The 60,948-nt window shown below is 42.9% G+C and overlaps 2 protein-coding genes across 2 annotated transcripts in view; one reads left to right on the top strand and one right to left on the bottom strand.

Moving 5' to 3' along the window:
• Positions 1–13,271: 13,271 nt before the first annotated feature.
• LOC147884963 (pentatricopeptide repeat-containing protein At5g27110-like) lies at positions 13,272–17,022 on the bottom strand. The gene is made up of 7 exons (XM_087397807.1): positions 16,952–17,022; positions 16,632–16,695; positions 16,471–16,530; positions 16,289–16,368; positions 16,109–16,182; positions 15,923–16,000; positions 13,272–15,835 (listed from the first exon to the last, which is right to left on the bottom strand). Exons 5-7 carry the CDS (start codon positions 16,109–16,111, stop codon positions 13,676–13,678), a joined length of 2,241 nt encoding a protein of 746 aa, XP_087253933.1. The 5' UTR covers positions 16,112–16,182; positions 16,289–16,368; positions 16,471–16,530; positions 16,632–16,695; positions 16,952–17,022; the 3' UTR covers positions 13,272–13,675.
• A 41,112-nt stretch (positions 17,023–58,134) lies between these two features.
• The window catches only part of LOC147884962 (pentatricopeptide repeat-containing protein DOT4, chloroplastic-like), a 3,517-nt gene continuing 703 nt past the window's right edge, over positions 58,135–60,948 (top strand). Inside the window, exons 1-4 of the mRNA XM_087397243.1 lie at positions 58,135–59,212; positions 59,336–59,451; positions 59,602–60,148; positions 60,245–60,431. Coding sequence (XP_087253369.1) covers positions 58,135–59,212; positions 59,336–59,451; positions 59,602–60,148; positions 60,245–60,431 — 1,928 coding nt within the window. The remainder of the gene's footprint in view (positions 59,213–59,335; positions 59,452–59,601; positions 60,149–60,244; positions 60,432–60,948) is intronic.

Below are 60,948 nucleotides of genomic sequence, written 5' to 3'. Positions count from 1 at the left end.
CATGCCCGGGGTTCTTGCTTCAATCCCTAAGGCCGGCAAACCTAATTTTCAGAACCTTTATTCTCAAAGCCAAGAGGTTGAGTGATATAGACCTCTTCCTGTAAATCACCATGAAGGAAGGCGGTCTTAATGTCCAACTGATGCACCTCCCAATGTCTATGGGATGCAAGAGCAATGATGCACCGTATGTCAATGCCAAGGGAAGTCCACACACACCAAGTACAACACCAACCTTTGTTTTTGTCATTTCGCATGGGTTTGTTTTCTTTATACGAAATTTCCAATGCGAAAGGTTTTACAAATCCCGTTGTTTTCTTTATTGCAACATCAATGCCATGTTTATGTGCATAACCCTTTGCAACAAGACGAGCTTTGAAGCGATCAACACTACCAACAACTTTTTGTTTGACCTTGTAAACCCATTTTGTGCCTTTAGCACGTGTGCCTGTAGGCAAGTCACACAAGTCCCAAGTGCCATTTGCCTAAATGGACTCAAGTTCAGCATTCATAACATCCATCCATTCTCTGCTATCAAAAGCATCCTTATGACATAGTGGCTCTTTATTACAGGCAGTGGAAATCAAAGCTACTGTCAAAAAATTTCCTTGCATCTGTTTGTGCACACCTCTAGTGAGGGCAAGCAAAGGCTCAGCCTGCTTGCTGTCCCTAAGGGTATCCAAAAGCCAACAAGGGACTTATTTTTTCTGTCTCATGACAACCCTCTCCTCTTGAACTGCTTGCTCGACAGCATGGCCATTTGATAGTGGAAAATTAGGTTGAGCAGGAGCAACAAAAGGAGGATTGGAGCTGGTAGAAGATCATATCATCAAGCATATGGCTCAACTGAGAGGTTACATGCATATACACAAGAGACCCAAACACCCGCATGTGAGAAATGACAAGCTTACGACCTGTCCATGCTTCATAGGGAGTCATGGTCTTCAATCTCAGTTAAGCACTTAGTTGGCGCACAGAATTTATTGGGCAAAGACTTTCCCTTAAGCATGCACTTGCCCATTTCTGTTTATGTTCTATTCTTGCGCTTGGCAAGCCCATTTTGTTGCCGAGTGTAAGCCATTGTGCACTGATGAATGATACCCAAGGCTGCTAAAAAATCATAAAATTCCTAAGACAAGTACTCACCCTTGTGTCAGTGCAAAAGATCAAGAGTTTCTCCCCACTCTCATTCTCTTCCAAGGCAATCCAATACTTGAAGCAAAAGAAGACATCTGAGTTCAGCTTCACGAGATATATCCAAGTGAACCTGGTGGTCATCTATAAAAGTAACAAAGTAATAGTACCCCCCAAGTGATGTTGCCCGCATTGGCCCGCAATGTACGAGATGCAACTTCCTGGATGCACCAAGGGTTCCGTCCTTGGGAAATGGGGAAATGGAAACCTATACATTTCGCCCAACAAGCAGCCCTTGCATACATGTTTTCTAAGTGCATGCATGGGTGGAAGATCTATGACCATGTCATGTGAATGCATCTTCACCAAATTGCTGAAGTTGAGATGTCCCAATCTCTCATGCCATAGATGTGTATCAAAAATTACAAATTCAGCCCCGGCATTAGCTTCTATAGCAACATGTTGTGCATCTATGTCAAGATGATAATAGCACTCTATCAAGTGTTCTAGTAAGTACAATATACTTGTCGTAGCGATTATCATAAACGGCACAGCGATAACCATCAAAAAGAACTTTGAAGCTATGTGTGGAGATGGCTGAGATAGAAATCAAATTCTTTTTTATGCCTGGAACATATTAAACTTCCACAAGGGGAATGGTATCACCTGACAGTATAGTGGCTAGCACTTGACCAACCCCTTTCACGAGATATGCTGCATTATTTGCACAAGTGATAGTGCCTCCCTTTGGAACACCACTCAATGTGTGAAAGAGATTTTTGCAGGAAGTGATGTGCTTGGAAGCACCACTATCAAAGTACCAATCTGACGCAGAATCTGAGGTTGCAAAAGCTGAATCATGCAAAGTAGGATAATAATGACACTCCACAATAAATGTCCACTCATCATGAGCAAGATTGGTTGCCTCTATATTTGTGACATTAGCAGCTGGAGTATTTGTGACAACAAGACCTTGCTGTCTTGGCTGTCCCTGCTGCTTCTTCTCGAAAACAATACACTTCCGGCACTCAAAGATGTCATGACCTAGTTTCCTGCAATAATTGCAACATTTATTCTTCTTCCCATTAGCAGGAGAAGAAGAGGAGAGTTACCATATGTAGATTTGGGCTTGCTGTAAAGTTTTCCCCCTTTTCCTTTGCCCCTATGATCAATAGCAAAGGCTTGATCTACATGAGTAGAAGCAACCCTATTTCAATGACTGCTCCTCTTGCATAAGGAAGGAAACAAGCTAATCAAAGGAATAGTGGTTGGGGTTACCCATGGCCACTAGTCTAAGTGTTGTAGCAAATCCTTGATGTGAGTCGAGGAGTCCATCAAGTGTGGTGGACACAACTTGTGAGTCTGGTACAATCTCATCAACATTGATGAGCTACTCTCTGAAGTACTTGACCTGTGTTAAATAGGCATCCATGCTGCCCCCTTCATTCATGTTAACATTATCAAGCTGCCTGCACAAAATAAGCACCTCTGGCCTCATTGCGTATCTGATATAGACAAGCCAATGTGCCATGCAACCTTGCCTGTTTTGCAAGACCGAATGTGAGGTATAATAACTCCCTTGCAATTTATCGCAACCACTGCATGTACCTATGCATCTCACTGATCCCAACAAATCTGTTCTTGTGTTGGGGAGCGTCGACGGCGGCAGGCACGGAAGGAGTAGTGGTAGATGAACCAGAAGTGGTTGCGGTGGCAGCAGGTGCCCGTGATGAAGAGATTGGCCTAGTCTCCGATCCAAATACAATTCCCCAAGAGTTTCTGGACACCAACAGGTGGCGCACCAAGTACGGCCACATGGGATGATTGGTGCCATCAAGCTTGTCCTCAACAACACAACAAGCATCCCAAAAGATTCATGGTTCCCATTGCAAATGAGAATCCCCAAAAAAATAAAAAATAAAGTGCCCTGCAAATGTCACAGCCTCAAGGCTACAATGCAAAGAGTTGGTTGCCCAAGTATCTGACAGTTGGCTGCAAATGTCAGACCAAAAAATAACAGCAAGTGTCAACGCCAAGATGGATGTTCAAACATTGAGCAAAATGCACAAGCTGTCCCCAAAAATGACCTGCAAGAAATTGCCTATCCAATCAAAGGACCGCCCTGCAAATAGTTGTCCTGCAAATGACCAGCCCAAATCAAAGGGCAAATGTCTGCAAATCTGTCCAATGTCTAAACTGAATCCGTCCCAAATGTTAGCTGAATGCCACAAACTGCAAAGGACAAATAGCCCAAATCAACGAGCAAATGCAAATAGAACCCAAATTTGGCTGTGTCAAGCAAAGATGCTGCAAATATCAGCAAGTCTAGCAAAAGCCCCAAATTTGGAGAGGGCAATTATGCCAAAAAGAAGGCAAATTGGTAAAAGCCCCAAAATAAGCTGTAATTTTGCAAATGTGACCAAATCTGGAGCGATTTCTTGCCAATGCCACTGAAAAATCCCCAATTTCATATCAAAGCAGCCAAATCTCACTGCTATTTAGGCAAATGTGACAAAATAACCTGCAAATCTGAAAATGTCCCGCAATCTGCCAGCAATAGATCCAAAATCCCCAACGTCAAAGTTGAAATGGAGTCCAAATCCTCCGGGATGTTTCGCTTACTCCATTCAGAGCTCCCCACGCTTCTGAAGACAATTCTGGCTAGTATTACAGCATGGCATATTTGGAGAGCCAGATGTACAGAGGCTTTGGAGGACTCATAGGTTCACCCTTCTTGGACTATGGCCAATATCTGGGCAGATACTATACATACTTTGATGGCCATTTGGGCCAACATACAAGGAACCTCTAAGACTGCTACTACTAGGAGGGTTGCTTTTCTCAGAGTCTGGAAGGATTGTCCTTTCTTCTCTGACTCTCCTTCAGGGATGAGGCGGCATTTTCAACCGCCACCTGGGATTTTTGTTTGCTCATTCTGAGCTGTTTTTTCTCATGCTTGACATGATGTACTTCCGCACTTGAGCTTGCTTTGCGGTTTTTATTCATACTTAATGAAATACTTTTCTTGAAAAAAAAAGAAATGGAGTCAAAGTAGGACAAATATTACAAAAGCCCCAAAATGTGATCAAAAGGAGCAAAGATCACTGCAAAATTTGTAAATGTGACACAAAAGCCCCAATTTTTAAAGCAAAATACCTCAATGTCACTGCAATGTGTGCAAATGTGACATTAAAGAGAGTGAAAAGCTTCAAATCCAACTGTACCAAGCAGATTTGATACCACTGTTGGGTGCGGGGAGCAATGGAATGGGAGTGGAGTGCAAGGGAGCAAATCCCAACAAAATGGTGCTAGAGCAAGTTGAACCAGCTGGAAGAAGGCCTAAATAACTTAAAAGAGTCCAGATCTGAGCTGAAAACCTCACAAAACAGCTCAAAAATACTTTTGATAGGTCATACGAATTCCTAGCAGCGTCGCGCACGTGTCCGTACAGGTCAACCGTACGTCCGTTCGTACAACTGTGGACAATTTTTTTTTGGACCCATATGGTGCAAGACAGGACCGTTTGTATGAGGGCAGCTCAAAATTTTTGAAAAACATCGAAATCGGATCTCAAAAAGTCAAAAAACAGCCACCGCTGAACTATTTTTCTGCTCCAAAACAGGTTTCTAGCGACAAAATGAGGTACAAGACTAAACTCGAGCAAAATGGCAAGTAGAAGCAATGGGAGGCTGAGTAATGAGCATGGGGGGAGGTAGGTAGGAACAAGAGAACCCGCTCTAATACCACTGTTGGGTGCAAGGATCAATGGAATCGGGGTGGAGTGCAAGGGAGCAAACAAAACGAAGTACTTGCAAAGTGGATTATGAAAAAGTATATGGCCACGAAGTCAACCATCTGGTTGACCAATGAAGTCAAACTAAGGGTTGATTGAGTCCTAATACTAGCCTACAAGGCCATACCACGGCTAAGTGCTAACATAGGTGGCACTGAAAATACCCAAAAATCTTCTACAACGAGGACACCTTGTCTTTTGTTAGCTATATATATATGTGGACTAGAAAATCAAATTACGTGCTTCCATTAGCAAAGAGATGAAGGCTCGCTTTCCATCGCTTATTTCTTTTCAAATGTGGGGAAGTTTCATGTTCATTATGATTCTACATTTATGTCTAAAGACCATGAATCTGCGAGACAATTGTAAGAAAATTCATCTTCTACCTTGACATTGACAATCCCAAATGAGCTTGAAATCAACACATGTATGTTCTAACCTGTGCGGATTGTGGCCATATCTATGCCATGATATCTCAGTGGCCTACAAAGCTTTTGGAATCTACATGGACGTGAAAGATAAGAAAAAATCTTGCATCTACATTGACATGCCAAATATTCAAATTCTTCATTAAAGGAGTTCTTCAACAAACCCATCAAGCATTCAGCCACAATGAGGTCTCTCAATTATCTTTTCTTTCATCAATTGTATGGGGCATTGTGAGTTCCATCCATGATTTTTCACTATGCATTAGGCCTTGTATTAATCCACATAAGTGGTTATGTTATAAAAATCACTCTCTAGCACATGGTTTCAGAATTATATCCTCATACACATGACATCTCTCTTGTAAAGGATTAGACACTACCATGTCACAATGAAAGACATTGATAAGACCTTCCTAATTCATGAAGTCATGTACCTATCTTTTTATGTGATGAGGTAAGGACATTCATGTTTAGGATGCATTAAAAACATGGAGCATTGGAGAGTAAATGTGGCTTACACGTTTTCATATGCTAGTCATATGGTTCTCAATACCACTAGAGAAGCATACACATCGTAGGCCATCAAAGCATGCGTGTAAGGCATGTCATGACAAGGTAGTGGCAAACCAATCAAGGTCTACCAAAGTGACTTTTTTAAACTTTACATCCATGCATCTAGTTGTCATAGACCAATTTATACCTATCCCTATACTTAGTTCATCTATCCAATGCTCTCCATTCTCCATGTAGGCATTGAGGGGGGGTGTTGAGAAAGTGACATCACTACATGTAAAAGTAGTGATAGTTGTGAAACTCAGTTTGTATTTTGGAAAGCTATTTCAAGCATGTGGAGAAGAGTAGGCCAACAAGCCTAGAACTCACTATAAGACCATTTGAGAGACACATCGAAAGTGGCTGAAGATCAATATAGACCAAGACTCTCTCTCTCTCTCTCTCTCTCTCTCTCTCAAACACACACACACACGTCCATATATCTCACATGCGTGTCCATGACTACTCACTCACACACAAGCCCTCTCTCTCACACACACACCACTTCCACAAGCTTCCACTGTGCACTCCCTCTTTTCCAACATGCAAAGGCCTTCGTTTCAATGTTTCAAAAGCTGGAAGAGTTTCCTGTGGGTAAGAGACTGGGCATGCATATTTCCTTACTTTTGCCCATGTGTGGTACATAAGTGCAAGAAAATATGCATTGGTTCACCCTAAACTACATGTTGAAGTAACAGATGGGTGGATAATTGTAGAGGTCTTAATTTGAATGAAGTTCACGATTTACAAATTTTCATGTGGGTCCAACATCGTTTGTAAGGTATATTTCCTTATTTTTGCCTATGAAGTGCAAGAAAAAACACATTGGTTGACCCTATACCATACATCAAGTCAGAATATGCTATACTGAAATTTAGCAAGTCAAATATCAATGGTGATTTAATGAAACTGTGTCTTACCCTAACACATACAAATGACAACCTCACTGTTTGATTCTTTCAAGGTACCATGGAAAAACTCCCATTGCTTTAAATGACTCTAATAAACCTGAAGGTAACCGTCAACCTCAATATTCGTAGGCTGTCGCATTCTAATCATACAAATTTGTTCCGAATTCAGCCAATAAACTTTGTCATTCAAACTTCCCATGATGCTTTACTAGAAAAGCTAACACCATGATAGGACATAAACAGTTATTGTAAAATGCTATTTCTTGCCCAAATTTTCACGTGAATAATCAGGTCAAGGTTAGTACCCCTCGACAATAAAAAAGTGCCTTCCACAAGTACCACTATCCAGGCTATTGTCACACAAGGAACTGTCATTGGGACAACCTTTGTAAGCTAGGGTTGAGATTCTTGGATACGATTAGTGCTGCTGTAACAGAAAAATTGCTCTGCATAAGTGGAGGATAGAATTGCTTGAAGTCACTTCTTGAGAATATATTCATCATTGCTAAGATACTTGAACTCATAATCTAAGTACTAGTTGGTCTCCAGCTTGATCCCAAAAGAAGGATAAGCAATAACCCTCAGCTTAACGCAAGCTTAACGCAAAGAAAAGAAACTTACGCAGCGTACGACAACGAAAAAGAAACTACTCAATGTACAACAAGAAATTACTCAGTGTATGACAAGGAGCTTCTGGGCCTGATCTCATCTTTGAAGGGACGTCCAATGGCTTATTATAGCCGCAAGCTTAACGTAAAGAAAAGAAACTACACAGTGTACGACAAGAAACTACCCAGTGTATGACAAGGGGCTTCTGGGCGTGATCTCATCGTTGAAGCACTGGAAACTCTTTCTATATGGTAGAAAATTCACATTGAAGACTTATTATCAGACATTCAAGTGGTTACACATGATGCCAAGTGCCCAATAGAGTGACCGGCAAGCCCAGTGGAGTTAGATTTTCTAGCAGTTCGGTGGGATGATTGAGCATCTCCCAAGGAAGCATAATCCGGCCACACACGCTTTTAAGTCATAAAGCTACCATCCAGACTATTCAGGGGACCACAATGCCAGAAATTCAAGGTAAGGATCTCGACAGCATGAAAGCACAGTATGGGGATTCCGAGAGTTTGGCACCTCATTCCAGTTGGCCAATAGTCTTAAACCGGGGCATTACTCAATCCAGGATGATTGGCTATTTTCAAGAATTGGTTGTTTGTAATCAAGAATAAGCCACAAGCCCTTCTCCATGATGCTCATGACTCCCTCACAGTGCATCAACAACACGTTGGAGAAGTTGGAGCGATTGTTCTACTAGACGAAGATGCAGATGGACGTCTACCATTACGCTCAAACATGCAAGATATGCCAAAAAGTGCAGATGTCTCAAAAGAAAGCCAGGATTGCTCCTGCCACTACCCATTCCAGAAGGACATTTCCATGGATTTTGTGGATCACTTCCTACATCAGCAAGTAGAAGAAATACACAGTGCATGACGATTGTTGATTGTTTCAGTAACTTTTGCATGCTTGTACGTTGTAAGTAGACGGCTATGCCAAGGATATAGCTCGCCTATTTGTTTGTTCTTGGAACCCAATAGGTAGTTTGCCCCGAACCATCAGATTAGACAGGGATCCAAAATTTACATCGCAATTCTGGTGGGCCCTACTTCAAAATTTTGGAACTAAGTTGCAATTATCCAATATGCCCATCCTCAGACTGATGGACAGATAGATATTTGCAAGTGGTTGGCATTTGATGTTTTGAAGGCTTATTGTCACCGCATGCAGTCGAAGTGGGAGTAGTACCTGCTACTTGTGCAAGCCATGCTCAACGATACATGTCCATCCAATATCAGTTAGACACCATATGAGGTGGCATTTGATAAAAGGTTTTCATCTTTATTAACACGCATGATTTCACCGTCTCTTGAAGATAACAAACCAATTGAGTCTATGGCTGAGATTATAGAGACGGTTAAGGATCGTCTTGCTAAAGCACAAGAAGTCTACACTCGCCAGGCCAACAGGTCCTGTTGAGACGTCAATTATAAAGTGGGAGATTGAGTTTACTTGTGCATCATCAAGCAGAGGCTAAAGCAAGTTGACAAGCATTGCCCAAAGATGTCTTTCAATAATTTCCAAACCTTCCCCATGTTGAGAGTTGTGGTGCCATGAGCACATAATTAGAGGCTAAGGTATGTGCTAAGGAATGTATTAAAGTAACCACCCTAGGATGTGGACTACATGATGTGAAGACGTGGTTTGAAGATATCCACAAGGAGAGATGTGGATCAGAGGATCCCACAGATGTTGACTATTCAAAGGGCACTCTCTATATAAGAGGCCTATCATGTATGGTTGGCACACATTGGAATAGATTGAGTATTGCCTACCGTATGTCTCTCATGGAGTTTCTTCTACGGTTTGATCCCCCTTGATCTTTTGCTAATTCCATGTTGCACTAGGAGAGCACGATCCAGACTTTCTTATGGTATCAGAGCTTAGGTCTAGCTCTCCTTGATTAGTTGTAGGCACATCCTGTTTTCTCATGTTTTTTCTTGAGTATTCTATCCGCGAGAGAATTCCGTTCTTGAGAGATTGAGAGATGTATGGTGAGAGAGAGTGTTCTTCTTCCTTTGTACTTCGAGTGAGAAAGGAAAGATACGGAGAGTTTTGTGATATTTCTGAGAGGAAATCTTTTCTTGAGAGATTCCTAAGAGACAGAGCAAGCAACAAAGACCTCACGACCCTCAATGACCCTTCACCGACCACGCACCAGGCTCCAGCCACGAGCTCCACCGTCACTAACCCGTCTACAACGCTCAAACAGCTCTCGACGCCTCCTACGATAGCGCTCTCCAAAAGCGACGCTCAACAACAACAACAAAAAACGGCCTGCAAAAGATCTCAACGTCTCCAGCGCTCCAGTCTCCCACAAGCAGACCTCCCACAACCGCTGACAACGATGAAGAACAACGAGGACTCGGATTGGGATTCGCCATCGCTGTGTCGATGCCGCCTCAGGATGCATTTCTGCCACCCGTCCCTTCCTAGGTTAGATTTTTAAACCAAGGTAGACTAAAATCTAACCACGGTAGATTAAAATCTACCTTGATTAAATTTGTTTAGCCTTCAGTTAGCTAAGTTTGGTTAGGTAAAAATGCCATGTCATCATAAGTGCCAACTAAGCACCCAGCTTCCTTCTAAGCACAGTTTGGAATGCTGCATGTGAATCCCTGTGCCACATCATCAATTGGACCTCTCTTCTTCACAAAATCTTCGACAAGCCATAACTTTCAATCCAAGAAGAATTTGCACGCACTCCAAAAAGGAAAAGTGATCGTCTTTTTTAGCTCTACATGCCTGTCAAATCAGAATCATTGTTAGCAATTAGACACTGCCAATATTGAAAGAAATCAATTGGTAAGACCTTTGCAACAAATGGAAAAGCAACGCATGAATGCACAAAGCATGCCAAAAGCACAAGTGCATGAGATGACCATAGCACAAATCATGGCATCCACACATAAAGCATTAAGGCACATGGTAGAACAAAGCATCATGCATCAAGCTACACCAAGCAAAGAAGACAACGACATCAACATCAAATATTGAGAAGCAACATCCTTGCCACCTTCAGCCCATATGTTTCTAAATCAAACCTAACCACCTGAGAGTAGCCATGTAAGCACCCAGGGGAGGATTTGATCTTGTAACTCACCTCTGACCACCTTGCAATAGCCAAAGGATCACAGCACCAAGAGGAGGTGTTGAGAGTTGTGGTGCCATGAGCGCATAATTAGAGGCTAAGGAATGTATTAAAGTAGCCACCCTATGATGTGGACTACATAATGTAAAGGTGTGGTTTGAGAATATCCACAAGGAGAGATGTGGATTAGAGGATTTCACAGATGTTGACTATTCAAAGGGCACTCTCTATATAAGAGGCCTATCATGTATGGTTGACACACATTGGAATAGATTGAGTATTGCCTACCGTATGTCTCTCATGGAGTTTCTTCTATGGTTTGATCCTCCTTGATCTTTTGCTAATTCCACGTTGCACTAGGAGAGCACGATCCGCACTTTCTTACCCCATCATTCAAAAGATCAACGACATTAGCATGAAGTTAAAGTGTCCAAATAACTGGACAATGCATAATGTCTTTCACGTATCCTAGTTGCAGCCCTACATTGGACCAGCGATGAACGAGATTTCAGAAAAAGAGCAACTAGATGTTATCAATGAGTCAAAAGTCATGGAGCTAGAACAGAGTGGAGCAGATTATACTCCATAAGTGGAAGCATGGGTCAGTTCAATGCATTTGGAAGTTCTACACCGAATTTCGAGATTGCCAAGCCCGTGAGACAGTTTGGTTGGACGAGGAGTCCTTCTAGGACCCCTCAGAGCTTGACAGATTACTTGGAGGCCATACACCTATTGCCAAGTTATGATGTCATGTTTAGGTGGCATTGTGGAGTATGGCATTTGATCCTTCTCATTGTCCTCATCATTGGCCAATTGTACTTGTTCCGAGGGTGCATTGTGATCCACTGGCTCATCACAAGTGCATACAATGTACAACAGTAGTGCCTAGTTAGGACATTTTTATTGTATGCCGTTGCCCCATTGCAAGCCCTAGTCCAAGGATGAGTTAGACACGAGCTACATAGGTCATTCTCTGAACCTTAGGGTCAGTCAGTCAGTCACATCCCCTTATACCCATTGGAGAAATGTGCTGTGCATTAGCCTAGGGTAGGACAATATGCAATTTTGACAGATATACACAGAAGCGAAAGGGAGTTCCTAAAGCACATTTATGAAGCAAAAGTTCGGAATTAACTCCATACCATGAAGGGAGTTCAAGGAGGGGAAACATACAGCAAGGACAAGAAATTAACTCCCTTCTAGAGGGCAGGGGCAGCTAAGCGAAAGGCCACAGGCGACCAAAACCGGGCACGGGGCATAGGGCAGTCAGCCATAGTTAGCCGACCAACTACCTGCAACCCTATAGGTCGGCCCAATTGAGATAGGTCAGATCCCTACACAAGACTGGCCAACCAGACGGAACCAACCCCCTACAACTCCACCCCTTGCCTATTTAAACAGGCACCTCCCACCATCCTCCTCATTCAGTTCCTCTGCAGCCTCAGTCGCTCCAGCTTTCCTGCCCCCCTACTTCCTTCCAATTGCGCTTCCATTCAGCCCCTCATCACCTACTCTAGTACTCCACCTAGGGGGCTCTTCTAGTTGCAACAGACATTCAACCATCAGATCAGCTTCATTTCGACCATGTTTGAGGGCCAAATCTCACGCAGCAGCAGCATATGCATGGCGGCAACCAGTGGAGCATTATCCGAGACTACTTCAACATTCTTTCTCCCCCCCACACGCACTCACTCACGCACACACCTGCGGTTTCTGGACAGCAACATGCAGCATTTTGTTTTCTCCACAGAGATATTTACATCTTGGTGTCGACAGCATTGGAGTTTTGGATCAGTGCCTGCAGCTTGTTCTCTCAGTTTGGGTTGTCCTGCATATACAAATGCAGTCTTTTGTTCGTGTTCATGTCACGTTCATTGAGAGTCTTCCCACACAGTGTATTCAGTTCTCCAAAGTAAAACAAATACTCCTACACATTGTAGGAGGGGGCCTTCATGGGTACAGGGAACCAATCTAGCGTAGTCGCTATTATCTCTAAACCCTACTCTCTCTTATATCCCCTTCTCCATGGATTGCATTCACTTCTCACATACAGTTTAAAGAAGGTCTTGCTGCGTTTTCACACGATTCATTACCATTGCATGTTATAAAAAAGCCTACTGTGAATCAGACTCCAGGGCCACTTGACTGCATTCAACCAGTACATAACTTCTGCCTTCACTTGACTCATTTGGCCCATCCATGACTCAGACATGTTCAAATGTCAATCAAAGTATGCTTCACCAAAAAATATCACCATGGCCCAGTGAGCACCTCACCCCCTCTCAGTAGCACCATTTCTACAGAAACTGAAGATGACACTGTTGCAGACCCAATCTTGTCAGCAATAGTCCCCCAAAAAAGCTTATGTGCATGTATTCATGAAAACAAGGATCCCTGCAAAGCTGTGCTCTGAGACAATCATCTAGGGTTTTTACATAATGTATGTATTAATTATTGCAAACAGCCAGCTTCTCACTTTTCCTACAGAATACAACTTCCTTTCATCATCCGAATCGGTACAGTCTCCAAGTTACATATCATTCCTTCAACTTGACTGAACGAACTTTCAAATTTGCATGCGTATCTTCACATTGGGAATGTGACATCAATTCCCCCGCTCTGTACTGGCTTCTGCATCAAAATTATTTCCAAAGTATCTAGAGCTCATCACGATCCTCCCGACAAGGATGCCCATGTATAGTCAACATCAAGATCTACACTATATAGCACATGCCTTCCAACCTTACATTCTTTCCCTTTCGACAAACACTCAAGAGAGCAGGCCATGACACACAAAAAAAAAGTAAGAGGGCATCTTTGGCATTGCCACTGCCTCCTTCCACTTGGCCTTGTAACAATCATTACAAAGCCATAATCCTTGACAGGTATGCATGGGTGTGCCACTCAAATATGTTTTATTAAGACCCAAGTCACATCGAAATTCTCAATTACCCACACAATCCATAATACAAGTCCAAATTGGGCCTCCTTTCTTTTGACAGAAAGACCTTTCCCATGTGCATGTGTGTTTGCTTTGGGGATATATCTTATCCATCGCCACCTATATATGCACTATTCCACCAATCTCAATCCCCCAGCTCCATGCAAACCATCTATACTCCAGACACCTTTCTCATTTTCCTAGACTTTATAAGGATCCTCCAACATGAGCGTGTGCATGTATATTAGACATCAACACATACACTGGAGCATTTTTCTCTTCCAAATCAACTGCCTGTTCAAACATGCGTCTTCCAGCCTCTACATTCATCCACTTTTGACAAGCACTCAAGACAGCATGCCATAGCACAACATTAGGTTGAAAAGGCATCTCCTTCACCATTGCCACTGCCTCCTCCATTTTGCCTACCCGGGCAAGGAGATCAACCATGCACGTATAGTGCGCAATAGTCGGTACAATGCCATGTCGCTTGCTCATAACATGGAAGTACTTCTGGCCCTTTTCCAGTAGACCTGCATGACTGCATACAGTGAGAACACTAAGAAAGGTTACCTCGTTTGGTTGTATACCTTCCTGCCTCATTCTGTCAAATAACTGAAAAACAAGTCCACTCTCTCCCTGACGGGCATAACCTGTAATCAATGCATTCCATGTTATGAAATCCCTTGTGGGCAGTGCATCAAATAACTGCTGGGCATCAGCCATGGTCCCACATTTACCGTACATGTCAATAAGGGCGGTTGCAACAATTGCAGTGGTCTCAAGTCCAGCCTTGCAAATTTCAATGTGGAGTTCTCTTCCACTTTCCAAGGCTGCTGTGTTGCCACATGCCTTTAGTATGCTGACAAAGGTAAAGCTATTTGCTTGGAGACCTTCCTCTTGCATTTGTGCATAATATTTAAAAGCCTCCCCATTTTCTCCTTGTTCAGCATATCCCCATATAATCTCAGTCCATGAAACCACATTATAAAGAGGCAACTTGTCGAAGACATGCTGTGCATCATGCATGCTCCCACATTTTGCATACATACCTAACAAGGTCGTTCCCATAACTACATCGAACTCAAAGCCACTCTTCACCGCTAGTGAATGGATGGCTCTGCCTTTCTCTAGGCACACTGTCTTTAAAAATTTCCCCTGCACTTGTTTCCGGTCTTCCAATGCTGCCAGGCCACTGCAAGCCTTTAATGTGGCAGAAAGAGTCAGACTATTAGGTATGACTCCTTCCTGGTACATACGGGCACATAAATCCAAGGCCAGCAGACCCTCTTCTTCCTGGGCATACCCGGAGATCATGGACGTCCAGGAAACCACGTCACGCTGAGGTAAGTTGTCAAAGACATGCCGTGCATCCTTCACAAATCCACATTTTACATGCATATCCACCAAAGTGGTACCCACAAGTATATCCAAGTCAAAACCGCTTTTTACCGCCTGGGAGTGAATGGCTCTGCCTTTCTCCAAGCACCCTATTGTCACAAATCTCCAAAGGACATCTTTACCCTTTTCAAGTGCTGCCAGGCTAGTGCAAGCCTTCAATGTGCTGTCAAAAGTTAGGTGATCTGGTTTTACACCTTGACTTTGCATCTGTACATACAGTTCCAAAGCCAGCACACTCTCTTCCTTCTGAGCATACCCAGAAATCATGGTATTCCATGAAACCACATCACGACCAGGCAACACATCAAAGACATGCCGAGCATCCTCCATGCTCCCACATTTAACATACATATCCACCAAAATGGTTCCCACGAACACATCTGACTCAAAGCCACTCTTCACTGCCTGTAAGTGAATGGCCCTGCCTTTCTCCAGCAACCCTGGTTTCACAATTTTCCCGTCAATTTGCTTCCTCTCCTCCAGCATTGCCAGGCTACCACAAGCCTTTAATGCAGCAACAAAAGTTCGATCAGTGGGTTGAACACCCTCCTGGTGCATCTGTGAATACAACTCCAAAGCCAGACCACCCTTCCCCTGTTTTGCATACCCCAGGATCATCATGTTCCATGAGACAGCATTAGGCTTCGGCATGCTGTCAAATAAAAGGCGAGCATCCACCATGCTGCCACATTTCACATATGTATCCAACAATTGAAACTCATTCTCCCTATCCATACTATGTGCATGAATTCTTTTTACTTCACTCAGCTGAAGCAGCTTTTTGTGGACTGCATTTCTAGCTCTGCCTGCACCATAAGGACTGCCTCTTTGGAGGCTGCCCCCACCCACAGTCCTGAGAGTTTTCCTCTCTGGAGTGACTTTCACCCATTTTGGAATCTTTGAGTTGTCTATCAAAAAGAGTTCCTTGTTGGCCTTATCCCTACATTTTGGAGAGTCTGTACTGTCCTGGAAATTCAATAATTCAAATTGTAAAGCAACATCCACTAGGCAAATATAAAAATGGTTTCAAAATCCCTACAGCTTGACACTTACTTTGCTGCTTCTGTTAGCCTGCCATGAAATAGACCCTTTGGAATGTTCCTTCCACACTGTGCTCAGTTGATGGCACATCTAGAAGCATACCTCAAAGGCTTAGACCAATGAGATGGAAGACAAAGCAACCCAGTTGAAGCAAAACCAACATGACGAAGAAGAAAAGATAAAATCAAATTTTCATACCATACACAGCAGGAAGAGATGCACAGTTGGCTCCACTTTTAGCTGCCCACCCAGCAACAAGTGGCGTTGGCGTCCTGCAAATTTACCATCATCATTCCTATGCTAAGTAACGCAATCCAAGGCAGCAGCGAAGTAACAAGTACTCAAAAAAAAGAGTTCATGCAAACAATGTAAACTCACCTCATTAATTCTACTTTCCCATCACATGAAAGGCCCTTCCACAGAATTTAGCATATAATCATCTACCATCAATGTACGGTCTGCATATCAGAACAGCAAAAAGATGAAAGCTGTGAGACAGAGTCATAAACCAGTTGCAAGACAGATAAAGGTGAGAATAGTCAAGCCAAAGGGTTCCTAACCTGGTGGTTAAGGTGAGAACGTGTATGTGAGGGTGCGTGAGTTCCAACCCCGGCTAGGTCCTGGCGGCACGAATACAATACAAAAAACAGTCAAGGCATTGAAAAACTAGAAGGCCTAGAATCGCCCTCGAGACATTTAAAGGAGGCCTCTTTAGCAATACCTTCTGAAATACGTTGCATGTAGGTGGACAAAGTAGTCCACCACACCCATATGCTATGCTCTGCCTTCAAGTCACATAAAGCTTTCTCCAATTGGTCCACCTTCAAATCAGTGACTCTTTAATTACACATTAAGCAAGCTTCACGCCCCCTTTACCCACATCCAATGAGATCCCAAGGACTCTTGTGATGTGCAACATCGAAACACTCAGAGTTACGTGACTAAGAGGGCACACAAGTAACAAGTTGTGCCAAGTGTCACACCAAACACCCTCAGGCAAGTCCTCGTCTATCACTAGTCCAATGTTCAAAGGGGTGGTACCTTAATAGGTGTACCATGAGAAGCTACCATGTAAGAAGGAGGTGCCTTGTCACGTGCATCCTTGAGTTTGGTGCATTGTAACCTAAATCGTTCGTCCTTCTCATCAGTTACGGCCTTTAATAGGGGGTTCCATGTAACATGCAAAAGTTTATAGATCGTGTCATATGCAGTAAGACCTTTAAATCTTAGCAAGCATTCAATGAAATTCATGGAGAGGGGGAGAGAAAGAGAGTAAGGCAAGAGAATGTGAGAGGAACACCAGATTGAGTTCCTGATAACTGAGGGCCCCCCCTACAATATGTAGGAGTATTTGCTTTTATCTTTGGAGAACTAAAGGCAATGCTGAACACTCAAAAGAGTGCTGAAAACAAGTCATAGAAACTTTCGTATACGAGAGACAAGCCCAAAAAACACAGACAATGATCTTGACCACGATGCTTTTAAGAGCTGATGGAGAGCACTATTCGAGGCTGAGACTGAGGCATATGTTGTCCACAAACTGCTGGCTGTCTGCTGCGAATGAAAGACTGCAGAGAGAAAAGAAAGAAAGAAAGATGTATTAACATCCGCAAAAGACCTCACGGGCCTATGGGAGAAGGTACAAAGTACACCAAAAGGATGATCTCATACGAGCCCCAGTGGGCTGGAGTATTCCCTCATTCTCTGTTGTGGAATTGAATTGGGAGCTTAAGCCCATTGCCTTCACTATTCATTTTGGATGTCATGTTTTCTTGTTGTTCTTCCACTTCCCTCTATGCCATGCTACGTCTACGTACCCTTTCCCCTTCACCACGCTCACGCTCCTCCCTCTCTCCTCATTGTTCTTTTTTTGTAGAGACCTAGTGTGTGAGAATCTGGGAGCACACTTGACCCATTTGACAACTCTCATGATCGAATGCCTTCCAAGAGGGTTGGGTAGTGGTGAGCACTCTATTGGTGTAAACCTCAAGCTCCCAAACAACACGTTGAGGAAATCCCCTAACATTTTTGGCGCCATTGCCATGGAGCAAGGTTCTCCATTTGTATCGCATTGTCTCTCTCGCTGCCCACCACTTTGGTTAGCGAAGTGTTGAACTAACATAGGAATTCATGTGTTGTTAGTTAAGATCATTGCTCAGCTTGTGAAATCTTTAAAATAGCAGAAAACACTCAGGTTATCACATCATAGGGGTCAATGCGAGGTGATTTGACTGGAAAATCATTACACCATAAAAAGATGTTTTTCATGCTTTTGTGTGATAGGTAGATTAGCTTCTTCTTCATCTCTGTTTTGCATTACAGTCAGGAAAATTTGCATGAAAATATCAGAATGATCAGATTCCTACCAGAACTGTTGACTGCAGGAGCACAAAAACACAGTCCTCACGTGGCTAAGGTGACCTACGATTCTGACAAACAGCTGCGAAACTTGAATTCTTCTGACACCTGACAGCTGGTACCCCAAGATGGTGTAGTCAATGCCTTCACGTGGACATTAAGGTGGGCCAGAAACTTCATTTGCACCATCTCCCAAACCTTTGCAGCACACCTGGACCACTTCTCATTGAGGTGGGCCAGAAACTTCATTTGCACCATCTCACCAACCTTTATAGTCCATACCTTTGCATGGACATCATGGAGGGGCCTACTAAACCTGAAATTGATCTAAGGTCACCTTAATCATCCGAAAACAACTTCAGCTACCAGCACCGCCAAAACAATACCCATGCATGGACATCCCAGCAGCTCCAAACTAATACATGCCATCAGCTGTACCCTGGCATTGAACAAAACATCTCATCCTTAACCCAGAACTTACACATGATTTGGACCCAAGTTAATGCCCATGCAAGGCCATCCAGTTTCCCTTAGCTGATACTTCAAAGCCTCTAAAAGCACATGTATGCACTAAGGAGTAGCTGGGCATCTCAATCCGTGAATTCTGGACTCTTTATCAATACCCACGCGTGGCTATCAATCTAGTGCCAAGGTGCTACGAAGACCATTACAAGCACTGCATGGGCGGATGAGACACCTATTGTGACCTTGCAATCCATCAAGAGTCTTGGGAATACACCTTTTTATGTCCTCATAGGGACAGGAAGAGTGACCCTACAAGTGCCTGATGCCCTCAAAAGTGGTGAACAAGCATTGTGCAAACCTTGAAACTTCCAAATTATGTCATTTTGCAAGCATTGTTCACTCGGGGAGATTGACAGGATGATATTATTTTGCATATTGCATTTCAGCCTGTCAAGGTCGTAGGTCATGTGGAACAATGTTTTTTGGAGTCAAGATGGTACTTAAACCCTAGCCCAGGTCACATTCCCCTGGGATCATGTAGACTTTGGCTTCATGGAGGTGTGCCCATACGGTATCTATTGGGACCCCGGGGAGTGAAAATCAATTGATCTAGGGCACCGAGAGAAGAGCCTCCCCTTCTTTTGATACACAGTTAGTATTGCCAGAGGTTCCAGCTCAAGAGCTCCTCACTAGAAAAAAATTCAGATTTCTGCCTATCTACAGAAATCCATTTGGAAGAGTCTCTTGAAATCCCCAAGAAATAGGAAAATCACTCAATTCTTTTGGCACTCTATTCATGGAGGGATTGCAGTGAACCAATGGAGATCGAGGTTTGGAACAAATTCTGCTTGTCCTCAATGCCGTTCTGCTAATGAGTATATTCAGCATTGCCTATGGGACTGTAGACAAGCGAGGATCATTTGGAAGACTTTTGAGCACCTTTATGCGTTCTCCTTTCTTCATGACCTGGGGTTCAGTAGCGTGGTTCTCTCTTTCGGAACCTCAGGTATTTTATGAGAGACATAACTCTTCTCGAACTCTTTCGATTCGACAACATATGGTTGAGTCATGCTAGATGGTTGAGTCATGTTCTAGCATATTTGGAGATCCTGATGTACAAACACTTTGGATGGTTCTCAACTCATTCATTGGCTAGTATCTAAACAGACACGGTACACACCTTGATAGCCATCTGGAAGACTATGCAACGACAGTCACAGGCAGCCTCTACAAGGAGAAGTGTTTTCTTGTGGGAGTGGAGCGGCTCCCCTTTCTTCTTGGAAGGCCCCACAAGGTTGAGGTAGCACTATCAACCTTAACCTTGGTGCTCTTTTACGGAACACTTACCAAGATTTGAAACTTGTCCTTAAAATTTTAAAGTTTCACTAATATTTAAGAAAATACTTAAAGTCATGCTCTGTGTATTTTCTTAAGATCTCCAAGTGGCTTCTCAATTGTTTTCTTATGCACACAATCTTCATTTCAAACGTTTTAAGGCATACAGATATTCTCTTTTCGCTCTATTTCTTTATTCGTAATCTCTTCAACCACAACACATTAGAAGAAGGATAAGATTTTATACTAGAATTATCAAGATGAACATTTACATTATAATAAATTGTTTGAGGCCTACTTCTCTTCTTTATTTAGAATCTCTTCAACCCACAATGGACATTCACATTCTAATAAATTGTTTGAGGACTAGCATAATACATATTCTTTATGAGTTGTGCGCAATGAAGCTAAGAAGTAAAGCAGTTGATGAAGAAGGGCTATTGACTTTCTTGCCTTTTTGTGTTATTTGAGCTTGCCTTTGAGGTTATGGAGTTACTTTGATGATTGCTTGCTCTTGGTTTGGCATTAGCAACATGATAAAACTCCTTTTGGTATCCTTTATATGGCATGTATTTGTACAACAAGTGACCTTTGGGGAAGAATGGTCATCTAAGAAGAGGTGTGTTATGGCATTGGAACCAAGGGGCAATCCAAGTCGGTGGGACATGCCAAGTTGTGGGCTAGGAAGCTAGTCCAAGACAGCGATGACCCACACTTGGGGCACTAGAGGTTCTTTCAATCAGCATTGTTGTGAGCTTTTTTAGGACATTTATGTGCACAAGCAAGGAGATTAATTTCCTCATCACTATGTGATGAGAATTTTTTATCATGTGTATCCTTAACCTCATTTCAAGAATTATCATATGGAACAAGGGTATACAATGCTAGATCATAGGGTTGAAATTTGTTAAAGGTGCAATATTAAGAATTGGGGCTTTGATTGATTTGAATTTAATTATATATCTAATGCATGCCTTTTGCTCTGAAGTAGTATTCGCAATGGTAATGGCTAAAGTCCAAAGGTTCTCTCTTTTTACAAACACTTGTAGTAGCCTCTTTAACCCCCCCTAATAATTAGTTTTATATGTATGGCTAGCTCCATGGTTATCTTTCAATGCTTTGATGGGCTCCCAACTCATTGATTCTATGTGGGTAATCATATATAGTCCCAATAGCTCCTTGCTCTAAGGCATGATGACTTTAACTAGTGAACCCAAATACATAGCATTGCATTCTATAATACAAAGCATATCCAAATCCACAACCAAAAAAACTATAACCCTTGTAGCTATTAGAACAAGAGTAGAGAACAAAGAGTTTATCTTGGCAAAAACCCCTAACAGATATGAGAGCAAGGCTTTGTTGGATGGCAATCTAAGGACATCAAAGTCGAAAATATTGTTTACTCAATAGCAACAACAACTAAGAGAATCTCGAACAAATGGCCTTGCAAACTCTCATCCTCCCAAACTGCCCCTAAATTATATGTGGATGGAAATTTCTTCATTGAAATAAGGACGTCACAATAGAAATGTTTGTTTATTTAGCAACAACTACTAATATCCTCTCCAATAAATGGTCTTATAAGACTCATGTATGTAGGAATGCCTACACTAAAATATGCCTCTACAAAAGCATCCCACATGAATTATGAGAAAACCAAATGACTTAGTAACCTATCTACCCACAAATGACTATAGCACCCTAAAGAGACACACATATCAATGCTCAAATTGAGGAAAAGCCACTCATTGAAGATGGTGACCATCTCTCTCTATAAATTCTTCTATTTTGAATGTGAACACCTTTGTTTTTTTTTTTGGCATGCAACAAAGTTAAGAAAAAATTTCCATGTAAGCTTACACTCTAAAATTTTGCATGAAGGCTCTCTTTTTATCCATCATATGCTCTCTTCTTTCCTTTTCTATTCAAAATCATAGTCCATCCAACAATACAAAGTTTAGAAGTTTGCCTTGAATTAAATGTAACATTCGAGCCGCCCCCCCACCCAGCGGCCCAGCTGGTATGCACAGGGTATTTCCAGGTTCTTTTTGCAGGCATTCTGGAAGGCCTTGTGGGAGAGCTGGCGGCCACGGAAGATCTCATACTTCCTGTGGCTTCTTGCCCACAAAGGTCTTCCAGTGGGGAGCTGGTTGCGGCAGATAGGCCAGGACGGATGCTGCTAGATTTGCCATGAGGATGACATCTATGTCTACATAATATTTTACATAATCATCAAATGAGTCACCAATCCACATGATTACATCAAAATTTGAGAAAATTTAATGCACCTGCATCATCCACTCCAAACGGCTAGCAGAAAGTAGGGTCAACACAACATGGTATGCATGTGTGTCCACATGGTTTGCCGATCAAGACATTCAAATGGACGGACTTCCTCCCTTTCAGTACAGCATGAATACACCACCCAAGTTAATCCCATGAGATGAGATTTACTATATTGTATGGTTAAATCTCCTCTAGCTCTATACGTGTCAAACTTGGGAAGGGGACCAAGAGTTCCCTACCAAGATCTAGTTCTATCGCAACCACTTCTTGAGAGTATCGGAGGATGGTCTCATCATCTGGCCTCGATACCTATAGGACAGAGGAGTCTCACATGCACTGAGGATAGCCATTGGGTAGATGCGGGTCTCATCTCATTAGATGTGGATTGAAGCAGGGAGAGCGGCAAGCACACCTAGAGAGCAACGAATCTGCAGACTATCCATGCCGGGAGGGGGGTTGAGACAAAGGAGCACTTCATGTGTGCTTGCCCAGCATACTATGAGGTCCGAGGGTGATATCACTGCCTCTTTCAAGAGGAGCACCCACTCTCATAGTTGATCCACTTCCATGACCACATTTGTATTGGGCTCTATGTCATTGAGACAAAGAGACATTATTGAGAAGGGATTTTTTGCAAATTTCAAACAATCCCCCGCCTCCTACTGCAAGTCCAAGGCTCAGTGCCTCTTTTTGAGAACTCTAGGAGCTTCTTATAGGACGGGCAATCTCATTTTGGATGCATTTTTTACAAAAACAGCTAGCTAAACTTGTTTTTATGTGGAATTTGTTGCTGATTTTCCAATGCAGCAATCATTCCTAGGCTAGGAGCCTATTTTTTGAGGGCAGGACGCACTTTTCGAGGTGTTTTTCAAGATTTTTTATTGTTTTGAAGCTTTTCTACCACTCACAGGAATGTTTTGGAGCTTTTAGAAACTTGTCCCTGCGCTTTTGAGCTTCTCTTGAGCAATATTGTGCAAGGATAGCTCATATTTTGTACCTCCAGGTGCATTTTTAGTCCATTCAGTTGGGGACTTGCTATTTTTTTCAAAATAGAATAAAATCCACTCATTTATTGCTTGCTAAGGCAAGCACACTTAAATGAAAGCACATAAAGTTCATGGGAGATCATTTTTAGCTCACCTTGGAGCTCTTTTTAGAGGCATTTTGTAGCCCATTTGCTTGGGGTTTGGTTTGGTAAACTTTCCATGTTGTTACTGCTTGCATTGGGAGTTTTTTTCCTCTCCATTGCTTGTTTTTGTTGGCCCTCATGCCAATGGGGGTTTTTGTAGGTATAATCAAGCGTTCAGTTGGGTTTATGCTTGTTGAGCCAAGATTTGGCTAGTTTTTAAGGGAAATTTTTGAGAATGCAACCTATAAACTAGTAGAGATTTTTTCATATATTTAAGGGGTATCCTTAAGCCTAGTGTAGGCTCTGGCAAAAGAGTTGGAAGCCCCAAACCTAGAAAGCAGTCGTGATTCAGTTGAGGAAGAGAAAGATGCTTGATGCTTACAATCGTAAAAGACTACTTGAGGATCAAATACCTGAGAAAAAGCTCTTGGTCTAGCTAATAATAATATTGGTATTTCATAGGCTAGATAGATGTCAAAGCGACTCAAAGATGTGAGAAATGTTGGGCATGGGAAAGAGAACCAGTGTAATTTCTTTAGAGATGCCTATAAGAAGCTTGCAAGCTAGTAGTGTAGAGCAGAGATCAAGTGTTGTCAATGGAAGTAGATTAAAGTGCTCCCCTAGAATGTTCATGGATTTTGTGGCTCTAATAAGCAGAAAGCATGTGTCTCAGTTCTCAGAAAGGTTCATGCAGACTTGATTTTGCTGCAAGAACTAAAATGTGGAGATGATGATGCTTTTTGGTTTAAAAATTCATAAACTTGGTTTCACTTATCTCAGTAATTGCCCTCAAGAGGTAAAGAGGAATCTTTTATCTTGGAAAAGGAATCCGTTAGCATCTCAAAATTATTTAGGCATAAAAAGGGTTGGTTAATAGTTGCCTTTGCAAGTATTGAGGGTTTTAATTTAACCTCCTGAGCATGTAAGCTCCAAATAGTATGGGAGATTGAGCGGGGTGTTGGCAAATTCTTGGCTCTTTGTGTTTAGAGGATAATTGGTTATTAGGCAGTGATTGGAATATCACTGAGGGAGTTGAAGATAGATTGCATCTAACTAGACATTGCTCAATATCTGAATTGGAAGATTGGGAAGCAATATGCCTTAATTTTGGTCTGATTGACTACTTGAGCTGGGCCCAGATGGTTAGAATGGATTTTCCCAGTCCAATAGAATATTGTGTGAGGATTTTAGAGCTAGGGGATTGGATAGGATTTATTACATAGCCTTCTGTTGCGCCCCCGCCTCCTCCTCCCCGCCTTCTCCACCTCCTCCCCCCCACCTCTTCGTCCTCGCCACCCCTTTCTCACCCCCCTCCTTGCAGCGGGAGCTTTTTGCTTGTTCGTAGAAAGATAATCTTGGTGGTGACCCTTGGTCTAGCCAGAGGCAACAAGCAATAGGTACAACAAGCAGTTCAATCCCTCCATGACAAGGCGATCGTGGGCAAAATTGTGGGCCTCAACCCACAAGGAGATAGGTGTGAGAGGGGATCTAGGCAATCTTGGCACTAGAGAGTAACCACATTTAGGAGGTCACCGTATATGGAAGAGACATCTTCTAGTTGAGCTCCCCTGATATTGCCTCGGCACTTATGGAGCAAAGCCCCATCCTCCTTGGCCCGCATTTGGTGTACCTCTTCCCTTGGTACCATGGCTTTACAGTGGAGGACATGGACATGACACACCATGTTCCCCATTTTTTTATTATGCTTCGCTTCCTAGGGCTCCCAAAGGAATATAGAGCCATCCTCCCCTCCATTGGTTGAGCATTTGGCACTGTGCTGGAGTCTCTGCTAGATTCGGTCGCATCAGTGGTAGCAGATGATAGGGTCCCTAGGATAAAACTAGTGGTTGAGAGCCTAGAATCCCTCCTAAGGTGATCCTCCTAGAGACCCTTGAAGGGGGTACACTTCACCACAGCGAGTGGAGATTTTTAGGTTACTAGGCCAGTGTCTACACTGCAGACACATGGGTCACCTAGTTAGAGATTGCCCCTATGGCCAGGGCTGAGCTCCTCCCCCCACACCCCCGCAAAGCAGGTAGAGTTAGTTGGCCAAATCCCAGCACCCCCTACACAGGAGCAGTAGGAGTATCAGACCCCTTGGGTGACCCCTTCAGAGAAGGGGATTGGACCCAAGTTAAAAATAAAAAGAAGCCAAGCAAGTAGGCTCAAAAGCGCCATAGGCAGAGGGCTAGATGCAGAGAGAGAGTGAGAGAGAAAGAGAGAAGAGAGAGAGAGAGAGAGGGAGAGAGAGTATTTCGAGAGGCACCTCAAGAGCAACAGCAACAACAAGAGCCCATACATGAAGACCCCCCAGTAGCAACTTCTCAGCTAGGTGATCCTCCTGTGATGGAGGTCAAGCGTCCGCATTCACCCTTGTATCAATAGCGAGCCCCAGGAGCTCTTGATGCTACAATGGTGGAAGCTGCAGATGTTATCCTGGTACTGGTTCAGGAGGAGCGAATTTAGAGCCCCAGCGAGCCTGATCTGTAGGGGGGTCTATAGTCACCCCTTCTCCCCCCTGCCCTCCTCCCCCCCAAATCCCTCTCCCTCTCCACTCCCCCCCTTTTCTCTTGGGTCCCCCCCGCCCCCTCCCCCCCTCACCCCTCTTGCTATGGTCATCCTCACCACCGACCCCCTCCCTCCGCCTCCCCCCCCTCCCCTCTACCCCCCCTCCACCTCCCTAGCAGGTTCTTCAACCTCCCCCCCCTTGCCTTGACTCCCCTTCTAGCGGGCAAGGGTAAGTCACCGCCCCCTTTCGCTTCCTCATCGCAGTATCCTATCCCCTCTCTCCATTCGGGGGGGGAGCCAGAGGGAAGGTGCTTGTCCTCTCGATTAGTAGCTCCCAATTTTCAACCTGGGCATCCCTTACCGCCATGGGCTTCTGGAGATTGGGACCTTGGACTTATCTAGAGATTCTCGATTCTTACCCTCTACCCCTAGAGGTAACACTTGTCATATTGCAGCCCCGAAAAGGGGGTTTGCAAACACACCTAGTTGGAGATTTTAGTTTGCCTCCACGGGGTTAGAGAAGTGGTCCCCAGTGGTGTTTGATGCTATGCTAGGAGATCATATTTCACACATGATGGATGAGTGGATGGGGCCATTGCTTGGCCATAGGGACTAGACCTTTGGGACACCCATGGTGCTGAGGTGAATTTTTAGCTATGCTTCATGTGGGAGAAGCTGATGTGTGGTTTGGCGGTAGGAGTTATCGGATTGCCGCTTGAGGCAAAGGTTGATCAGGCATACTACTGGCCACTCCAGAATTGTGCAGAGTTATTCGAGGTGGAAGTCTCCTTCATGATGAAGTGGGCACGAAAGATTAGCATTGAGCCGGTGTCCAACCACCCTAGTACACCAACATACGAACATGGACTACTTGCCCTCCAAACCTCCAGCAAAGTCACATAAGGTAGTCTTTCTGGAACAGGCACACAGGATAGCCTTGTTTTCTGCATCCCCGTTCTCATGAGTTGGACCATAGTGAGTTGGAACATGCACGGGCTCCATGATCGTGCTCGTAGTCAATCATAGTAAGGAGCTGCAAAGGGCAGTGGTAGGGTGAGCACTGGACATCCTTTTGGTTCAAGAGCATATGTTCTCGACATCAGACATTAGATGAAGACGCCACCTCCTCCCGAGGAGAGGCTCGGAGGTGTGGTCCCCTGCAACAGGATGGAGCGGAGGGGTTTGCATCTCAGTCTCACGGACAGTGGCTCATGAGGTTTATGATCAGGGCGAGTAGGAAGGGCAGTTTGGATGGGAGAGTCTAGGATAAATCCTGAACGTTTATGCCTCAATGTGCAGACAGCACCATCCAACCTTTTGGAGGAGGCTGACAAAGTGTCTTCCAGTTGTAGAGTCCTGGTTTGTTGGAGGAGACTTCAACACCCTAGAGTTTGGGGTGGACAAAAGCAAGGCAGTGCCTCTTTCTTTGAGATGCCAGCAATAGACCAGAGCACCTAGGAGTAGTTCATCTTCATGATCAGTGGTGGCAGAGACCTATGGTAAGAGCTCGAGGGTAAGAGCCAAAGTTCAGCAAGATACCTGGCGGCCTCCTCTTCTCTTTCAGGCAGAGGAGACATGATGGACTACTTAAAAGGCTAGACCACTTCTACGTTCGGGACTGGGCACTACACAAAGGTGGCTCTACCAGGATTCTGGTAGGCACCACAATGTCAGACCACTCTCTAGCAGTACTCCAATTAGAGTAGCCCCACCAAGGTCTTTCCCAAAAGGGGGTCCGCATTCCAGAGGACCTCCTATAGGATGGGGAGATTCGGCAGGTCATGGCAGAGATTTGGCAGTAGTGAGGGATGGGACCTTGCAAGGGTTGGGCTTTGTGGGTGGCCGACGCGGTCTAGAGAAGCAGTGAGAAGTTACAGTCTCATGCCCTTAGACGGAGAAGGGCTAAGGGAGGGCTCTGCAGGAGCGCAAGCGGGCACTGCGGAGAGACCTCGCCTCCATAGAGAGGCTCAGGGAGTAGGACCTAAGATCCCAGTGGATCAAGGAGAAGGACCTAGGATCCCAGTGGCTTAGTGGCAAGTTCGAGAGTGCACACCTTGAGCTTCAGGACACAGAGATTTGGGGGGGCTGAGTTCTCTTGTCACTCCTCCTGGGCCTAGTGGGTATAGATAGCAGGGGGACAAGATAATGAAGTAGTTCTTTTACACCGCTGGGCCACAATCGACAGGCATGTAGTTGTAGCGTCTACAAGATTTGCATAGCATCATGCACACTAATCCGTAGGAGATTTTAGACCTACCACCATAGGTTTTTACAACCAGCTCTTTCAAATGGAGAGGATGACTCCAGCTTGTCTTGTGGCTTGTGAGATAGTTTGGGACCACATTCCAATGGTAGTCTCACAGGATTTGTGTAGGAGATTGGAGGAACCTTTATGAATGAGGAGCTTTGGGAAGACCTCAAGGCTCTCCCAACCTAGAAGTGTCCTGGCAAGGATGGCCTAACTCCGGCCTTCTTCCAAAACTTTTGGGAGATCATCTCCACCCCTTTCTACCTAGACTAGAGATCTTCGACACAGGCTCCCTTCCTCAGTCCCTAAGCAGGGGTTGATTTGTTTGATCCTGAAAGGGTGAGATAGGTCAGACATCCGGTAGTGGAGACCGATCACTTTGCTTGATACTACATACAAGATCCCTGCCAAGGTCTTGAGTTTGCTGTTGCAGCCCACATCACCCATGACACACAGACTATGTTCATTTAGGAGCGCAGCATCTTGGACCACCTTCACGTTTTGGGAGGCAGTGGATTGGTCCTTGTCTAGGGAGGAGTCACAGCCATTGGCCGTCCTTCTCTTAGATTTTGAGAAGACTGACGACAGGGTGGAGTGGTCTTTCCTAGAGGGTACTATGTGGAGCTTGTGTTTCTCATACAGATGGATCAGAGGAGTTTCTGTGCTTTATGCGGGGAGCTCTACTCGGATGCTTATCGGTGGACACACGGACGAGGCTTTTCCTCTCTCTCGCTTGGTCTGCCAGGGCTGACCTCTTGCTCCCTTCCTCTTCTTGTTTGTGGCAGAGGCTTTGGGCTACTATTTGAGATCATAGGTGGTAGGCCTCATAGGGTTGAGGCTCCCAATTAGACAAGAGGAGCTGCTAGACTTTGAGTTTATAGATGACACGACCTTGTACGTAGAGGGCACCACAGTGAGCTTAGAGAGAGTTAGGGGAGTCCTGACTATCTACTGTGAGGCCTCGGGTGCACGGATCAGTTGGATAGAATCCATAAGTTTATTCACAGGATCTGAGGAGACACAGGAGATTCGAGAGTGGAGGAGCGACTTTGGCTTCCATTGTATACCGCGGGGCCAGACAACGAGATACCTCAGATGGTATTGATATTACAATAGAGCAATAGATTGCCTTGGTCCTTGAGAGTGTTTGACGCAAGATTCTCTACTAAACTCTCCCTAGTGGGCCATGCCTTAGTGAAACCAAGTCCTTGTCGCCATGGCCTAGTATATCACCTCCTGCTGGTGTTTTCACAGAGGGTGTATTGGGAAGCTCTGACGGCGGCTGGTTCAAAACTTCTTTTGGGTAGGATCGGATACTAGAGCCCGGGTTACTCAACAGACAGTGATCATGCTGCATGTATTGGGAGGCTTGGGTATCATTGATCCAGAGATGCAGAGCAGAGCCCTATTGGGGCAAGTTGGTTCTGCATGTCCTCACCCCAGGTGTAGAGACTTGGAAGCTCCTCTTACAGTGAAGGCTTCTCACAAACATTGAACGCACTGGGGGGCAATGGTAACATCCAAACAAAAGGATCTTCTCAGAGCCACCCCTTAAGGGGAAGGGTTCCCCCTTGATGAGGAGTCTCCATAGGGTCTGGCAAAGATTAGTAGTGGGCCTCATTCGTGCTCAGCCCTGGTGCAGAGAGGAGTTCAAGTGTTAGACCCTTGTTTGGCACCCGGAGATCAAGAATCGGGATGGGCATATGCTCAAGCAACAGACTCACATCGGTTGGGCACAGTGAGACGGTGGACCAGCCGGTTCCTTTGGCAGATGGAGGAGATTAGCCATGGAGGTAGAAGTACAGCTTGGCACCTTAGCACATTTGCGAGGGACAGGGTAGCGGATGAGAGGGATTGACCTAGCCATCCATGAGTCCTAGTGGGAGGGGCTTCGTATGTGGATGGACAGCAAATGGTTGGGTCAGTTCTCTCAGACTGGGTCTGCTTGAGGACGATGATGCAGCAAGGCAGCACGCATCCTAGTTCTTTCCATGTAGGACCTGGAGGCCTACTCCAGGCACTCACTAAGAGAGACCTAGAGATGGGAGTCTGTATGGGATTCATTGGCAAATGATCAGAGTGGAGGGACACTTGGGGAAGGAGTGTCACATTGATCCTCCCAGTATCCCAGAGCAGGATACCCCTAGATGGTGCCTTTGGCTTACGGAGGGTAGGCCCTGAGGGAGGTCCAGTGGGATCTAGGAGAGTGGTTCTAGACCTCCAAGGGTGGCCCTGCCAAGTAGGTGGATGAGGTGCCCTTCTTTTCCTACAACAAAGTTATGGATCCGTGTAGCTGTTGGGATCAAAAAGTAAGGGTAGTGGTGAAAGGCCAAAGAATGGAAAAAGAACCAATAAGTGGAAATTCAAGAATTTGGCATATATAAGGTCTGCTAAGGTCATGTCTAACCGTATCTCCAAAAGACCCGATTGTTGCCCATTGTGCTTTCTAAGGTTGAACAGGAGATGCAATTCAAGGAGCTCAAGTTGGCTCTTGGGCCAAAAAATATACCAGGAAGAACTGGCTTAAATTAGGTGATTGGCAGTGCCCTACAAAATGTTTCTTTCAATCCCTCAAAAGGAAACACCATTGGGAATGCATTGATAGGGTACAACAACAAAATAGGAGAATTGAAATAGAGTATTGCCACACTGCCAACACATTTCTAAAGTAGCTCTTAGAGTTAGTGGGGCCTCAGATCAAGGAGGATGAATGCTAGTATAAGCAATCTCTAATGCCCTCGATGGGCTACATGCCCAGGTTACTGAATCTCAGAGAAGGAGGCTAGATGCTCAATTTACATTAGAGGAACTCTGGGAGTCCTTATCCGAGATGGACAAATTATCAGGCTCTGATGGGCTAACAAAAGAATTTTTTATTTTCTTCTGGGATGTGCTAGGCAAAGATCTAGTGGAAATTGCAAACGCTTCGACTATGAAGGGCACTCTCTCTCAGGATATAAATGGAGGTTTGATCAAGCTATTTTCCAAGAGGAAGAATCATTAGTAGGTGGGTGATTGGCGACCAATCACCATGCTTAATACTTCATACAAAGTCATAGACAAAGCCATGGCCCTTAGTATTTGAGAGGTTTGCATGTATATAGTAGAAATGAAGAGACTAGCTTCATGAAGTGTTGGGATATTTTTCATAATATCCTAAATGTCATCTCTGTGTTGGATTGTTCCTATGCCACAAATAAAAAATTTATACTATTTGGGCTAGATTTGGACAAGGCTTATGACAAAATCTAGTTGGACTTCATTCTAAAAGTGATGGAGAAATTTGGGTTTGGTGATACATTTATCAGATTGGTATCTATTCTATTTGGGTATGTGTCAATAGCCCTATGCCTCAATGGTGGGATTGTGGAATGCTTCAATTTGACACGATCAATCTGCCAGGGTTACCTAGTGGCTCCTCTCTTGTTTTCCATCTCATTTGTGGCTTTGCTTCATAATCTGAAGAAGATCATTGCCTTTGGTAAACTAGAAGGAGTATTCCTACCCTTGGGGTATCAATTCATTTCTCAGATGTTTGTGAGCTGGGGAGTTACCAATCTAGTGGGTCCCTCATGGTAAGTTGACTAGGTAATTGGGGGCTCCTCTAAGCTAGATATTTCCCTTAAACAATGATTTGTTTGGTTTAAGGAGATGGTTAAGTCTAAACTGAGATGTTGGTATGGTTTGCAATTGGGATGGAATGCTAGATCTCTAATAATTAAGCATTTGCTCATAGCAACTACTACGTATGTAGTGTTTGTATGGAATTTCCAAAAATCTCATTGGTCAAAATTTGAAAACTATTTAGGGCATTTATTTGGGCTGAGGATCATGGTAGATGTCGATTGCATTATGTGTCTTGGGATGCTCTTAGGGCCCCTAAGCAGCAAGGAGGTCTTGGTAATCCATATATTGCCATCAAGAATTAGGCTTTAGTAGGTAAGTGGCTTCCCCAACTCTTTGGAACAAATGCCCCATGGATTGTGATTATTCACTGGTTTACTAAGAAGGGCAATAGTTATAAGGTGGATAGCTGGAAAGGTCTACCATGGTATGAGAGGATGTTTTCTATCCTATGAACATCCAAGAATTTGACCTCATTGCAAGATTGTTACATGCATGGAAATTGGTGATTAGCAAATGCTCTTGTAAGGGAATAGGAGGGCTGAAAGGTGATGGTCCATGGAAGCCTAAGTGAATGCATCTGGTGGAAAGTTGGGGTTCAAAATAATGTATGCCTCTTCAATCTTAATAGTCCTTGTGCATGCAGTATATGCAAGAAGGGACAAATGTATTGAAGGCAAATTTGTGATGCAAAGAAATGGGACTGGTGGTCCATCTATGATATATGCTGCAATTTCTCTCTCAATGTTTGGGAGACTACATTTATTAACTGGGTGCTAAAAAATATCGTAGAAAATTGGCCCTCTAATTGCATTGAGGCATTGGGAGGAGGGCATTGCACTGTTACATGGGTGGTCCTCAAGTTAAAAATATCAATGCTAAAAGTATCTATAGATAGTTGGTTGAAGTGCATTTGCTAGGGATAAATTTAAACAAAAAATGGGGTCTAAGGCGCACCCCAGGATGGTGGAGGGTGAGATTTACAGACACCTAGCAGAGATGTTGCTTAGGCAAGTGCTCTTTCCTACTTTGAAAAATCTTGCATCAATGGCTTCCCATGTGTGTCGAACTGGCTAGAAAATTTCAGGTCAACCCCATCTATCCACTGTATGAGAAGTATTTGGAGGTGATTGAACATCTTTTCTAACAATGCTTAGTTTTGATGGGGATCTGGTCAAGACTGGATTTGGTGGTCTGGCGATTTGGTCTAATGGCTAGATTCTAGGTGGGTGGTAAATGGAAATTAATTCTATTGGGGGATAGCACTAGGCTACCGTCAACAGTCTAGGCTTGTTGGCCGTTAATCAAGGGAGTTGTGTGTAGTTCCATTTGGTGGACAAGGAATCAAATACTCTTTGCCAAATGCCTGATATTGGATGCAAGGGGTGGCTTGATCATTGGTTTGGCTTAAGTATCTGTGGTGGATATCACCAAGGTAATTGAGGGGAGTCAACCCCTTGGAAGTCAATGCCTAACTAAGCTAGCTTGGTTGGTTTGAAGAAGTTCCTCATTTAGTATCTAGATACACAATGGCTAGCCCAGTACTTTGGCCTTTTTTTTGTATAGGGTTTTTTTTTTGGGGTTCCCCCCCAATTAATAATATTTGGCATGTTATTTTTTATTTTAAAACAATACAATAGCAAACTCAGGTCAAGCTAGTATGATTCGAACATGCATTGACAAGCACCAAGTGGGTGCAGGGATCCTCTAGATGGTTTGAAGAGGAGCCATGCATTTGGACAACATTACTAGTAAGCCTAAGATAAATCAATAATGTATTAAAGACACCAAATGCACGAGCATTTCATGCTCTGGGAACTACAAGCCAAAATAGAGATAAAAGGAAAGTTGAGAAAAGAATAAGAGTGCGACTAGATTTTGATAGTTTGCTAGACTCCTTGCTATTTGTTGACGGCCTTTTTCCCCATTTCTCAAGTTGACTACTAGCTACACAATGATCGAGATCAGTATAAGTGTGTGTGTGCAATCTATGGGTTGCTATGCAAAGTTCCATATTCAATGTCAGGGTGGATGGAATTAGATGTCAATGTAAAACACAGGGTGACACACTGCATGAGCAAACTATATGAAGATATCTACAAAAGTACTTGAGTAAAAGAAAGGAGGACAACGTGAAGGGAAAAACACTATTTCTATTATGAATTTGTCCTTCCATTATGATAGCTCATGGCCATACAAAATCATGATAGTTCCACTTAGACTTGGACTCACCTTCCCTTGCCTCAGACTCCAAGATTAAGTAGATAGATTGTGGTCGAAACATGCCCTATATCCAAGATTAATCTAGCTACAAGTGACGCCACCACCATGCCTTGAGTTCTTGAAGTAGGCTTCTTTAGCTCTATAGTGCGACTTCTCCATGCCTTGTGTATTCCAAATGGACAAAGGGTCCCAATTCTATACAAACCATGGTTCGTACACGTAGAGAATATGCTGCAAACATGATGAACATCATTTAAGCAACAAATAATTTTAATAAAGCAAGTGCTAAATATTATGATGGTTACAAGATTACCATGTAATGTGTAATGTGCAACTCCCCTCATGCTTTCACCATTAATTGCATAGACTCTTTCGCAGCAATCCATAACCTTTCACAATACATCTCATTGATTCAACCTTGGTGATGAGACTTTATCCATTTATCTACCTTTTTACATACTTTAGCTCTCAAAGTCCAACTTGAGGATATGAAGACTTATTGGTCATGCATTCACACAATGCTTTCCAGTATTCCCAAACCAAGGTACTTTGAGACAACGTATGTTTGTCTTTGTCAAGATTGTGATTTAATAATAATCTCCTTGTCTTCACTCCACCCATGGACACTTTTGTAGGAAGATTTTGCATTTCCCCAAACCTTTTCTTGTCCTCCTTAAGTTTGACATGTCCTCCATGGAATGCCATCTCTGACAGCAACTTCTCAACTTCTGTAGAATCAAAGTCCAAGCATTAAAAAGATGCAAATACAACAACTTATCAAGTATGCGGCACAATTTTGCATGTAAAGTACATATGCATACTCTCTCTAGTGGGATGGGCAAGATGGGATCCCAGTTTTAGATCCTTCTTGTTGAGATTGATGGATTGCATTTGGCTATGAGAGAGAATGACATTCTCCCATTGTAATCCATCATTTTTCTTATGTTGAGAACACATGTAATAAAGGCATGTGTATTGCATTTGCTCCTATATCAAGGATGATTTTTTCATGTTAGTTTTGTTAAGAAGTGAAAATTTTATATTGCCATTGAAAGTTTGTATGCCTTAGTAAAAATAAAATTTTGAAACATTCGCCAAGATTTGAAACTTTTATGCAAAAATTTTAAATGTTTCGCCAAGATTTACATTTTTTACTTAGAAATTCAAAAGGAATTATATAAAATCATACTATATAATATTTTGTTGCGCTAACCACTGTGCTAGTTCGAACAATGATATTGGCATGGAGCGACGACCATCACATTGGCCTGACTACATCACACAACTTTTGCCTTGCCACCTGACATTGCGTAGCTTCACCATCTATCGGTGCAGAACACAATATGTTGTTGCGTTAATATCATGAAAATAAAATAATTAGCTTGAGAAACATTCACCAAGATTTTATATTAATATAAAAATATAGCTTCAATCCATGCCCTATATCACAACCATGCAAGCACTTCAGAGTTTTCAAATCACCAGCAAGATGCCATTCAACTCAAAATGTTCCATGGCCATCTACTGTCAATGTATGCCCTTCCTCTTGTCTTCGGATAGTTGAAGGGATTCCTGTTCTATCTAGAACCCACTTCAATGTCTCATGGCACTCTTTTGGAGTCTCAAATGCTATAAGCAACCATAAGTCTTTCTCAGATTGAACTGAGAAATCTTACTCAACATCCTCATCCCCTTGAACAAGGGCTAAGTCTTTGTTCATAATGAGATGCTCACTCTCTCTAACTTGCATCCTTTGACCAATTGAGCTTCATCTATTTTGATGACAAATATGAGCTTGCCATTGCATTTTGTACAACAAAAGAGATAAATAGTTAGGATAAATACAATATAGAAAATGAAACGAAGTGCAATGCTGTAATGGATTTCCTCTTACCATCTTCTCTCATGCCATAGAATTTGACAATTTCTTGTTTGTAGTTTCTCAACATCTAAGTAGACTTTGTTGAAAGCATTCATATGAAAGGATTGAAAAACCATATTTCTTTTGACTCTTCCAAGTCATTGTTCCCTTTATGCAATGGTAACCTCCAAGCATTTCTTTTGTGCATTGGTTTGTTTTTGGCCGTGCATGCCTCACAGACCAAGATGTGGGCTCGATGTGGGTAGTGGCATTGTAGACATCTTATACTTTCCCAAATAGTAGACATTGTTGAAAGCATTCATCTCAAAGGATTGCAAACTAGATTTCTTTTGACTCTTCCAACTTATTATGCCCTTTATGCAATGGTACCCTACAAGTATTTCTCTTGCGCGTTTGTTTGTTTCTTGCCATGCACGCCTCATAGACCAAGATCTAGGTAGTGGCACCATAGACGCCTTATACTTTCCCAAATGGTAGACTTGAAAATGTTAAAAATAGATGTGTAATCTTCACGACTTACACAACAGCATCACAAGCTACAAGCATCTCCTTTGCATCGATAATGTCCTTGAAGTCCTTCGTCACCTCTTTAGCAACTTGTACATGTAGGCATTTGTGTCTTGGGTCCTTTAGTATCCCAATCACATTGCTTGACTTCAATAAAATGGCTAGATTATATGAATAGTCAATATCATTCCCATCCGTTCTTCCCAATGTAGCACAACAGAGTGAAATTTCATTGGAACATTGGATAATCAACCTTGCAGCCTGGATTCTCCTCTTTCTAGCACCACCAGAAGGTGCTAATGCATCCATGTTATGCAAGTATCTTCTTTTCCTATCCTTCAATCCCAATGGTGTTTCTTTCATCTTTTGCACTCATTCTTTTGCCTTCTCTCGTTCCTTCTCTATGGCCAATTGAACTTGGTTGTATTTAGATCTCTCCAAGACCTTTTTGGTTTCAGCTAGCTTACAAAGTGATTCTTGCTCCACGTCTAATGCTTTGACTTTATCATTAAGATCCTTGTTCTACCTTTGAAGCTCCTAGATAGAGTTATGCATTGCTACAATGGTGCTATTTCCTAAATATGCTCATTGCTCTACACACTTCGCTTTCTTACATAGCCATTGTTTGAGCATTTTCAATTGATTGCAATAACTAAGCAAACCAGCATGTCCATTGCAACATACCAAACAAGATTATGCATTGTATGAAAAGGAGGGATCTTTTGGGTGGCAGGATCTAAAGGATACTAGGATCCTTCTACCCAAAGGTCAAGATGCTTCTTTCCTTGCAAATGAATATTGTGAATCTTGGAAGCTCCCCTCAATCCCTAACTACGTGTGCTTGCATATTTAGCTTCCAACTCTAAATGAACCTGGTAGTTGTTGGAGCCATCCTGGAATGGTACCATGAGTAAAGGAGTGTAGAGGAGGCATGGAGAAGGAGCTAGTGTAGAGAAGTAGGGGTGAAGGAGAAATATGCAGGAGGGAAAAGGGCAAGGAGAGAGTACCAATAGATGAAGAGGAGGGATGAAGGGAGGAGGACCAATAGGCGTGGAGGAGGAGATAAGGAGGGAGGGCCAGTAGGTGTGAGCAGGTGTGGAGTACGAGGGAGGGGGAGGAGGTCCCAATGAGGGGATCTGGAAGGTCTTCAATGTCTACAACTGATCTGGAACCTTCTAGCATTATTAACAGTGTAACAAAAAAAAGGAAGACGTCTCTCTTGGTTCTCTCCAACAATCCATGCCCACTCTCCGAGGTCCCACTGAAAATACTTTATGGGGACTCCTCCATAGAGATACAACTTCCATGAACCCAAAATAGAGAGATGAGGGCTCAGATCTATATGCCAAGTAGATTCCTTGCCTTGTTCCACATAGCCTATGATCCTGACAGGCTGAAAAGGCATGCCCAAAAGAACATCATCTAAGGAAATAGATAGCCTGCCACTTGACTGTACATCAAAGACCAAGGAATCCTCCTATGCCCCCAAGAAAGCAATGACTTGAAGATGAATACCTAGCCTCAAAAAATCCCCCATCCAAAGTGAACAAACCATAGGCTTGTCATCTGTAACCACCCAATGATGGGGTAAGGCTGCATCTATCTGAAGTATTATTGTTGCACTTCCTCTGAGGGGAGTGACCAATTGCTATTGATTATCTTCTGGAAGCCTTTTTTGAAGGCTTTCCAAGAACCCACAAAAGCAGCATGGCTTCTCTCCCACTTGGACCACTGCATAAAATGAGACAAACCAAGCTGCCTATCATGCTCATCAAGTGTACAATCATTTCACATGATAGGCTAAGTGTCACTCTCTTCAAGAGAGAAGGGAGCGACTCTCTCCAAAGGGTACTTTTGTAGCTAGACCGAGCTTTTAGAATAGCAACCATAAGTGGGGAGGACGGAGACTTGAAATGGGATGAAGTGAAAATCCATTTGTTGTTGTTCATCCAATCTCCACTTGAGGAGGGTTTGCATGTCTAAATGCAGAGATTGATTTTTTTTTCCCCAAGGCTCATCCCAAGGGAAAAACTTGCAAATAAAGGCCTTGCATAAAAAATCTGGGTCTATGATGTTGAGAACCCCCGTCCTACATGGGAAGGATCAAGGTCTCCCGATCCACCCTAGCAATATTATTTGCTGTGCCTTGTAGCCAACTCCATTAAAATTTCCTTATAGGCCTTATGAGTTGAGTGACGCATTCCCTATGGCTGCATAAACAAGAGCAAACATACCAAGCCAGCAAAACCTGGTTGACAACCACCACACTGGATGCAAGCTCCAACTGGCTGAACTCTAGAAAAGGATTTTCCTCTTGATACTCCAAGACATCGGAGCAAATTGTTGGGAAGAAGAGATACCCATACCAACCTAGCATCCTAAGTATCTAAATGACACACCCCTCTAAGTCTAAGGAAGCCCAAATTAGTCCCCCCAATCCAGAGTGTCATCATCACTGATCCAAAGGACATTGGAATTGCTCCAATTAATGTGAGCACCTGTTGAAATACAAAAAAGGCCAAGGTTGTCTTGAAAGAAGTGAGAGACTAAGGGGAGGCCTCCAAGAAAATAGTAGTGTCATCTGCTAGCTCACAATCAATGAGTCATCCTGTCTAAGCGGTAGTATGAGCCCAAGAACGTCAACCCAAGATATGAGAAAAATGATCATAGCCTCAGCCATGAATAGGAAAAGATAAGGGGCAAGAGGGCATCCTTGGCATAATGATATGGAGATCTGAAATCTATCTCCCCTGACCCCTCTTATAAGTACCTGGCTGTGGGCTGATCTATTCAAGGATGAAACCACTATGATCCAAGCATCTAAAATCCAAAAACAATGAAGGGTGGCCTCCAAGAAATCCCAATCTACCTTGTCATATGCTTTTTTAAAGTCCAAGAGTAGAATGGCTATCTTTTGTCCACTTTGCATGGCCCACTTAGAATCTTAAAAAAGAGAGAATATATTATAAAAAATACTTCTTCCATGAACAAATGCCATCTGTATATCATGAACAAGATTTGGAAGTATTGGATGTAAATGCAAGCTGATTGCTTTTGAAAAGATTTTATAGCAAGTGCCCAATAAAGTGATAGGTCTCCACTATGATGCTAAATTTCTGCACCCTCATTTTGGCATTAGATGTATCCAACCCTCTGTAAGCGAGTTAGGCATCTCTCTAGAGTCCCAAACACCCTACAGGGCTAAGGTTAGGAAAAAAAAAGGTCTGAGGCCATCTAAACCTGGCACTTCCCCTTGTGAAGGGTAAGAAATGCGGACTTGAACTCTATGTTAGTGAAAGGTGCATGAAGTGAGAGTCTCATATTTGGTTTCACCAACCTAGGAATACACTACCATATGACATTTTCGCATCATAAGTGGCCTCGCTACTAGGATCTAATGAGAGAAGGGAGGCATAAAAATTTGTAGCTATGCGAATGATGGCATCTAGATCTGACTACAAAACTCCGTCTGAGTCAGTGAGATGAAAAACACTCTCTCTACTATGCCTAGGGCCATGAGTAGAGAAGAAATGCTTATTGACTCCACCTCCCATCTCGATCCAAAAGGATTCTTGTTCATGAAAGGCATACTCTACTCTTTGATCTAAAAAAGTTTGCTGATGAGCCCTTGATACGGCAAGACACTCCTGAATCCAAGCATCATGTGGCCTCTTTTGCTCCTTCCTTTACAAGGCTTCCAATTGTTGGTGAACACCAAGCTCTCGTCTAAGAATTTCATGTGTACTAGCAACCAGATGGTAATAGTCATTAAATATCGGAGAGGGCATCTGCCATATGTGAAGGGGAAGGCACTCCACCCTACAAGTGAGAAACCCAGATCTACAAAGCTGGTTATGTGAGGTCCTCCTCTACTTAAAAGGCATCAATAATCCTAATATTGGCAGATCGCCCTCTCAAGTGCGGCTCAAAAACCATTGGCACCGTTGAAAAGTGATCCAAAGTGGAAACCCTAGGGGTAATGCATACTGATTCTCCTCTATCCAAGGCCCAATAATCAACATAAAATCAGTCAATCCATGCATGGATAGGAATCTGCGGCCTCTTGTTCAACTAGAAAAACAGAAGTGATTGTGGCTGAGTGTGAAAGGCATCATCAAACCAAGCATCTTTGCCATTGAAAATGAAGAGGAATACATCCCAAGCTGCCCTCTCTAAAGAGTGGATGTCACCCTCTCTACCTCGTTTTCTATCTAAGGGTAACTCCACCATGTTGAAATCTCCTCCAATGACCCAAGAATCTGCAATGGGGGCCCAGGAGAGCAACTCCTTCTAGAACAAGACACGATCCACTCTATGATTGGGGACGTAGAGGTTGAGGAATCCAACCTTACATCCCCCAATCAAAAGAAGAATCCACTGGGCTCTAGAGGGAAAGATAATTTTGTGTCCAACAACCAAGGGGAGAAAAGAGTCTAAAATTGAGATGCATGTACCAAAAAGTGTGGCTTGAAGTAATTTACCTGGCTTTCCACAATCTCTATCATGCAGTTTGTGCTTCTGAATGAATAAGACATCAATCAAGCCACTAGTAACACCTAGATGAAGCTAGTTCCTGATCAATTGTCTGTGGCAATGATGAGGGATGCCACCAAGTCCCTGTATGTTCCAATTGACAATCGCAAGGAACATACTACCCAACCTAATGGCAGAAACAAACCTCTCAATGGGGTAATACCTCCTGCCCAATGAGCGAGGGAGGGAGCCAAGTGGAGGAAAACACAAAAGGGAAAGAACTCGTCCACCTAAGGAAAAAGTCACCTTGTCAACAACCCCAACCACTATCTCACCAAAAGTGGAAGGCACAAGATCCTCATTCAGAAAGTCCATGAGATCTTCTAGGGCTACGAAAGATTTCTTGTGAATCAAACCTATCTTAGGGGTGCAAAGAATCCCTTGAGAGGGAAGTAGAGCAATAGTGTACACAAATCCTTTCCCACTATCCAAAGGGGAGATGAGGGAAGGGGCTACTCTGAAATGCCATAATCTTGGAGAGCTGTAGGGGCCTGGAGCACTAGCGTCCGGAACCAAGTGATGTGCAACATTACTGATAGTAGTCAGAATGGGAATATCAAAAGCTCTAAAGGAGATGGTGTCCTGGATGGCAGCCTCATGATTTGGAGGGTGTGAAGGCTCCTGAACCCATCTAGGGACAACAAGTGACATGGAAGCAGGCGGAGATACTGAGGGAGCACTCTATTAAGGAAGAGTACTCTGATGTGGAGGAGCTATTACAACACCCTATTGAGGTTGAGGAGGGGGTGATGGAACTATACCAACACCCTATCAAGGTCAAGGAGGAGGTGATGGAACTGTACCACCCCCTATCAAGGTCTAGGGGAAGCTACTATGCCAGAAGGCTTTTTGGGCCTCTTCTTCTTTTTAGGGAATTCCCTAAAATTTCCCAACGGTCCTTTAGATCCTGCATCGGTCCTATCTGCCCATGATCTCCACTCTTTGTCAAAAAAAAGAACCATCCAAATGCTGAAGCATGACATGATCATCTGATAAATTAGGGTCTGGCAAAAGGACTCGAACTCTTGGAACCCAGTTAGACATGATCGCCTCTGCAGCTATCGAGGGAAAATCAAGGAGGGAGGGGAATCTCATTGAAAATACCAAAATCGCAATTAGAAGAGAGGGTGCATAAAAGGAGACAATGCTATGATGGGAAGAAACTAATGTAATGATTTTTTTAATGGTCTTTTAATTTAATGTGCTTTGTTATGTCTGCTAATGTAATGGTTGTTGAATTGTTGCAGGAGGCATTTGACATTGATGAGTTTTCTCCTCAGCAGGCTAACGTTCATAGAACATTTGGTTGAACTCACTCATTGGTGCACTATATTAGTCGCGTAGGAGGACATGTTGCGGTCTTCCACGCCCAATTTTCACAAAGACCTTCTTAACTACTGAATTGCATCAAAATATTGACAACTTGATCATTGTGATCCATCACATGGCTCACTTAATGCAACTATATCCAATTGGCAATGATGCAACTATATCCAATTGGCAATGATGGAATAAACTCCGTGGTTGGCTACCAAAGAGGAGAGCCTTAATGGTATTTGTATTAGGATCTTACTTGGGGATTTAAGAAATCCTCTATTCTATTGACCATTTCTCACAAATCTAGAAGGAATTTGACCATGGCACTAAAGGCAAAGTTGATCGGGATGTCGTGCGGTGTCAAAAATGCCAAAATCTGCCACGGCCATTTGGAAGGTGTCCAAATGGACAAATTTGCTCTGTGGTAGATTTTGGAATTTTTGGACACCCACAACGTCGTGATCAACTTTGCTTTAGCGTTCCTTCTAAATTTGCTAAAAATGATACTTAGAATGGCCAAAAGTGTCAATTTCCTTCATCTACCTCATAATTTTTCATAGTACATGAAATACATTAGTCTTTTACAAATGTGATGTAGGGGAAGCTCAAAAATTAAATCAAAATTTCACATCGTGGAGGGTTTTGGTGGTTTTTCCAAGACACCTTTATCAACTTTAAATTCTACACCATGACCAAATCATTGGAATGGCCAAACTTGGCAAACAACATTTTCTTCCCTTTTAATTCACATCCAAATGTCCTAAATTGAACTTAAAATAGTAGATGTAACATCATGGAATGTGATATAAATTTTGTGTGGAAGATGATATAAAAATTACATGCAATACCAAAAGCAACAAATATTAAAATAGCCATAACTTTTGCACTAGATTTACATACAAAAGATAATTGAGAAAATTAGGGATAGATAGAAGAACATTATCAGAAATACTTGTATTTAAACTTGTGTTACAAAGAGGCTTCATAGCCTATCTCTCCTCTTTTTAACTCTAATACATCGACAATAGGGGTCTTTGAATCCTCAAATAAGTCCTTAGAAACACAACTAAGGCTCTGCTATATTGAATCTCACATCCAACTTGTGATATCTCGCAATCTCATGTACAACACATTGGAATGGATCATGTAGGCTACCTTGGGTCAATAATGGGACTTCTCCATGCTTCCTTATTCCAAATGGAGATATTCCCCTATTTCTTTACAACAATGGTCCATGTGCATAAAGAAATGTTGCACACATGAAGAAACATCATTTTAGAAATATAAATTTAAATAAATATTCAACTGCCCCCTTAAGTTTCATGTTCTCTGAGTCTAAAAGTATCTTCTCAAATTGTGTAATGCATCATGTGAATTCTTCTTCTACCCTCAACTTCTATGCATGAACAAATTGCATTATAGAGTAGGGTAGTAGAAATACAAATATCTTATACTTTCCATAACAGCAAACTCAAAATTTTTAAAAGCATATGTGTGAGTTTCATGACTTACATCAACAACATAACTAACTCTAGGTATCTCGTTTGCATCACCATGCCTTTTTGAATCCTGCATCACCGTCTCGAACAACTTGCACATGCACAACTTTGTATCTTTGTGTATGAAGAGGCATCAATATCATCCATTCCCACTGTTCTCATTCATCCTCCATGAAGTTCCTTAAACAAGAGCACAAGTGAACCTTAAAGCAATGGTAGTGGAAGATAAGGGGATGAGTGATGTCACCATGTTGGCCGAAGTTAATCATCTCAGTGATCAAGATTATGCTTTTAAATAAGGCTCTTTGTAAGTAGACTCATTTGACTCTTTGTGGGCAATCGATGTTTGATGTAGAGCTCTTTGTGAGCATTATGTGTTAGCTCTTTATGAGCATAGTCACTCTTTTAGAGAACTTGTAGGAGAATGTTCTTTTTTGTCTTTCATAGTATCATCTTCTCCCTCATTTTGACTGAGGGAGGGATTGTTGGATTAGTAGGCTCTCATCCTCATGAGGTTAGAGTAGTAGTTTGGATGTTTCCATCCACATGGACTCCATGCATGCAGAGAATTATGTAGGAGGTGGAGGTGAGTCGTCTTCATTCCAGTAGACTCCAGAGGCTATGATGAGGGTTGACATTTGCAGTGTTAGAGAGGGAACACGACAGGAGGATTGCATGCTGACAACCACGAGGAGAGGTGGCTAGTTGGTTTACTTGATGTCTTAAGAATTTTTTGAGTAGGTCAACTTTGCATAAGTGAATTCTAGTAGTGTGTTATGTGAGCCTTTGTGGCTATGGTTGATGCATCGTAATGAGCAGTAAGAGTAGTAGGGATGCGCTCTGGTTAGTAGTGATTTGAAGAGTATTTTATGTGAATTCATGAGTTGTTCCTAATCTTGGTTTTGAGTCGATTCATAAGCTCTTTTTTTTTTCATTCTAATCAAATAGTAGATTAATTTGCTTTGCATGCAACACTAAATTAAGGCATATAGCCAACTGTGGTATCAGAGCTCGGTTGTTGATGAATTTCCCTTGTGATACAACTCTTGTGGTGCATGCATGTCTAGAGTTGCTACACAACCCTTGTCAAGCATCACAAGATCTTTCTCAATCCACAAAGATTGTGAACATGGACTCCTCCAAGGCTAGGTTTTGTCCCAATGTTCGATCCTATGGTACAACTTATACCATTCTCAACACCCCTTCTTATGTTTCACTAGATAAGCAAAGTGTGCATGTTCTAGAACTTTTTGGATTTTTTGATGAAAATGATACCAACCAAAATTGAAAAAGGAAAAGAAATAAAATGTCAGAGTAGGCTATGGATGTGTGAGCACAGTGAGTATGCAATGAAAGTCTTTACAGAGAGTAGAAATTTGATTCTATACATTAGCATGCATTTCCCCCTCTTAAGTTGTGGATCATCCTTCACATTTGGGAACAAGACCCAAAACATATGCTGAAGGGAAGAGCAAATAATTCTAGAAAAGGTAAACATTTTACAAGTGAATGTGGATTGTGTATTGACGTGAAGAATATGCTCAATGTGAAACTTATCAAAGCAGTTGAGAAGATGAAATTTGATAGGTTATGACAAGCAAGAGGGTCTCCAATTTAATACACATGGGACCAGAGCATATGCAAAAGTAGAATAAGATTTCTCAAATAATGGTAGACAATGATTTAAAAATGCATAATCTTTGTCAATAGAGGGATCAGTGAGGTCTATAACATCAAGGAATTGAGGAGCAAGTATGGCACTAGCGAATAAGAGACTCTGATGTATAGGAATACTTGACAAGGTATGATTGTAAAATGCTATGGAAGATTCCATTGGGAAAGCTTGATAGCCTAATTGATCTGAATAGCTCATCAAGGAGCTAACTATAAGAAGGCCTAATAGAGTTGATTTATAAAATAAATACATGAGATGTCATTGAAGCATGTGAGTTTCCAAATGTTGAAATGACAAAGAAATACTGTCTAGAGACCATAAACATGCATCAAGTATGGAGAATGAAAAACAATCATCAATGCATGCTAGAACACTACCATTTTGCAATTTGCTCTATGATAATACTAATAACATCAACTGCATTATGGCAAGAATGAATTGATGTTGAGATGTCAACAGATGAGAGCTGATCTATTGATCTAAAGTAGTGATTGAAATTGAATCCAAGAATGATGCTCTATAGAATAACTAAGTGATGCAATATCTTGATGTTAAGGGCTGATCTACTAATCACAAGTCATGGTACAGAATCCATGAACAATTTGTTGTGACATAAAGCTCCAAAATTTGGATCATGCTAAGGGTTTATCCACAAACTTTCATGATCAAATGTGATTGTTTTTTATCACTACAAGCGTCAGAATTTGTTGATCTAGATGGAAGGGCCTTATGTTGAGGACTTAACTTGCACATCTGTATGATTAAAAATTAGATTAAGATCCATGCAAGCAGGTGATGGCTACATGTAGATGCTATAAAAAGAAAAGTATTGTGTCAATCATGTTTGAGTCAATACTTGAATACTTGAAAACTCTATATCCTTGATCATGAAGTTCTTATCATAGCTATAGTATCCATTCATGCATTTCTTCTTAGGGTCATCACTGGAATATCATTAGCATGTGAGTGGCTCAATATATGGGGCTCTATGTTAGATGCTTACGGGTCGAGATTATCTACCCATGAGAATACTAAGATGCTCAAAATAGAATGTTGATCTGTGTGCACTCATAAACCTAAGCATGTGCTGAAAGCTAGGAAAAGTGAGATGCCTTTGTGGAGCTTATGCTCCACCTACTCAATCAGTATTAATACTTTTGCTCAAAACAATTAGATCGTAATAAATAATCCAACATATGTGGATGTGAGAGGTGTTCTTAGACATGATGGAAGAATTGGATGCCAAAGGTTAAATTCGTAATTATAAGGTGGTGATATAAACGTGCTAGAATGGCCAAGAGGATTTACAAGGACGATATATGTGAAGGAGCAAAATGCCAGAAATAGTCAACATTGTGACTTTACAAGGGTGGAATGTAGTGCTAAAAAATAGAGTTGTCTTGAATTCAAAAGAGAAGATCACTCTGCAAGGGGATCATTGATGTGATGAAATACCCACTGTTAAAAGTAATAAGGTGGTATCAAGTGTATGAATGCAAAAATCCATGAGTGATCCAAGGGTCGTTAATAACTAATTGGGTGTTTCAATGAAGGGCTCACTTGGATTTAGGGTTCAACCTCTGTAATGATGTACTAGTCCACAACTAGACTACATGCCGATTAGAGAAATGTAGCGAAATATCTTATTTCTTTTGAAGAGAAAAGCCACAACCCTTAAGATTTGTTGAGCACAAAAGCATCATATAAACTGGATATTTGATGGAAAAATGTAGACATGCAATGGATTAGGATATGGATTCAATGATGACTCTTGATGAATTTACATTTGTGACCAATGCGTAGAGCATGATCTCCTATGCATTTTTGCTTTTTATACCTCAAAATTCTTTATGGATTAAAAGTTATGTCCATTCAAAGTTTTTTCGAACGAGTGCTAAAAATGATAGTGTGGTTGATGAGGATGTGGTAATTAGATGCCCTGTGTCACATGTCTGGTTGCCTACTTCACCGCGTGGCCTAATCTGTTGCTACTATGTGGCTTATGGGCAGGCTGTTGAGAGTTCACGCTCAACATCATGTGATCATGTGTGCATAGCACCATCATGTGATCATATGTGCATAGCACTAACCTTATAGAGTGCTATAAAGGAAAGGGTTAGATCCCCTAACCCTAACCCTAAAAAGGTTTGTATATATTCTATTTTTTCAACTAATTCTAGTGTACAGTTAGTCATTTGTGGTGTGCTCTCTAGCTGTGCCCTCTCTCCTCATCTCCACTCTTCTCCTCTCCCCTCTTCATATTTTGTCATGGTATCAGAGCTTCCTTGTCTTCCGTTGAGACATTGTGATTCTTGAGAGTGTGAGATTGAGAGTTCTCTTGAGTGTTCTCCGTGAGAGTCCACTTCCGGTGAGAGATCTTCATCCATTCTTTGAGAGGAATTTTCCGTTCATTCTAAGATAAATTTCCGTTCATTGACAGAGATTTCCGTCTATATGAGATTGAGTGATTCCTTGTATTGTTCTTAGATTGCAGTTGAGAGAAAGAGATCTCTTTGAGAGAAGTTCAGAAAAGAGAGAGTTCTTTGAGTGCTTCTGAAGAGATTCAATGAGAGAGGGATGTTTCTGATTCCGAATATGTGAGATAGAGAGCTTCTTGAAGAAACTTGAACGAAATATCCACGGGCTACTCCTCCGACTCTCGGCTACCATAACAACGAGAAGCGCCTCTTTCGTAGCAAGTAGCGAAGGCCAACCCTCAGCCGCCTCTTTCGCAACTAGACGATACGACTTCAGCTCTCGACTTCCGACGTCAGCCTCGACTTCCGTCTCCAACTGCTTCGCTTTGCGTTGCTGGCACTCGAAGGCTTGATGCACACGGCACTCGAGCAGCCCCTGCCTCTCCCAATGACAAGCAAAGCGCCTACTCTACGACAAGCGACAAAGCTTCTACACAATTCTGCTAGTCAGCATTAGCAGATCAGGACCTTTGCTAGTGCAAGCTAGGTGCCGCCAACCGCCGGCTTCTCCAACAGCTGCCTCAACGAGCTCCGACCTCCTGAGCGACTTTACGCCATCAACGCTCAGCTCTCATTGAGCTCCTAGCTTCATCAAAGCAGCTCCACGACGAGCTCCATCGCCAGCGACGCGCTCCAGCTCCACGACCTCAACACCCGCACACACTTTCCCTGCAAGGCTCCATAGCTTGTGAGCTTCAAGGCTCCATTGCCTTCTTGAAGACGGCCAACGAGCTCCACTGCGCATACGACCGTCCACAGCGCACGGGCGACGCTCCAGCAGCCACGGGCTGCATGTCCTGTAGACTCATAGCTCCTCCAATGACGCCTAGCCACACTGTCAACGGAATCAACGGAATCGGCCATTGACTCCAACGACGCCTAGTCAACGGAATCAGCGGAGAAGACGACGGAATCTCCAAGATTCTGTCAGAATCTTGGGTAGATTCTGGTGCCTCGCGTTTCGACACGTGGCAGATAGCGTTTTGCCACGTGGCAACCTTACCTCTAATTGCCATGTCATCAGGCACCCGGATGTGCCACGTGTAGCTATCTTATCCTCTGCCACGTCACCATTGCCACGTCATCAGCCTATCCTCACTGCCACATCATCATCGACTGCCACATCATCATCGACTGCCATGTCACCACCGACTGCCACATCACCTGCCACATCATCAGGCCACATCATCAGTGCCACGTCACCTGTGCCACGTCACTTGTGCCACATCATCAGTGCCACGTCACCTGTGCCACGTCATCAGTGCCACGTCACCTGTGCCACATCATCAGTGCCACGTCACCTATGCCATGTCATCAGTGCCACGTCAACATTGCCACGTCACCCTGTTGACATCATCTGTGCCACCTCAGAACTGCCACCTCAGCAGTCCAGTCGGCACTGACCCTCTGCAGGCACAGTCCCTTGCCAGGCACACTGTGCACACTCCTGCCACCTCAGCACAGAGCTTCACTGGCACACCTCTTGCTAAGCACAGTGCCACATCATCACTGCATGTGACTCACAGTGACACATCATCATTGAGCACCATTTGCACTCCTTTTGCCCCTCCACTTAGATCAAGTCATATCTCTTGATCCAGGAAGAATTTGAGGGTGCTCCAAAAAGAAAAGTCGCTCGATTTTTCATGCTCTACGCGCTCGTTACATAACGCGCACATTTCGGCGCAAGTTACACTCACATTTGTGCCTCGCCGACAAAACCACTTCCTTCACGCACATTTGCCTCTACATCGACACATCTGACCCAGCACTTAAAAAGAACAAAAGAAAAGGAATTATTTGCTGCTCTTTCATCGATCGACGGTTGGTTTAGATCTAGATCAGAGTAGACTAGATCGCCATAGAGGGGACGCTTTGAATTCCCCAAGTTGCCAATCTAAGCCATGCCCGAAATTCCCGACTAGTACCTACTCGGAGTCAGTCCATACGCTCACATCCGATTTCACATCATTACATTACCTGAAACCTTACGTTCATCAGTTCAGTGAGCAGACTTCAGAGTTCAGAGGCATTGCAGATTGATTCAGTGGGCAGATAGCACTTGATTTCACACACACATGCCACCATTGTAAAGCCCAGTTGGCTATCTCACGGCATCGTGCACATCATTTTTCAGCCTTGTAAAGCCGAGGTAAAGCCTCTTGGCTATTCCCGGCATCATTGCCACAAGCCTTGTAACACAGATCAGATCTTATATACTGCAGTTCAATCTTCACCGACGGTACAGAGATTTCACTTGGCATCTTCAGTGTATTTGCAGTTGATTCATACAGAGTTTTTCAGGACACTTTTGAGTACACTGTTTGCACCATGTCAACTAGCAACCTCAATCTGGAGACATCTGCTAAGTTAGACAACTCCAATTACGGTACATGGAAATACCGAATGGAGACCATTCTTGTGCTTCAGGACAAATGGGAGTATGTCAATGGATCCATACCTAGACCATTGGCCGATCCAGCCACCAGTAGCTCTACTCCGTCTGTTGTCACAGCACCAGCAACGGGATCTACATCGGGATCTACATCTACACAAACAGTTTCCGTACCAATAGCAGATCCTGCCATTGCCTGAGCTCAAGCAGAATGGGATAAGAAAGACGAGTATGCCTATCACCTGATCAAGCAGAATGTGCAAGATGTCATGCTAGGATAGCTCAACACAGTCAAGACATCAAAAGAAGCATGGGATATGTTCGCAGCTCTCTACGAGTCCAAGAACACATCCAGGATTCTCACCCTGAGAAACCAGATCAACCAGAGTTTCCGCAATAGCAGCAAAACCGGTCATGCTTATGTACTCCGCATCAAAGACTACAACAATCAACTTGCAGCAGCAGGAGAGACTATGAATCCCGCAGAAATGGTTTAAGTAATCTTGAATGGACTAGGAGAAGAATATGAGAATCTAGTCCAGAGTATTGCCATCCAACGGCAAATTCCAACACTGGAAGAACTCCAGTCAGTTCTACTTGGTGAAGAACTCAGGACTCAGGCCATTCAAGCACGTAAAGGTCATTCTAATGATCAGGCATTCACAGCTTCAGACAGAAGCAGAGGCAAAGGCAAAAACAGAGGTAGATCATATCAGAAAAGTGGTCATCATCAACAAAATCAAAATCAGCATCAGCATCAGCATCATCCTCAGCAACACCAAAATCAGCAAAGAGGAAATCATTCCAACCGAGGAAGATTCCAAGGACGAGGGAATGCATCCACCAATGTGTCAAACATTCAATGCAACTATTGTCACAAGTTTGGACACTATGAAAGAGATTGCCGCAAGAAGCAGTATGACCAAGGCGGTCAATCCAGCAATAATCGAGGGAATTCCCGAGGAAGAGGAAATCATCATGGTGGACATTCTAGTCACAGTCATTTTGCAAATGAACATGGAAATATGTTTCTTGCAAGTGAGGAATTGCATCAGACTGATACAATACACCTAGACACTGATTTCAATCCCAAAGAGGATTTCAGCTATCAAGTCGACCAAGTGGAACAGGATCCTTGGTACATCGACAGCGGTGCATCATCTCATATGACAAATCATCAGGAATGGTTCACAGAAATGAAGCCATTAGAAGGTCAAAAGAATGTCATCTACACAACAGACAATACACCGAATCCAGTTCAAGGGACAGGTGTTATCCCCATGAACAATTTCACTGGTACAAAAGGATTAGTCAAAGATGTGCTCTATGTTCCGAAGCTCAGTAAGAACCTTTTATCAGTAGGTCAAATGACGGAACACAACTACAAAGTCATCTTCGACGGTGAATACATGTCTTCAGCACTCATGAACTTTTGCAAAAACCACGGCATTCGAAGACAATTCACATGTGCAGATACTCCTCAGCAAAATGCAAGAGCTGAAAGGAAGAATGGGACTTTAGCAGACAGTGCTAGAGCAATGCTTAGTGAAAAGCATCTTTCGAATCAGTATTGGGCAGAAGCAATAGCTACAGCTAACTACTTGCTTAATCGGCTTCCTACCGAACCGATACAAGGTATGACTCCTTATGAAACATTCACTAGACACAAGCCACGCATTGGGCATCTCTGCATATTTGGTTGCATAGCATATGCCCACATACATGATGATCATCGCAAGAAATTGGATGCGAAGTCACGCAAATGCATCATGGTTGGCTACAGTGAAGAAAGTAAAGCATACAAATTGTATGATCCCATCAACCGCAAAGTCATTATCTCCAGAGATGTAATCTTCGATGAGGAATCAGAATGGAAAACCTCACCTACACAAGAGATAGAAGCATCGACTTCACAGTCATCTACAGAACAGGTTGATGAAGAAGAGCAAGAATTGCCAGCAACACCCCAAGCAGCGCCACAGGAGCTCAGACGGTCTACTAGGGAAAGCAGACCACCAGCCAGATTGACATATGCTCAGAAAGGCAAAGCAATTCAGGTGGAAACCACCAACTATGCTCTTATGACTACCATCATGGCTACAGAAGAGCCAGTGTACTTCGAAGACGCAGTAGACAAGCCAGAATGGCAAACTGCTATGAATGAAGAAATGGATGCTTTGTATAAAAATAACACTTGGGAATTATGTGACCTTCCACCAGGAAAGAAGGCCATAGCCAACAAATGGGTATACAAAGTGAAGTACAATCCAGATGGAAGTATTCAGAGATACAAAGCCAGATTAGTTGCAAAAGGATATGCACAACAATATGGCCAAGATTATGATGAGACTTATGCTCCAGTAGCAAAGATGGATTCCATACGGTTCTTGATATCACTAGCGACACTCAGCAAATGGAATGTGTATCAGCTCGATGTCAAGAATGCATTTCTCAATGGTTATCTAGACGAGGAAGTCTACATGCAACAACCCGCCGGTTATGTTGAACCAGGCAAGGAGAACAAGGTTTGCCATCTCAAGAAAAGTCTCTATGGCTTAAAACAAGCACCCAGAAGTTGGTACAGCAGAATTGACAAGTATTTTGCTGATTTGGGATACATGAAGTCCAATGCAGATCATACTCTCTACTCCAAAGTTCAAGGGGAAGATATTACTATTGCACTTTTGTACGTAGATGATCTGATTGTGACAGGAAGCAAGGATAGCTTCATCAGAAAACTAAAACAAGACTTATCTGCAGAGTTCGACATGAAAGATCTTGGACTTATGCACTATTGTCTTGGAATTGAGTTTTGGAGATATTCAGATAGCACATTCATGAGTCAGCTCAAGTATGTTGACAGTCTCCTGAAGAAGTTTCATATGGCAGATTGCGAGATTGGAGCCACTCCCATGGAACAGAGTTTGAAACTTACTAAAGATTCAGAAAAGCCTACAGTCAATGACATATACTACAGGCAACTCATTGGATCTCTTATATATCTGACAATCACACGGCCATATATTTGTTATGCAGTAAGCTCGCTAGCACAGTTTATGGCAAATCCAAGACAGTCTCACTGGAATGCAGCCAAAAGAGTCTTGAGATACATTAGAGGTACAAGACAATTTGGGATAGAATACAGAGGAAGTCATCCACGGTTGCATGGATACTGTGACAGTGACTATGCTGGAGATCATGAGACCAGGAGATCGACACAGGGATATGCATTTTTCCTTGGTCAAGGTGCTATATCATGGTTGTCAAACAAACAGCCAACTGTTTCTTTGTCTTCTACTGAAGCAGAATATAGAGCACTCACTACAGGTGCATGTGAGGCTATATGGCTCAGAAGACTATTGTCAGAAACAGATTACTTTGATGAGTCAAAGCCAACAACAATATACTGTGATAATCAATCGGCTCAAGCATTGGCCAAAAATCCAGTATATCACTCCAGAACAAAGCACATTGATGTCAGAGAGCACTTCATCAGAGAAAGAGTGTTACTTGGTGACATCACACTGCAGCATTGTGATAGCAAAGAAAATGTTGCAGACATCTTTACCAAACCACTCGGTAAAGAGCTATTCGAGAAACACCGACTAGCTCTTGGTTTGATGCAGAGGAAGGACATTCCCATTAAAGGGGTGTGATGGAATGTAATGCTCAGTCCTTCTTCGATTCCCCAGAATCATCATCTTGAGGGAAGGCCTACTTCATGATGTTGATCTTGAGGGAAGGTGTTGAGAGTTCACGCTCAACATCATGTGATCATGTGTGCATAGCACCATCATGTGATCATATGTGCATAGCACTAACCTTATAGAGTGCTATAAAGGAAAGGGTTAGATCCCCTAACCCTAACCCTAAAAGGGTTTGTATATATTCTATTTTTTCAACTAATTCTAGTGTACAGTTAGTCATTTGTGGTGTGCTCTCTAGCTGTGCCCTCTCTCCTCATCTCCACTCTTCTCCTCTCCCCTCTTCATATTTTGTCACAGGCTTGATCTACCATGTGGCTTCTTTGTTACATGGCATGTGGATAGAGAAGTTGTAAAGACTATTTTGTAGCCGAAGATGAAGATAGCAATGAGGATCCATTCTGGATTGGATCTTAACTTATTGCACAAAGGAAAGTGGAGATCAACCAACATTGGCTTGGATGACCGTTTTATTAGCATTGGCTTGTTGTTGCTACAAACTATGGTGCAATGTTGGAAGCAGTCTTATGAAAATCTTGACAATGTGGTTTTTAGGTACTGCATTTCACACAAAATGTTATACTTCACGTGTTGTGTCACTTGGTCAAGTGGAGGTCTTTACATAATGTTTAAATGGTTTGTGGCAATTGATGGAGCTTGGTGATCCAGGGTGGGGGTGGCTCATGGAACTTAGGTTTCCATGAATGGGTCCTAGGTGCCAAGTGTTTGGTACCTACTATAAGCATTAAAGTGGCATGTGGAAGATGTGTAAAAGCCCCAATTTGGCCTTGTGAGTGGTTAGTTACCACTTTCCAAGGAACCGTTACAACCCCAATTCTTAATGACTTAATGTGGGCCTATGCCCAATCATCGCATGAGATGCTTCATTAGTACAATGGAGTGTTCACCTAAAGGGCATCTCCTCTAGGACATAAAAGTATTGTCATGGTGGATTGTTGTTTCAAAAGATCAATTTTAAAGTCTTGGGTGTTTTTTTTTGTGAGAAAGAAACTAAATTTGTATTAGAAAGGAAAATTACAAGAAAAAGGAGCAGCCTCCTCTAAAAGGTAGACTATAGCCAGATATGTCATGATCTTACAAAACATAAGGGCTAGCCCTTAAATTTGTATTAGAAAGGAAAATTACAAGAAAAAGGAGAAGCCTTCTCTAAAAGGTAGGCTATAGCCAGATATGTCATGATCTTATAAAACATAAGGGCTAGCCCTTACTAAAGCTTAGTAAGCCTAGTTGGACCACATATTTTTCTTAGCACAAAAATGCTTTAATGTCATAAAAAAGGGACGATACCAACTGCTAGATCATCAGTAAAGCATCATTTATTTCTCATTTATCACCAAGGATTGCCTCTTGCCCTTAGGGGAATCAATATGTATAAACCCTATATATCGCGTGCTGTTCAAGGCCTATTTGTAAAACCCCTTATCTGTGAATTTCTCATTATTAAAATGCACCCTTTCATATTCAATCTGCAAATTTTTTTCCAAAATCCTTTTTACAGCATCCTGGCCGGTCATCAAGCAGTACAAACCTTTTATTCTGCAAGTCAACCATGTCTATTACAAGCAACACATTGAGAATTGCATTGTGTATATTTGTGCCTTAGATAAATCCATACTGGGTGAGGATGTATAATCCTAAAGAGGATGAACTTGACCCGATTGGCCATGGCTTTAGCCATGATCTTATAGACACGGTTTAACATTGAAAAGGGACCTGTAATGGCTTGGAAGAAATCTATTTTATTCTTTGGAATGAGTTTGATCACTCTTGTATTCAGATTAGAGGGAAGCTTACCAGTACAGAAACATCAATTGATCAAGGCACTAACATCAGGACCACAAACCTTCCAATTGTGCTAGTAGAACTCAATCAGGAATCCATATGGCCCTGGTGCCTTGTCCTTCGCCATAGCCTCCTATATATTCAATCTCAGACTTTGTGAACATGCATTGAAGCCTCATGAGGCATGATTATTTTTTGAATATTTGCTAAGAACGCTTCAAGATGAACCTTCAAGGAAGGGGGGGGGTTGCCTTTGACCCAACAATACTAGAAAGATGCACTTAGGCTATCTTGCAATCTCCATACATTGGAGTCCGTTCATTAACATGAACCAGCTGAATGCATTCTTTTAATTTTTTATCACGTACTGTCTTAAAGAACAAGGTGGGAATCCCACTATGGCCCTACCTTTTGGAATGTTATTGTAAGTATAAAGTAGCTTGATAAATATTTCCAATAAATCGTAAAGGGAAAAGAAAGGTGTAAATTGGAATGAAAGGGAAAGAGAAAAAAGCAAATGAAGGTAAATGAATACATGGAAAGGTAGATGAGTGAAAAGAGAGGAGAGAAAAGAGGTGAAAGAGGGGATGGACCATAAAATATGAGTGGGGATGGGGTCATTTTGGCAAGAGACCCTCATTTAAATAATATCACATGCTTTTAATAAACGTGGTGTCATACAAGCTAAAAGGCAAAATAAATCACTACTCGTCATACAAGGCCAAAACTTAATCCACACAAAGTGATTAAGTCATTTAAGACCCCAAAGAGACAAAAACCTAAACTTAAAACTCATTACAATGACCTAAACTACCGCTAATCCTAATACTAACCACCTGTTAACATGGTCAAGTTGACCAAAGGTAGTACTAAGAGACAAAGAGAGCCGCCATCTCGAGAGAGAAATATCCAACAAAAGACAAGGATCTTCACAAAGGGACAAAAACCTGATCCTAACAACACATTAGAAAGCAATCTTAGTCCCAAAATTATGACAATCAACTTGACCAAAACAACTAAAATTTGCAACTTGGACCTGATTAGCAAAAATAAGCACATACATCCCTTAGGGCCCTTGAAGGGCCAAAAAGGAAGATGGATGATCTCCTCGTTCAATCCACCTTACCAACATCAAGCTTCTCTGTTGAATTTAGCAAAATGGATGAAGGTTCGAATCATTCAAGTTATTCGCTAATACCATTGGGATTAAACAACCTCTGGCTCACGAAGCTGTCTTCTCATCAAATCGAGGCTTTAAGGCTTTGCATCTGCCAAAGGACTTAGTTACCTTGGTCAGTGCTTCTATGCAAGCATCGCACCGCTTAACCTTGTTTTCTAGCTATATATCATGTAGACTGGATTGCCTTATCAACTCATTTTGCCCTAAGAACGAGGTGTTTAGCTTAAAAAGGATAGGCCCTTTCGTCATCGATGACTGAGTCATGTCGAAATGTTAGGCTAAGTTCACACCACCCACCCACAATCCTCCTAAAGGTGATGATATTGAGACGATTTGTCTCATGTCTACATGATAGGAGAAAAGTGCGGGAGGAGCTATCATATTATAGGCAACGAAAACGGTCGTCTGGTTTGGAGGATGCATAGAATGACACGATGAAGATTGTGGCCCATAAGGGCCGTCCACTCCATGGCCAACTCTTCCAACTCGTACATGATTGGCCCAAATCTCAGGTTGGTCACAAATTAGCAGCCTGATGATCGAAGTAGATTCTATCGAGGCTAGCAGATCGCCATGAAGGATCCTCATGCCTCTTAAGCTTCAGATTGCTCAGGAATTCAAAAATTAGTTCAATCGACCATAGAGCATACGAAAATATGTAAGATCCAGCTACTTGTGAAGAAGGCGAAAAGAACCACCTGCCATGAACGACACTGAAGAAACGTAAGCAGGCAGGAAAGTGTCTGTGCGAAAGATTGGTAAGAGACGAGCAAGGCATTCAGACGAAAGGATGTGGAATTTTACTAAACATTAATAGAGAGCAAGGTTACAGAATTCTCTCTTTTAAGCAACAGCAATAAATGGAGGGGTCTTTGGAAGCAGCGAGGAACAGCAAGAGAAACAGAACTATATCCTCTACCATGTTTTTTGTTTCATTACCCAATACCACACCAAAACCATGATGCTATTCCTCCGTTGCGTTTCTGCTTCTTCGTCATAGGCATCGAGAATGCCTCTTCTACTATGCTTATCCCTCTTCAGTAGCCCAGCCATAGCAATAATACATAAAAAATATGGCGCTATTGCTCTGTTGCGTTTCTGCTTCTTTGTCATCGGCAACGCGTCTGTGCTTGGAGAGAAGGAAAGCACACAAGATCGCACATTACACGCCTAGGAGCTCCAATGGATCGGATAGAATGTGCCCTTGGGCTAGGGATAAGAAAATAGAATTTGGTAAGCACAAGGCTAAAGTCCTTGGACCTTTGCCTCTATCCTCTTTGAGGTGGATGGCCGCCGAGCTACACTGTGGGAGGGGTTTCACGTGGGCCAAGCTTGCAGAAGAGTTAGTGAGCGAGCTAGGAACAAGCACTGCCTGTCATACACGTACCTCAGATGGGCACCGTGAGAATGGACTTGTAAGCAATGAAGACTGCTGTCCTGAAAGCTTGAGTGAGGAAATCCTTGGTCAGCTGGGTCCAGGCACAGATACTGATACCTATGCCTCACTTTTGAGGCGTTGCATCGATGCAAAGGCCCTGTCAGTGGGTGAATGTGTCCATGAACACATGACCAGGTGTGGACATGCTGACAGTACATTTCTGAGTAACCTTCTCGTCCAAATGTACAGCAAGTGTGGGAGCCTAGAGCACGCATGTGCTGTGTTTGACAACATGATATATAGGAATTTGTATTCTTGGAACATTATGATCACTGCATGTGCCCAGAACGGGCATGGAAAGGACGCTTTACAAATGTTTGGTCAAATGCAGGAACAAGGCCTTGAGCCAAACATGATCACCTTCATCTGCGTATTGGATGCGTGTGCCAGTGTGGCAGCCTTAGAAGAGGGTCGAGAGATTCATGCTATTGTCATTGGTAATGGATGGGAGTCGGAGGTTGTTATGGGGAATGTTCTTGGGAGTATGTATAGCAAGTGTGGGAGCCTGGATGATTCAAGGGCCGTGTTTGCAGAGATGCCATGTCGGGATGTGGTTTCCTGGAATGCTATGATTGCAGCATGTGCGCAGAACGGGCGGAGCAACGAGGCCCTACAACTGTTTGGTCCAATGCAGGCAGAAGGCATCAAGCCAAATAAGGTCACTGTCGTCTCCCTTTTGGATGCATGTGCCAGTGTGGCAGCTCGAGAAGACGGTCAAGATATCCATGCTACTCTCATTGGAAATGGGTGGGAATCGGATGTTGTTGTGGGGAATGCCCTCATCAATATGTATGGCAAGTGTGGGAGCCTGGATGACTCAAGGAGTGTTTTTGCAGAGATGCCACTCCGAAATGTGATCTCCTGGAGTGCTATGATCACAGCATGTGCCCAGAATATGGATGGCAAGGAGGCATTACTGCTGTTTGGTGAAATGCAGACCAAAGGCGTCGAGGTAAACAAGATCACGTTTATATGCGTTTTGGATGCATGCGTTAGTGCAGTAGCCCTAGAAGAGGGTCAAGAGATCTATGCTTCTATTGTTGGCAAGGGATGGGAGTCAGATGTTGTTGTAGGGAATGCCCTTGTCAGTATGTATGGCAAGTGTGGGAACCTGGATGATTCAAGAGCTGTGTTTGTAGAGATAAAAATGCGAAATGTCGTCTCCTGGAGTGCCATGATGACAGCATGTGCCCAGAATGGGCACGGCAATCAGGCTCTACAATTAATCGCTGAAATGCAGGCTGAAGGCATCAAGCCAAGCAATATCACCTTCACCTGCGTTTTAGATGTGTGTGCTAATATGGCAGCCCAAGAAGAGGGTCTAGAGACCCATGCCACTATGGTTGTCAATGGGTGGGAGTCAGATGTGGTGGTGGGGACAGCCCTCATCAATATGTACAGTGGGTGCCAGAGCCTTGATGATTCAAGGGCTGTATTTTCAGAGATGCCATTGCGGAATGTGGTTTCTTGGAGTGCCATGATCACAGCATGTGCCCAGAACACACATTTCAAGGAGGCCCTGCTGCTGTTTAGTGAAATGCAGGCTGAAGGCATTAAGCCGAACAAAATTACCTTCATTTGTGTTTTGGATGCATGTGCCAATGTGGCAGCCCTAGACGAGGGTCGAAAGATCCATTCAACTGCTGTTGGCAACCAATGGGAGTCAGATGTGGTTGTGGGGAATGCCCTCGTCAACATGTATGGCAAATGTGGGAGCCTGGATGATTCAAGGGCTGTGTTTGCAGAGATGCCATTGCTGGATTTGTTACCCTGGAATGTCATGATTGCAGCGTGTGCTCAGAATGGGCACGGCAAGGAGGCCCTACTACTGTTTGGTCAAATGGAGGCCAAAGGCATCAAGCCAGACAATATGACGTTCCTCTCTGTTCTCACTGCATGCAGCCATACAGGTCTGGTTGCTGATGGGCAGCAGTACTTTGCCTCTATGAATAGAAAACATGGCATAACCCCCTCAGTGAAGCATTACATGTGCATGATTGATCTTCTTGGTCGACAAGGGCTATTGCAAGAGGCAGAGGACTTGATCTTGAGCATGCCATTTGAACATGCTAGTTCAGCATGGTTAAGCTTGCTTTCATCATGCAGAATTCACAGTGATAGAGAGCGGGCTCTGCGTGCTGCAAATTTTTCTTTTGAATGAGATCCAAAGAACAGTCCACCGTATCATGTATGTATTGCTTGCAAACATCCATACTAACACGGGTAGGTTATTGTGAATGCGAGAAAATGCAATGGCTAATAATAATGTCATGAAATTGCCAGCCTTCGTTGGTTCTTAAAGACATCACATCCTCAAATTCGAGGATATTAATGCTGAGTTGCCAAGGTCGAATCAGCTCAGGAAGTAGCAATGAAGTGTGTCCCACCCAAATGAGTGCTCTGTGGATGAAGAGAAAGTAGACTCTTTGTTACCAGAAGCCAGCCATTT

Source organism: Dipteris shenzhenensis, chromosome 26, assembly GCF_047967505.1.
Source record: "Dipteris shenzhenensis isolate YYH24624 ecotype China chromosome 26, Dip_SZ_1.0, whole genome shotgun sequence".
NCBI classification, from domain to species: domain Eukaryota; kingdom Viridiplantae; phylum Streptophyta; class Polypodiopsida; order Gleicheniales; family Dipteridaceae; genus Dipteris; species Dipteris shenzhenensis.
Note: the sequence above shows the minus strand (reverse complement) of the source record. Positions and strands in the feature narration are given on the sequence as shown.

What these genes read in the sequence shown, in the direction of transcription:
- LOC147884963 (XM_087397807.1), bottom strand. An exon ending in AGGCTAACAGAAGCAGCAAA is followed by an intron (nt 15,836 to 15,922) that starts GTAAGTGTCAAG and finishes TTGAATTTCCAG; the next exon opens with GACAGTACAGACTCTCCAAA.